Source organism: Mustela putorius, unplaced genomic scaffold (genome assembly GCF_011764305.1).
Source record: "Mustela putorius furo isolate JIRA1106 unplaced genomic scaffold, ASM1176430v1.1 tig00003898_pilon_pilon_pilon, whole genome shotgun sequence".
Lineage (NCBI taxonomy): Eukaryota > Metazoa > Chordata > Mammalia > Carnivora > Mustelidae > Mustela > Mustela putorius.
The window spans coordinates 19,549,329-19,614,529 of record NW_025422047.1 but is presented as its reverse complement, the minus strand read 5'-3'; the positions used below and the strand labels follow the sequence as shown (position 1 = coordinate 19,614,529).

At 39.1% G+C, this 65,201-nt stretch overlaps 1 non-coding gene and 4 gene segments (V, D, J or C); 1 reads left to right on the top strand and 4 right to left on the bottom strand.

Annotated features, from left to right (window-relative positions):
• Positions 1-4,484: 4,484 nt before the first annotated feature.
• LOC101689914 lies at positions 4,485-5,137 on the bottom strand. The segment is given in 2 exon segments: positions 4,485-4,900; positions 5,086-5,137. Coding segments are annotated over 2 exon segments (468 nt in total).
• A 9,545-nt stretch (positions 5,138-14,682) lies between these two features.
• LOC101690182 lies at positions 14,683-15,244 on the bottom strand. The segment is given in 2 exon segments: positions 14,683-15,017; positions 15,139-15,244. Coding segments are annotated over 2 exon segments (381 nt in total).
• A 9,728-nt stretch (positions 15,245-24,972) lies between these two features.
• Positions 24,973-25,806, bottom strand: LOC101690454. The segment is given in 2 exon segments: positions 24,973-25,504; positions 25,668-25,806. Coding segments are annotated over 2 exon segments (351 nt in total).
• Positions 25,807-57,064: 31,258 nt separating this feature from the next.
• Positions 57,065-57,170, top strand: LOC123388378. Its single transcript, XR_006602934.1, has one exon. It is a non-coding gene; the product is annotated as a U6 spliceosomal RNA (small nuclear RNA).
• Positions 57,171-59,521: 2,351 nt separating this feature from the next.
• LOC101691049 lies at positions 59,522-60,081 on the bottom strand. The segment is given in 2 exon segments: positions 59,522-59,869; positions 59,990-60,081. Coding segments are annotated over 2 exon segments (381 nt in total).
• Between the last annotated feature and the right edge of the window lie 5,120 nt (positions 60,082-65,201).

The following is a 65,201-nucleotide window of genomic DNA, read 5'->3' as shown; positions in this document are numbered from 1 at the left end:
GAATTTAATGTGACCATTCATATGAATGACTCTCTTCCATGGATTAACTGTTGCACAGATAAGGTTATCCCTTGTGTAAAATTCCATCTCCATCATGTTTTCATAGAATATACTTTTCCTTATGTCCTAAGAAAACTTCATCTACCATCTTCATGAACTGCCAGCTGCAGGACCCTTAAATACCCAGTGATCATTTTACAGACAGTGTGTGACTTATGCTCATTATACTCACTCTGCCTTCAAGGGATGTGCACCTGGGATAATAAATATTTGTTATTTTGGGAAAGTCCTTAGAAATACATGTTGGTGTTCACATGACACCATCACCTCTGGCTTCCTCCTACAGAAACAGTGAGTGATGTATGAGTTTGCTCGTAGAATCACAGTGGCTCAGCCTGAGTCTCCCTTCCTGAGTTCCCGAGTTTTACACAAATTGGAACTCTTCATTCAGGCATTCTAACTAAGTGGACCATAATTTTCTCAGAGCAATGCTGCAGTTATATGGCTGGGCTTGCATTAGACACTTTTTCTTTACCCAACACTATGGCCCTACAGGAAGGAGGCAGGAGAAAGAATGCTAAACCAGAAGTGAGGAAACCCACTTCCTTTCTTGCCAAGCTTATTCACTATCTAATTGTTCCATAATGTCATCTTGGATACAGTCTCTGATGTGTAAAATTACATTGAACTGAAGGATTTCTACGGACTCTTCCACCTGTAAATTTCTTTTATACTATATAACAATGCAAATATGTATTGAGGACTGGTTATACACACTGTGGACTGGTGTCAGAGAGGGTGAAATTGCCTGCATCATGGAACCCAAAGACCATTTTCACAAGCACATATGATCTAGTGGGTTGGAGGTTGATCCTAACTGACCCTGAGGACTCTTCAGAGACATGGTCCTTAGAATGAGATCCTATCTGGGCTTTCCTTTCTTCTATGAGATCAATAATGTATCAAGGAGAACTATATCAATATTAACATGAAATAAAATGGGAGTTTATTCACTGACTGAAAACTCCTCACAGGACGTGGGACAGGGGACTGCATGGCTGAGCCATGGGTAGGCAGGATATTCTTTTGGAAACATATTTCTTATATATATTACATATAACTTATGTATTGTATGAAGAAAAGAAAGAATCTCCAGAATTGAGACAAACTAGAGGAGGCAGATGAGCTTACTAATATGGAAAGCAAGAAGTACTTTTTAAAACATCCTAATTGCTTTCTGAATTCTGGCTTTTCTGTAGAATGTTAGTTTGGAGTTTCAAAATTTCCAGCCACGGATGTGTATACCATTTTTGAGATCATTTCAAAATGAAAATTTGGGAACTTTACTCAAAAACCAGTGAAAAGGGGGACGCCTGGGTGGCTCAGTTGGTTAAGCAGCTGCCTTCGGCTCAGGTCATGATCCCAGCGTCCTGGGATCGAGTCCCACATCGGGCTCCTTGCTCTGCAGGGAACCTGCTTCTCCCTCTGACTCTGCCTTCCACTTTGTCTGCCTGTGCTCGCTCTCGCTCGCTCTCTCTCTGACAAATAAATAAATAAAATCTTTAATTTAAAAAAAAAAAAAAAAAAAACCAGTGAAAAGGTGTCATTAGGTAATGTTGCAAGGGGAGACATTTTTCTAAAATTCTTTAACTTGGGGCATCTGGGTGGCACAGTTTGTTAGGCTTCTGTTTTGGCTATGGTCCTGATCTCAGGGACCTGGGATCGAGTTCCACATCAGGCTCCCTCCTCAGTGAGGAGCCTGCTTCTCTCTCTCCCTGTGCCTACTGCTCTGCCTACTTGTGTGTGCTCTCTCTCTCTCTCTGTCAAATAAACAAGTAAAAAAATATAAAAAAAATAATTAAAAATATAAAAAATCTTTAACTGTTCATACATATTAGTTTCATGTCTCTGATTTTAATGTTTTTTAAGACTTATTTATTTATTTATTTGACAGACAGAGATCACAAATATGCAGAGAGGCAGGCAGAGAGAGAGGAGAAAGCAGTCTCCCTGCTGAGCAGAGAGCCCGATGTGGGACACTATCCCAGGACCCTGAAATCATGACCTGAGCCGAAGGCAGAGGCTTTAACCCATTGAGACACCCCGGTGTCCCTAATTTTAATGTTTCAAAGACCTTTTTTCTTTTCAACTATCTCAACCAGTTTCAAAGAAAGATGAGGCCAATGTACTGAGGCTTTTAGTCCACATCATACCCCCACACAGGTATGGGCTTCCAATTATCATCTTCCCCATGACTCTTTCACAATGGATGAGCCTACACTGCCACATCATGTCACCCCATGCTCACAGTTTTTCTAGGGTTCACTCCTGCTGTTCAACATTTTGTGGGTGTGAACAAGTGTATAAGGTATGTAGCCACCATTATATTATCATAGAGACTAGGCTCACTACAGCAAGTATTTTCTGTGACCTATTGATCCCTGCTGCTCTCCTCAATCCTCAGCAACCATAATCTTTTACTCCCTCCATAGTTTTGCCTTTTCTAGAAAGTCATAGGTTCAGAATCATACCCTACATAGCCTTTTCACATGGGCTGTATTCACTTAGTAAAATGCTTTTAAGGTTCCCCTATCTCTTCACTCCTTCATGGCTTGTTTCTTTTTAGCAGCAAATCATATTCTATTCTTTGGATGTAACACCATTTGCTTACTGAAGGACATGTTGTTTTCTTCAGAGTTTTGGCAAATGTGAATAAACTGCCAAAAAACACCTGTGTACAAGGGGGCACCTGGGTGGCTCAGTGGGTTAAAGCTTCTGCCTTTGGCTCAGGTCATGATCTCAAGGTCCTGGAATCGAGGCCCGCATCAGGCTCTCTGCTTGGCAGGGAGCCTGCTTCCCTCTCTCTCTCTCTTTCTCTGCCTGCCTCTCTACCTGCTTGTGATCTCTCTGTGTGTGTCAAATAAATAAAATCTTAAAAAAAAAAAAAAAAAACTGTGTACAGGCTTGTGTGTGGACATATGTTTTCAACCCTTTGGGTAAAAGGACTCAGGAAGGCCATTGCTAGGTCATAGGATAAGAGTATGTTTAGTTGTGTAAGAATCAACCAAACCACATAATTGAAATGTTCGTGTAAACACTGCATTTGTACTTATTTCTTGACAGAATTTACAACACCTTTTGCAGAATCAAAGTCCAGCTACTCCAAAGCAGGCACAGATACCACAGGTGGCCCCGCCAGCTGCTCAGGTCACATACAAGCTTCTGTGACCCAGAACCTGAGTCTGTATGTGTTCCTGCCTGTGTCCTACTGCCACACCGATCTCTCTGCTCAGGCACCTGCTCGCCAACTTATGGGACTCAATTATAAAAGACAGGAGCAGAGATAAAACTAGCATTAATTTCAAGACAGTGAGGGCACAGCATTAAACGAAGGGCAGGGTTCTTTGGGAGAGTGGGGGGCTGTGTAACTGTGTAGGGTCCATGCTCAAGAAGCTGGCTCTGCTCCCAGCTTCAGAGAGTCTGCCCATCTATCGTGTTCAGAGTTTGCAGGGGCACAGACCTTCCTATCAATGCCCTTTTCTCAATATAAAACCCAGTGCAGGCTGGACTCTGTATGTGCTGGAATCTTCCATATGCAAGTTTCAACTTTGGGTTTGGGGTCAACAGTCTTTGTCTATAGCTGCAACAGAGAAGGGGATCATTTGGGGTTGTCCTGGAAGCTTTTGACTCCTTTTTCCAAATTGGGGCTGATTTTACATAATCATGAAAATAGATTCATTCAAAATGGAAGGAAGAAAAATGGATTTTCATGGAACAGAAGGAAAACTTCCATGAGCTCTTCTCCACAAGGTGCTGTTTAGAAATGACTGAAATGGATACTTCTGTCAGTGATATATGTCAACACATCATACAAATACTTCAAGGAAATCATTCAGATTTTATGATTCTACAGTCTTCTAGATGAGGTACTCAAAGGATAAGCTTTCATGTCACCTCAGATTCACTAACATTCAATTCCACCAAGTCACTTATACTCTAAAATCCTCCCTTTATTTGTGCTTAAAATGAACATACCTATTTATAATGTATTACCTTACTGAAATAGAAAATATATATAAGGAGACAAGTAGAGTGCCTTACCCTCAATACAATTATTTTATTATGTTTGTATTTCCCATAGTGAAAAAGCTGAACACAAACATAAAAAATGTTATATACATTCTCCTTACCATTCTTTGAAAATAAAAAAAATCTACGGTAACTAAAAAATTCACTCAGATTCCTCTGTTTGTTCAAGATCTTCTAATTTTTCAAGACGTTTCTATTTGACTAGTTACAAATAATTTATATGCTAGCTGCAGGGACATCTGTCTTCCCAGGGTACTGGAAATGGGCATCTCCAAGCTCCAATGGTCCCATGGTGGAGCTTTTTACCTGCAAAGGGCTTTTTGGGGGAAGAAACGGACAAGAAAAGTGAAATGACAACTGGCGATGGGTCTAATTTTAGAAGGAAAAACATGCTGTCACATAAATCTGAAAGTCTGGAAATCTGCAAAGACTGCTGTGGTGCAAATGGCCGACCGACCGGGGGAAGGGTGGGGGCTGCAAGCGCAGTTGCAGTTTGGGCGCAGGCTGGAGATCACTGGGGAGCACTGTGCCTCCACCACACACAGGTAGGTGGCTGAGTCTTCCAGTTGGGAGGCCCGGATGTGGAGGGTGCTGGACTGATCCCTAGGATTCACTGTGCAGTTTAACCTCCCACTCTGCTGCATCCCTGAAGCTATGTAAAACAGCCCCATGAGACCGTCGCCCCTGGGGTGCTGTCGGAACCACTGCACACTGCGCGCAGTTTCGGAAAAATTGCACTTGAGAGTAGAGCTGGCTCTCTCCTGGACGATCAGGGCTGAAGGGCTCTGCTCCACCATCATCCCTCTCACCACTGTGTGGAAAGAGAAAAACAAACACAAGTGATGTCACCAGGAAATCACTGATGCAGTTTCGAAACTTGCAAAATATCCTAAGACACACCGCTGAGGTAGTAGGACCCTCTTGGAGTTCCCCTACCGTTGTGGGCTGTGGGCTGTGGACTCCACCCGAGTACCCATGAGGAACGCCCCCACTCACAGCAAACCTGGATGCACAGGAGCCCCAGTAGATCTCCCCCGTGTCTCCTCATGATTCCTTGTCTATGTGATAAATTACTTCTGCCCACTGTGCAGAGTAATGAGTCTTGGATTCAGAGTAACTGTGTCTCACAGTCAATCCCTTTCAACAGAACCACCGGGCACCAATCACACCTCAGCCCTGTCATTCACAGAACTCCAGACTCCACCCACAGTGGCCCAGGACAGTGCACAGTCGTGTCTTCAAAACTGTGCTGGCCAACAGTGCAGGGAGGTAGGGGCAATACTTCTAATATAGGAGGATAAATTTTTTTTAAACACTTTATTTAAGGGATTTATGAGTTAGTGTGTGAGGAAAAGTGAATGATATTTCTAAAATATTCAAGGCCTAATGGGGATTCCACAAAACCTTGAAGAATCACAGTGAAAGTGTCTCCATTCCCCAATTTGCATAGTTTGTGAGACTACGTGAGAATTCCACTATACGAAAATACTGGTAAAGGAAAGAGATCTGACATCATGCATTATATATTGCTGAAGTAACCATAATTTCTGAAATCAAGACAGTTCTAGAAACGAAGACAGACAGTCACAATCTGTATTGATTATTATTGCAATCAGAATTTGGCTGATGAAAAATAAGAGGTCTGCACAATGTCCTAACTTTTATATCTTCATCTCTCCTGTGCAGTTCATGGACCCTGCTCATCCACACAGCTGAGTCTGACTGGGCCACTCATTGCTGTTCAAAGTCAATGTTGTCCTCTTCCTTTCCTTCTCTTTGTTTTCCTTATTGTTTCCTCTCTTCTTTTCCTCATTCTTGCTCCCTCCACTCTCAGAAGAGATATATAAAAAGGTGAGATATCTGGGGTTTTGAAATAATTTCAAGACCAGTAAGTTTGGGGCATTTTATTCATATTAAGTAACAAGAGGTATTTTCTGTTGAGTTTCCATGCTCACAATGCCCAGCAATATTCCTTTCCTGGTACCTGTGAAGAATTATCTGTTTAGTGGAGTTTAGAGACATGGCCTCAGATGTCTGAAATGGCAGAACCTAAAACCTGAGATGAACTTTACACAAACGCCATTCCCCTTCTCCCCAACCTTTGCTATCTATAATTGGACTGGCTCACATGATTTCTGTTCTTTCTTTTAACTGTTCAACCATGGACCATCAGAAAAATCTTTATTTCTGGTAAAGCCTAGAGTGCCCCCTATTGTAATGAAGCTGTCAGCAAAGACACCTCAGATGAAGCAGCTCTGCAGACAAAACCTCCAACCCCATTCATTCCCCGGTTCCTGATGAAGGAAATGCCCATGGTCAGAAAATAAAATTACTGCTTAGATTGGTGAGGATTAAAAGTGAACCAAATCCTATTTTTAAAAGGGAATTTCATGGAAATAGATATAAAAGATGAATTTGCTAAGTCTCATCTTGTGCTACTTATTTGATTTCATTACTTTAGTTCAAAAGAAATCCAATACTTATTGAGCCTTTAGTTTCAATGGAGTAATTTACTAGAGCTAAGAATATATAAATGAGTAATGCAATATTATTCATCAGTGTAAAAGAATGAAATCTTGCCAGGTGCAACAACATGGGTGGAGTTGGAGAGTATAATATTAAGGGAAATAAGTCAGTCAGAGAAAGACAAATACCATATGATTTTACTCATGTGGAAATTAAGAAACAAGCCAAATAAGGAAAAGGAAAAAAAAGTAAGACAGAGAGAGATAAATCAAGAAAGACTCATCATTAAACTGAGCAAACTGATGGTTACCCGAGGGAGAGGCTGGGGATTGGTTAAATAGGTGAGAAGATGAAGCAGTGCCCTTGTCCCAATGAGCAAGCATCAGGTGTTCTGTGGAAGTGTTGAATCACTATATCATACAACTGAAACTAATACAACATTTTATGTTAAGTAACTGGAATTTAAATAAAATCTGTGAGTGAGTGAATGAATGAATGAAATTTTTAAAAAGTTCATACATAAAAGTGGGTAATATACTAGTTTACAGTCTACAGGGAAAAGAAAAAGGTACTTAGCTATAATAGAATCAATCATTCCTCCCTAAGAGGAATGAATAGGAAAAACTATCTGATCCCAGAGGAGGTAGAAATGCGTGTACTTTGGGTCAGTGTGCAAAATCTTATGAAGAATGTGATCATTTTCTCCCTTCCCCTTTTTGGTGAAAGAATAGAAGAGAACACAGATAAACCTGTATGATGGCTTTTATGTTTGAAACAATTGGAACACCGCACACTGTTGGTGGGAATGCAAAATGGTGTAACCATGGAAAACAGTACAGATGTTCTTTGAAAAATTAAAAATAGAACTGGATCACAACGTGATCCAGAAATCCTTCTTCTGAGTATTTATCAAAAAGAATTTAGGGTTGCCTGAATGACTCAGTTGATTAAACATCTCACTCTTGATGTGGAATTAGGTCATGATCTCAGTGTCCTAAGGTGGAGCCCCATGGTGTGTTCTGTGCTGAGCGTGGAGCCTGCTTAAAATTCTCTTTCTTCCTCCTACCCTCCCCACCCCCAACTCTCTCTCTCTCTCTCAAAAAAAAAAAAAAAAGAGGGACACTTAGGTGGCTCAGGCACTTAAGTGTTTGCCTTTGGCTAGGGTCATGATCTCAGCATCCTGGGATTGATTCCTACATTGGGCTCCCTGTTCAGCAGGGAGTCTGCTTCTCCCTCTCTCTCTGCTGCTCCTTCTTTGTGCTTATTCTTTCTCTGTGTATGTGTCAAATAAAATCTTTTTAAAAAATTGAAATCAGGATTTTGGAAAGATATTAAGCACTCCTATGTTCTTTACAGCACTGTTCACAATAGTCAATTAGGGAAGCAACTTGAATGTCCAAAAACTGATTCATGGATAAAGAAAGTGTGCTCAACACATAAGTGGAGTACCATTCAGCCTTAAAGAGAACCAAAAAAAAAAAAAAAGGAAATCCTGAAATATGCAAACATGTGGATGAATCTTGAGGCCATTATGCTAACTGAAATAAACCAGTCACAGTAAGACAAATAATGCATGATTCTACTTAAATGTGGTATCTATGATAGTCAAACTCAAATAATCAAAGAGTGAATCAAAGAAGAGTTTGCCATGGGCTCTGGGGACAGGATAATGGGGAGTTACTGATGCATGAGCAAGATGAAAGAATAGAGAGTTGCTCTACAACATTGTACCCATTCCAACAATCATGTACTGTACACTTAAAAATTCCAGAGGTTCTGTGTCTTGGTAAGTGTTCTTTATATTTTACAGATTGAATTTAAAAAAATAAGACCCTACAGGTCTCACCTGTTACAATGGCCAAAATCTAAAACATTAATACCACCAAATGTTAGTGTCAAAAACTTAGGAATAGCCCAGGTCAATACAGTGAACTTCACCAAAGTGGTAATTAATAAAAGTGTCATGTGCACACACCAAATAGACAGTTCATGAACTGGGAGCAATCAAAATAGAGTATGGAGGAGGGACAAGATTGCGGGGAAGTAGGAGGAGGCGCTGTTTGAACCTGTACCCGAAAGTGAGCTGATTACCTACCAAAGAACTCTGATCACCCATGAAATCAGACTGAGATTAGAATTATACACTTCTGGATCTCTACTGGGGCAGAAGAGCGGCACTCTCCGCATGCCCTGTGGCCACAGCCTGAGGCGCGCCTTACACCCCTCCTCCCCCTTGAGAGAGGTGCGTGCAGGCATCAGCCAGCACTCTCTTGGACCCCAGAGAGTCTGAGCACTCCCAGCCTGGGCCAGCAGGAAAATCTCAGGGCGCTATCCCTACTTGGGACTTCTCTGGCGGTCTGGAGCTACCCAGACAGCCGCAGCTAACGGCTATCGTCATTTTGGGTACAAGCGGGAGTTCCTGTGCACCCAGAGACCGTACTGAGAACCTGCTTTGCCACCGGCCCAGGGCGAATTTATGTGCTCTGGAGCACCCAGAGGGGAACAGACTGAGGCTTCTCGCTGAGAGGGAGGTCTGGATGAAGTTTACTTCCCACTAAACCTCCAAAAACCATCAAAAGCTGCCAAGGGGAGAGAGAACAAATGAACAAACAAACAAAAAAACCTCCAGAGCACAAAAGCCTGAAAAACCGGTTTCCTCAGAGCCCACCCCCTTGATGGGAGGCAGGAGGACTTAACTCTAGGGACATTGCCTGAAAATCCATGCAGCAGGTCCCTCTCCAGAAAACCAACCAAAAAAAAAAAAAAAAAAAAAAAAAAAATGAGGACAACCACCACTACTTCATAGATACAACTTTCATTTTTAATTCGTTCCCACAATTCTGGTTTATTTTTTTTAATATATATAACTTTTTAACCTATTTACCATCACAGTGAGATGTCCAGTACATCAAATGCCATAATAACCCTTTAACGTGAACTTTTTGATACATATACCTGTGTTTCTCTTTTGCTTTTCTATTTTTAAATTTTTTTAGATTTTATTTTAGTTTAGTTTAGTTTATCCTTTTTTTTTTAAATATTCATATAGAGTTAAGCTTCAAGGTAATCCCCTTCCCCAATCAATGCTATCCCTATAGATAAACCAGTTTTTAATCCCCCTTTATCTTAGGAAAGTTGAGTCCTTTAACAAAGATATCAAGCTATATCCAGGAAGAATCAAAATAACCTTTCTTGACCACTGAGAATTTAAAACCACTCTCCCATATTTTTCTTCCACCAATGTTTCTGTGTATTTGTTTTTTGTCCTGGTAGTATATAAATCTTACACTTGAGGCTCTTTTTGATGAGGTTATTTTGTTTTGTTTGGTTTTTATATATATATATTTTTTTCTCTTGTCATCCACTTTTGGCAGTCTTTATGCTTCTCTGTTTTTGTTTGTATACTTCATAAATCTTACCTTGGGGCACATTTGGGCTTGGCCTTCTCTTTTATTTTATCTTTCTTCCCCCCCACCTCTTTTTCTTTTCTTTTTTCTTTCTTTTGGGTGGGAACTCTTGACTGCTCAGAAGCTTTCCAGAGTGAACCTTGACTGCACCAAGGTCAATACATTCAGCTACACATCCATTCAGCCATCTCTCACCAAAATGACTAGGAGGAGGAATGCCCAACAGAAGAAAAATTCAGAGGATGGGCTTTCTGCAACAGAGCTAATGAGTATGGACATAGACAATATGTCAGAAAGGGAATTCAGGCTAACAATTATCCAGGCAGTAGCTAGGTTGGAGAAAGCCATGGATGACAAAATGGAATTGATTAGGGCAGAAGTGAAAGCCACCAGGGATGATGTTCACAATGTTCTCAATGAGTTCCAATCTAATCTAAATTCTCTCAAAACTAGGGTAACTGGGACAGAAGATAGAATCAGTGATCTGGAGGACAAACAGAGAAAAAGGATCAGGAGGAAGCCTGGAACAAACAGCTTAGTAGCCATGAAAACAGAATTAGGGAAATAAATGACACCATGAAACGTTCCAATGTCAGAATTATTGGAATCCCTGAGTGGGGAGAAGAAAGAAAGAAGACTAGAAGATTTAGTTGAACCCAATTCTCCATGAAAATTTTCCCAGTCTTGTGAATGGAACCAGCGTTCATGTACTAGAAGCATAACAGTCTCCCCCCAAGATCATAGAATCTAGAAAGACCTCAAAACACCTGATATTGAAAATGATGAATCATAATTGTAGACAAGTGCTCTTGAAAGTAGCTAGGACAAAGAAATTTCTTATGTTCAGAGGAAAGCCCATCAGAATAACATCATACCTGTCCACAGAAACCTGGGAAGCCAGAAAGGGCTAGCAAGAAGTATTCAAGGCACTAAATGAGAAGAAGATGCAGCCAAGAATACCTTCTCCAGCAAGACATGTTCAAAATGGATGGAGATATAAAGAACTTCTAAGACTGGCAAGGTTTAAAAGAGTATTTGACCACCAAGCCAATGCTGCAGGAAATATTAAGAGGAGTTCTATAAAAGAGGAAAAATCCTAAGAATATCATTGAACAGAAATATAGGGAGACAATCTATAGATATGAAGACTTCACAGGTAACATGATGTCAATAAAAACGTATCTCTCAATAATGACTCTCAATGTGAATGGCCTAAATGTGCCCGTAAAATGATACAGGGTTGCAGATTGGATAAAATGACAAGACCCATCCATATGTTGTCTACAAGAGACCCATTTCAAACCTAAGGATACACCCAGACTGAAAGTGGAGGGATGGAGAAGCATCTTTCATGCCAATGAGGCTCAAAAGAAGGCTAGGGTAGTGATTCTCATATCAGATAAATTAGATTTTAAACTAAAGACTGTAGTCAGAGATATAGAAGGACACTACATAATTCTTAAAGGGACTATCCACCAAGAAGATCTAACAATTGTAAATATTTATGCCTCCAATATGGGAGCAGCCAATTACATAAGAGAACTGTTAATCAAGATGAAGTGTCATATTGATATGAATACATTAATAGTAGGAGATCTTAACACGCTACTCTCAGTAATAGATCATACAAGCAGAAAATCAATAAAGAAACAAGAGCATTGAGTGGCACATTGGACCAGACGGACCTCATAGATATATACGGAACATTCCAACCTAAAACAACAGAATACTCATTCTTCTCAAGTGCACAAGGAACCTTCTCCAGAATACATCACATACTGGGTCACAAATCAGGGCTTAACTGATATCAAAAGATTGAGATTATTCCCTGCATATTCTCAGATCACAATGCTTTGAAACTGGAGCTCAACCACAAGGAAAAGTTTGGAATGAACTTAAACACCTGGAAGCTAAAGACCACCTTGCTTAAGAATGCTTGGATCAACCAGGAGATCAAGGAAGAACTTACATGGTTCACGGAAACAAATGAGAATGAAGACACTTCAGTCCAAAACCTATGGGATACAACAAAGTTGGTCCTAAGGGGGAAATAAATAGCCATCAAGCCTCCCTCAAAAAAAAATGGAAAACCCCAGAATACACCAGCTGTCTCTACACCTTAAAGAGCTGAAGAATCAACAACAAATTAAGCCAACTCCACACACAAGAAGGGAAATGATCAATATTAGAGCAGAGATCAATGAGATAGAAACTAGGGATACAGTAGAACACAACAATGAAACTAGAAGCTGGTTTTTTGAAAGAATCTATAAGATTGATAAACCATTGGCCACACTAATCCAAAAGAAAAGAAAGATGGCCCAAATTAATAAAATTATGAATGAAAAGGGAGAGATCACAGCTAACACCCAGGAAATAAAAACAATCATCAGAAGTTATTATCAACAGTTATATGCCAATAAGTAAAGCAACCTAGATGAAATGGATGCATTCCTGGAAAACTATAAACTTCTAAAATTGAACCAGGAAGAAACTGACAATCTGAGTAGACTGATATCTAGTAACGAGATTGAAGCAGTGCTCAAAAACCTCCCAAAAAACAAGAGCCCAGGACTTGAAGGATTCCCTGGGGGAATTCTACCAAACTCTCAAAGAAGAAATAACACCTATTCTCCTGAAGCTGTTTCAAAAAATTGAAGCAGAAGGAAAACTTCCAGACTCTTTTTATGAAGCCAGCATTACCTTGATCCCCAAACTAGGCAAAGACTCCACCAAAAAGGAGAATTTCAGACTAATATCACTGATGAATATGGATGCTAAGATTCTCAACAAGATCCTAGCAAATGGGATCCAACAGCACATTAAAAAGATCATCCACCATGACCAGGTGGGATTCATCTCTCGGTTGCAAGAATGGTTCAACATTCACAAATCAATCAATGTGATAGAACAAATCAATAAGAGAAGAGAGAAGAACCACATGGTCCTCTCAATTGATGCAGAAAAAGCATTTGAAAAAATCAAGCATCTGTTCCTGATTAAAACACTTCAGAGTATAGGGATAGAGGGAACATTCCTGAACTTCATCAAATCTATCTATGAAAAACCCACAGCAAATATCATCCTCATTGGGAAAAAGCTCACAGCCTTCCTGTTGAGATCAGGAACAGGACAAGGATGCCCACTCTCACCACTCTTGTTCAACATAGTATTAGAAGTCCTAGCAACAGCAATCAGACAACAAAGAGAAATAAAACATATCCAAATTGGCAATGAAGAAGTCAAACTCTCTTCGCAGATGACATGATACTTTATATGGAAAACCCAAAAGGCTCCACCCCCAAACTACTAGAACTCATGCAGCAATTCAGTAATGTGACAGGATACAAAGTCAATGTACAGAAATCAGTTGCTCTCTTATACACTAACAATGAAAACACAGAAAGGAAAATTAGAGAATTGATTCCATTTACTATAGCAACAAAAACCATAAGATATCTGAGAATAAACCTAATGAAAGAGGTAAAGGATCTCTACTCGAGGAACTACAGAACACTCAACACCCACCATGGGTCTCAAATTTACAACCATGAGATCTGGGGTCACAGTTCTACTGAAAGAGCCAGACAGCCCTCCCAATTTACCATGTTTATCCAAATATCTGAGGACAACTCTTATTATATACCCTTTTGAATTGTTTATATTTTCACATGCATTTATATTTATACAGGTTTGAAAATAAAATTTATGTTTAAAACCAATTTACAAAAAATTACATTATACCAAGAATATATAACTAGTACAATAGGAAGTATTTTAATATTCTGATCATAGTTCATTCATAAAATCTGCAGATAAGGAGATGATAATTTAAAAATGTTGCCACAATACTGGCAAAGTAGGTTAGTGTGACATAGACATTGCTTTTCTATTATACTTTACACAACTGTACTGACTCCTGTACGTTCTCCCATCCATGATTTGTGGTCCTCTGTGAGAGGTTGCAAAACAGGAGTTAGAGAAATCAACAGGATTTCCCTCCCCATGTCACCTAACTATCAATATTGTTAGGAAACATCAGTGAAAGAGCATTTTCTCTCCCCATAATTTCTGGGCACTGAGAACAATCACACTTGAGTTCTTACTATCAGAAAGCCAACTGATTTGTTTAACTGGTCAGGACATGAGCCATAATTTCCCCTCTGTTTCTGCTCCCAAGCCTACATGTTGAATATCAGCCCAAGTCTGCCACCTTATTCACTAGAAAAGAAAGGGCAGAGGTTCCTGGTCTCTCTCTTCCTTGCTCAGGTACATGTGTTTCTCCTCCTTTCTTCCCTTCCCTTCTTTCTCTACTAAAACCTGGTTTGGAGTTGAAGCTCTCCCATCACCTCTCCTGCCATACTCTGTCAGGAAGACTGGGCAGAGAGAGGCCATCTTCTCATGCACACTGTGTCTCTGAAAGTGTCATAGACACAACAACACCCACCAGGGTGCCCTGAACAACTTGTGGGGCTGGAAGTTCACTGCAAGGATGAGCAAGAGACCACTTTATTGTTTTGTGGTTTTACCATGAAATTACTTATTTTCTGGCTGAAGCACTCTTGGCATCAAACTGTTCTCAGTGTCAGTTACTTCTGGTTCCTATGCTCTAGTCATTTGTATGATTTTTGTATAAATCAGACACTGATGGACAAACAACAGACTTCTTGAACCAGAGTGGATCAGGCAGAGACACTCAGCATCCAGGCCCCTCTTCCGCTCAGAGTTTGCGCTCAGCTCCCCCTGCAGTCCCTGTCACTGTGTCAGTCATCGCACAGTAGTACACAGCTGAATCTGAGGCTTGCACTGAGCCTTTCTCCAAGTGGAAGGAGTTGGATTTGCTGTCGTAGGTGGCTTCAAATCCTTTGTTGCTTCCCTTCTCCTTGTCCCTCAAGGCTTTCAGGAGGAGCTCTATTCCTTCTCCTGGATACTGGACATACCAGAAAAGAGTGGGGTAACTTGTTGTTGTATAAGTACAGTTGATAGTCAGGGAAGCCTCTTCTGAGAGGGTCACTTGACTCTTCATCTGAGTCACTGAGTCTCCATGGGTTTGTCCTGAGGGAAAATAAAAGAGACATGTGTCACCTTACATATAAAGTTCTTCGAGAAATTACAGTTAAACAATTTGCTGACACAATGGAAGAAAGAATCCAAATTTAAGAGGCATTTTACTTACCAAGCATTAAGAGTACCACAGTCACAAAGCCTGGAGAACACTTCATCTCTGGAGTATCACTTAAATAATGTTCTTCATTCCTATCATGAAGAAAGGTTGGAGTGACAGAGAAATGATCAGTGGAAGCCTACATTTCACACAGGAAATGTGATTGTGGTAGGAAGCTGCACCCCCTGGTGGACTGAAATGCATGCATGTTGGTCAGAATCTGCCCCAAGTCAGCCATCTGTTTCATCCCTGACTTCATGAGGCACATGTCAGGCTGCAGGTGGCCCTTGGAAGTCTGAACAACAGCAATCCTGACCTCTCAGGTCTATTTTGTTTTTAATACTCTACCTGATATGGAAATTCTTTAACACACATCCCAGGGAATTTCTGTAGCTGAGAAGATACCCATTGTCTTGAGCATTTTAGAACAGTTTTTGTTTTTTTTTAATATTTTTATATATCCGTTCAGAGCCAGCCAATAATGCAATAGAATGTCATAAAAGGGTTTTAACTTGAAATCTAAGGAAGTAATAAGACTTCACATCCTTATTGTTCACTTTTCAGATCTCCACCCCACATGTGGAACAAGGACTGTCATTCATAACATGCTCACTGATATCTGCTAAATTAAACAAAAATAATAATTAAATAGCTTTTGATTGAGGAATCACTACTACTAGAATACAATATTCCCTCAGTCCTAAATTGTACCAGTTGTAAGGCATGCAATATTTTTAATTAAAGCTTGTTAGGAGGAAAAACTCACATTACCTTGTCAATATTCAAATATCCCTGCAAAATCATTTCAAAAATGAAAAATATTAACCTTAGCCAGAAAAAAATCATAATCACAGTTATCTAATTCCTATAGAAATTATCTGAGATCAATACCTTATTCCACAATTTCAATGATTCTAATATAACTAGTACATGTGAATCAGGCAACAAGTATCAATCATATATTTGGTGGATATCTAGCCTCAAGGATGCTTTTCACTGTTGCTGTGTGTATCATTATGTTGCCATAGGTTAATCAAATAATTTTCCTCCACAGGGCAGGGAACCTTGAACATGTGGATTTGCACCAAATGCCTGGAGCATGATTTAGGATTGTGTTCTCCCCATCTTTTCAAATTGTTAAAGACATAACAGCTTATATCCACACAGTAGCTGATAGTAAAACCAATGTACCAGTAATTTAAAATTACACATATTATGGGGCACCTGGATGGCTCAGTTGGCTAAAGCCTCTGCCTTCAGCTCAGGTCATGATCCCAAAGTTCTGGGATGGAGCCCTGCGTCAGGCTCTCTGCTCAGCGGGGAGCCTACATCCTCCTCTCTCTCTCTCTCTGCCTGCCTCTCTGCCTACTTGTGATCTCTGTCTGTCAAATAAATAAATAAAATTTAAAAAAAATAAAAATAAATTGCACATATTATGATCCCACCAATAACTCCAAGACTCATATTTTGCAGGATTGGGACCCACAAGTTTATAATTTTTTAAACTTTTTAAAAACTTGGGTGGCTCAAAAGGTCATGATCTCAGGGTCCTGGGATCCCCACATCAGCAGGGAGCCTGCTTCCCTCTCTCTCTCTCTCTGTTTGATGTCTCTCTGTCAAATACCCTCCCCACCATGGTTTTGTCATACCCAGTCCCAAAGCAGTTTATGAGATTTCATTTGTGATAACTGTCCTCCAACAAAGATGGTCATCAAATATCAGGGAAGAAGGTCTGGAGTCTGCATGGGAAAACATCCCTGTGACTAAACAAATTTTTAAAAGCTGGTCTTTTTCTACAATACACCAAAGACAAAAACAAGCACTTCCTTAGCTCCCATTTTATGATCATTTATTTTTTAAAACAAAACAAAGTAAAATCACTTCTAAGGATAATCAGAATTAAAGTTCTGGGGAGGGAAACATCTTCAGTAAAGCACTATGAACATTTATCTCCAGACACATAGAGGAAGTTTAGCACAGGCTGTTTCCTGCAGGTGGAAACATGCCTCCTTCCCACAATATCCACAAAACTGCCTCTATCCCCTGTTTTAGATCATAGAGGAGGCACATTTCCACAGGGCCTCTTCCTACCTAGCCATATGGAAGCCATGACCACCTTCAGAAGTCTGGAGAGCAATATGTTCAAGTTCTCCAATGAGATGGAAAATGTCTTCTTCTTCTTCAATATAAGGGCTTGGCATTGTGAGGGGAGCCTGACAGGGGAGGGAAGGATTGCTGGGTATCTGCTGCTGTGGCCCCAGAATAGGAAACAGGAGTTTCCTGGTGTAGCAAGTGTGTGGGTCATGTCATAATTCTCATGTCCCAGTGAGAGTCTCACTACCCTACATCCTTTTGCATTCAATAACCCTTAACTTGGAAACAATTATATCTGAAAATGAATGAGTAAAATTTTATATTGAAATGAGGATTGATGGTTTAACTATGCTATGTTCAATCATTGCATCTGTGATGAATATGGGTGGGTGGCCCTTAATTAAAAATACTCCATGTGTGGCGCTGGGTGACTCGGTGGGTTAAAGCCTCTTCCTTTGACTCAGTTCATGATCCCAGGGTCCTGGTATCGAGCCTAACATCGGGCTCTCTGCTCTGCAGGGAGCCTTCTCCCTACCACCACCTACTTCTTCCTACTTGTGATGTCTGTCAAATATGTAAATAAAATCTTCAAAAAAAAAATACTCCATGTAGTTGATTATGAAAACAACATATGATTGAGAGTCATGTTTCCTCACATTACATATGCTGCTCTCTCACCTAAGGTAGAAATAAATCACACTGTGAGAAGAAGGCAAAGTGTTTAGACATTCATTGTAACTCGTTCAAGGTACCTGTTGTTATGCCAGTGTTTCTCCTCACTACTCATATCTGTTCAGATGCCTATGTTGAGGCCAAAAGTAGAAGAATCTAATCATTCTTTGCTGAAGAGTTCAGGTTGCAGCCCTCAGACAATAGACCTGTCATTGAGGTCTTCTCCTTATTGTTCAGTTTCCACAGCTCAGCTCTGTTCAGAAAGGCCAGAATAGATACCAGAGTTTGGTCATTAGGTTATCAATCCTTTGAATTTATGTTTTTCCCTTACCTCAGCTGAACACAGTAAGCTTCCATGTTCGTATTTTCAGTTCTAAAGGGAATATACTCTAGGTTACCCCATACTCCTCCACAGAATTGTTGATCATATAATAATTGATTGTAATAGAACTTTCTCTGTGTACATATGTTAAAAGTAAGGCTGTGCCCTAATGATATTCCTCCACATCATAGCAAACAGCAAATATCCATTGCCTATCATTGTCTGTCTCTTGATTATAGTAGCCAAGGCTTAACATCTTTGCCTCAACACCACTGTAGCCCCAGCTAAATTGGTTGAAGCATCGTCAGAACTTGTGTTGTATATGTCTGCATGAAGTACGATGGAACCACGTACAGGGAAAACTGGTCTCCTCTCTAAGGGATAAACTATAACTATCTAAAAACGCCCAACTAGCTGAGTAAATGGGAAATACTAATCTCTCCTTCTATCATTCAACTTTAATATATTTCTCAATGAAAGGAATCTCACAATTGTGCTTCTGTCATTCACGAAGTGCCCATGTGCTGGACAGATCTTTTGGATACTCTGGCATCAAATTCTGAATTAACAGATTTTTAAAAAATAATTTTATGTTAAACATTGAAGAAGACAATACCAGCCTGGTCATGCAATTAGTACTCTAGACTGCTTTATAAAACCCAGTCTCTTAGCAGAAGCAACATTAATTCTAGTAGCTGAACTAGCGGATATCTCTCAGGTGCACCATTTTTAAAAAATTATGTAGTCAGTGACAGTCAATATGTTTTCAATGTAGGACAAAGCTTCCAAATACTATAAAGATAATAAAGCTTCTTAACTTTCTAGTGTTCCTTAACCCTCTAATGCAGAAAATACATGAATTTTTTTTAATGTCTTCATGGTACTCAAAAAAATTTTGCAGTAAAGACAAAATCTCACAATACAAAGGACCCTGTAAAGCAAGGAAACATGAGGTTATTGTACAAGCATACTTTTCAGATCAAGGTTCTCATGCAAGAGCCTCTTACAGAACATAAAGACAAGTCCATGGAAAAGTTTAACAATTGTATCTTAGATGTAGAATATTTGGCCCAAATTTTGTAAAGAATCACGAAAAATGACTGATATCCATGAGAACAAGATATATCAAAGTCAGGATAGCGTCCTGATAGAGGCAAATGATTGCCAGTGAACACTTACTAAAATCTGCCAAAGACATCGCAGTAGGATCATACCGGGTGCAACTTTAAATGAACACCGGTGGGGAAACATTTCTAGGATAGCAGATGATGGGGCTCTTCATACCTCTCTTGGAACTGACAAAATCCCACAAAATCTGGAAACGTGGAATATGGTCTGGAAATCTGTCCCAAGGAGGTATTTGAGTATCTCTAAAAGGATCTTAAACAATTTCATTCCCTTCATCATCTACGTGTATGTACTAATAATAGTATTTCATTTACTGCATGGATTGAAGCTCTCTCCCATCAGAAAATAACACCAATCACAAAAGTTAAAAATCAACTGGATTTTGGGGTACCTGGTTGGCTCAGTCAGTTAAGTGTCTACCTTTGGCTTAGGTCATGATCTCAAGGTCCTAGAATTGAACCCTTCATTGGGCTTTCTGCTCAGTGGGGAACCTGCTTCTCCTTTTCCCTCTGCTGCTTCCCATGCTTGTGCTCTCTCTCACTCTCTCTCTTGTTCTCTCTTTCTCCTCTCTGTCAAATAAAAAATAAAATCTTTGAAAAAGTAATCAACAATTTTGTGTTTACCAGCAGTGCCATTTCAATTAATCTCTTATAGTGGGAAAAAAACTTCTCTGGAACAGTTTGGTAAGGTTAGCCCTCACATAAAAATTTCACTTTTCCTATCACCTTTGTCCCCAATCCTCTCTTATAATGGAAACAAAAAATAGAATATGAAAACTGAAATGAGTTACTGTAGCAGATACCCTTGGACTACTGTGGCCTAGTAATGTTAGTTGTAGCGCATCCTTTTTTCATAAAGTCCTGTGCTGTCTTACCATAAACTGTTCCCTGTAGCCCACATAACCCAGCCCTTCAAAAACTGAAGGCACAGATTACTCTCCTGGCCTTTCATTTAATCAGCTCTAAACAAAATCTCAGAGAAATACTGAGACTGAGACATGTGAAATAACCTTATTAGGCACTTTTTATTACCAGTTCAGCAGATAAACTACCAGAAATGGAACCTTGGTTACGTGTGTACCAACTAGTATGGCATCCCGCAGCCTTCATTGACAGGAATGGGAAATGTTGCTCATAATAGAGCAAGCTTTGCTCGCTTTCTTTCTTTCTTTCTTTCTTTCTTTTTCTTTCTTTCTTTTATTTTCTTTTTCTTTTTTTAGTAGGTTTCATGCCCAGTGTAGAACCCCACACAAGGTTTGAACTCACCAACCTGAGATCAAGACCTAAGCTGAGATCAAGAGTCAGAGGCCTAACCGACAGCCACCAAGGTGCCCCTCACATTAGAGATCTTAAACTGAGGTTCTCAAGAGAATCAGCAGAAGCAGGCAGTTCATGAAAGTGAGTGCTGACCCAAGAAATGTCAAACAAACATCTACAGCATGAAGCAGATAGCTCCATCCAAGGCCATTAGAAGAGATATCAGATATTTGGCAACACTGATTATCATACTCTTCTGTAGATTCTTTTGTTTCTTTGTCCTTTTAGGAATATATTCCCATTTTAATAATACTTACATATTTCTGAATTACCTGATTTTGTTCTTTTACTAATAAAATAACTTGAGTATAGCCTCTATTCGAGACAATACCCATCCTAATGCTGTAGTTCATCTTTACTAAGCCATTGGTAGTGCAACAAAAGTAAAATTATTGTACATGTTATTTTGTGCCAACGCCTGGAAAAGCCAAATAATAACCAGACCCAAATTAGAATGACTGAAGGAAATTTTGATCAATAAAATTTGTCTTAAAATGTTAGAAAATTTTAGAATAGAGTTGGTATAATGAGACTTATATGAAGAACATGTCTCAACCTGAATATATGACATCTCATATGGTGCATTGGTTCAACACTCCACTGAACCATTCTGTTATCGATTGCTACAGTGTTTCTTTTCTAGAACTATAAATTAAATCTTTAAACCCAATGCAAACACTTGAAATGATAGCTTATTTCTATGAGATAACATAAAGTTTCAAAAAATCAAGACTAGGAAACACTGAGAGTGGCAGCAGGGGTGGAGATCATACCTGTGCCCAAGGCATGTGCTTCCTATCCCTAAGATACAGAGTGATTAGGTATTGTGCTCCATTCATAGGACATGTTTAAAGGAGAAAAATATAAAAGAACAAGCAAGATGTATAAAAAGTTATGGATGGGAGAGAGTATGATTACAAAGTTATGGAACAGGGGATTTGTGTGGAGCAATGAAGTTGTTCTCTATCATGATTGTATCATGGCTATTTGAATCTATACTAGATATTAAAATTCAATATTCACAGATATAATTGTACATGAAAATAGTCCATTTTTCTATATAGTTTCTTTAATAAAAACTTCAAACACTGAGAAAAGAAAGCAACTAATGTGGGTTCTATTTTCATGACTCAACACTGCCATATATATATATATATATATATATATATATATATATATATATGTTATTTTCTCATTTGGAAAAGAAAACACCAGCCATGCCAACTGTGATAGGCAAAATGGTAAGAACAACAACAAAAGTCAGGTGAAAAATGAAGGAAAACAAAACAAAAATAATTAAAAATATGATTAAGTTAAGGATCCTCAGATGGTTAGATAATATGGGTTCAAACTCAATCACATGTATACTTAAGAAAGAAGCCGAGGGAGGCTTGATGACAGGAGAAAAGAGAAATCAGTGAAACCATGGAAGCAGAGATTAGGTGGTGTGATCACAAGCCAAAAAAGGCCAGCAACAACCAGAGCCAAAGAGGCAAGGAAAAGTTCCTTCCCAGAGCCTCTGGAGTGGGTATAGATCTGTTGACATCATGATATCAGCCCTATGAAAATAATTTCAACTACTGGCCTTCAGAACAATGGTAGAAAGAATTTCTGTCGCTTTAAGCCAACAGGCCTGTGATAAATTGCCCAGAGACAGTAGGAAACAAATCTGCTAGCCATGATAAAAATCTTAAAGCCTGAATGTGTCTGTATCTAAGCTATGTATTGACTCTGCACACTCTGAATAAGCATTGTCTTTTCTTCTGTTGAATACATTCTCACCTAAGTATGATAAAGCAGTTAAGTTAACAATAGCTGTACCCAATTTCTCAACCAAGTTGGTTTAAGAAGAAATAAAACAGTAGAATATAAGCCGTGCCTCCTTCCAACTCCTTTATCAAGCTTGGAGGAAATGGACCTATCAACAGTCACCTTGCTTCTACTAGACAGGAGCTAGTGGTGTAATCAAATAATCAAAGCTGATTGAGGTGTTGGGCTACAGCACTGACCTTTCCTATTCAGATATTTTTAAAAAATTTTATTTATATATTTGACAGAGAAAGAAATATAACAAGAGAGAGAATACAAGCAGGGTAGTGGGAGAGGGAGAAGCAGGTACCCTGCTGAGTGTGGAACCTGATGTGGGGCTGGGAGGGGTTATGGGGGGGGAGGAGTGTTGGGGTGTGTTGGGAGGGCTCCATGCTTGGCTTGATCCCAGGATTATGGGATCACTGAGGTGGAGGCAGATGCTTAACAACTGAGCTACCAAGGTGCCCCTCTTATTCAGATAGTTTATACTGCATTAAACCTAATGACTTTCTCTAGAAGAACAAACCAGGTAGCTCATAACTGTCAACCATAACTCAGCTAAGAGAGATCGTTCTCATCATACCAAATCACCAGTTATATCCATCCATAGGAAGAATACAAGATATCTAGAAAATAGCCTACTCCTGAGCAGGGGTGGGAGAATTAGGGAATCAATTATTTATGCAAATTCTTTCCTGACATTAATTTAATCTTCAGCACTAAAAAATTACTTTTTAAAAATTGCAGAAGATTTTATTAATCACAAGTTAACTTATAAATTCATATATTTAATGTATAAATTTAATTTAATCTCAAAGCCTAAATAAAAATTTTAAATATATACCAGAATTCACCTTTTCCTTCTTTCTTTAATAAATATCTACTGATGAACAATTATATTAAAAAGTTTGTGCTAATCACTACTGCTATTCAACATAGTACTAGAAGTCCCAGACTCAGCAATCAGACAACAAAAAGAAATTAAAGGCATCCAAGTAGGCAAAGAAGAAGTCAAACTATCACTCTACAGATGATATGATACTATATATGGGAAAGCCAAAAGATTCCATTCCAAATCTGATAGAACTTGTACAGGAATTCAGTAAAGTGTCAGGATATAAAATCAATGCACAGAAATTAGTTACCTTTTTATACACCAACAACAAGACAGAAGATAGAGAAATGAAGGAGTCAATCCCATTTACAATGGCACCCAAAACCATAAGATACCTAGGAATAAACCTAACCAAAGAGGCACAGAATCTGTACTCAGAAAACTATAAAGTACTCATGAAAGAAGTTAGAGAAAACACAAAGTAATGGAAAAGTGTTTAATGCTCATGGATTGGAAGAAAAAATATTATGAAAATGTCTATGTTACCTAAAGCAATCTACAGGTTTAATGCAATCCCTATTAAAATCCAAACAATTTTTTTAATTTTTAAAGGGATGGAACAAATAATCCTAAAATTTATATGGAAACAGAAAAGACCCCAAATGACCAGAAGAATGTTGAAAAAGAAAGCCAAAGTTGTTGGCATCACAATTCCAGACATCAAGCTCTATTTCAAAGCTGTCATCATCAAGACAGTATGGTACTGGCACAAAGACAGACACATAACTCAATGGAACAGAATAGAAAATAGAAAGCCAAAAAAAGACCCTCAACTCTATTATCAACTAATTTTCGACAAAGCAGGAAAGAATATGCAATGGAAAAAAGACAGTCACTTGAACAAATGATAATAAGAAAAAAAGTTTGTACTATATAAGGTACAACTTTTACTTCTAAATTTTGAGTATAAATGTGAACACATACTAACAAAATTTGAAGAGTCTAATCCTCTTTTGAAGAGGATCCTATTCTTGAAGAAATCACTTCTTTTAATTTCCTTCAAAAATATAAACAATATGTACAATCACTGGGCTCTAAAGAAAATTCCAACTCATATTTTCTCAATAAGAAAATAATCAGAACGCATACAAAGGGCTCTCAAATTTTACCAGAAATATAGAAAAAGAAGAAGAAAATTTAAAACAGAATTGTGATTTCTGAAAATCTCTTACAGAGCTATTAAAAAGCAGGTGTTGGAGGAGGAGACTTAAAATTGAGAATACTCAATTCATTGAGTATAACATTAATGTAATATATATAACATTAAGTTATATGATATAACATCAAGTTATAACTTAATTATATGATATAACATTAAGTAAAAAAAAATCAGAATCCTACTTACATTAGATTTAAGAAGAGAGCAAACCAAACATTAGTAATAAATTATCTGGGTACAGAATTATCAATTTCACTATTTATATTTTAAATATTTTCTGTATTTAGCATGTTGTGTTTTATAACAAGGGAAAAGTGACATTTGTAACATTTGAAAGACAAGAATTAAAACTTTATCCATAATAGGATGTGCTAATGTATTAAAATTTATTTGTATGACAGGGTTCTGAATAGCAAATGTAAAATCATCTTTAAAACTCAAACCTCACAATAAAACAGTACTAACTGCCTTCAAGAATCCATTCAGCAACATTCATCTAACAAAATGCTCTAACTCTGTCCAGGTCATCATGAGCTTACTCTTTCTCTTATAACCTATTTATGTCTAATATGTTAGCTTCCACTTGTGGATAACAAGAGCACAAAAGCTATCTTTGAAGGTCTATGTCAAAGGACAGGGCTGCCCCAATCCCACGTTTGAGAGCAGGCAGCAGGTGCCTGGAAATCAATGTGTGCTTGCTGCGCAGAAGTACACTGCTGAGTCTTCAGGCTGGGTGTCTCTGATGTGCAGGGAGAAACGTTTGGCAGTCTTATTCAATAAAACAGTAAGTCTTTGTTCTTCTTTTGTGGCCATGCTTGAAAGAATGTATACAAGGAGCTGGGGACCTTTTCCAGGTTCTTGCTTATACCAGGGGAAATAGTCTGAATAACTGTCTGAATAACTGCAGTTGATAACAGAGCTGCTTCCCTCCTGGACACTCAGGGTAGAAGGATGCTGCTCCACATTCTCTCCTTGGCTGAACCCTGTGCAGAAAGAAAAGGTTGGAGAAAGGAGGAGAGATTCCAGGTTATTGTGCTTCAGAATTCTCTTTTTCTACACTAAGTGGAGGAAACATTGAATAAAGCCAGTCTTGACTTCTGAAAAAGTCCATTGATATACTCTGTTTCTCAGAAAAGCTCAACTCACAGTTCAGCTGCAGCCAGGAGAACATGATTAAAGCTCCCATGGATGTCTTCATGGTTCCTCCCAGTTAAGCTCAGGTTCAGAACTGCAACCCCAGCCAGCTCAGCTCCTTTTCTTATCAGGCTGTCCCTTCTTTCCTCTAACAGAGTAACTTCCCACATTGTTACCAGCCAGTAAGAAAAGACTCTGCTGCTGCCATAGTCTAGCCCATCAGATGCACTAAGATGAACCTCCATGTGTTCTCCATCAGCACAGGTGCACTGCCATCTTGTGGTCACATCTCTACTGAACTTACTGGGGAAATGCTCTTCTCTTAGCCTGCGCCTCTGAGGGACTCACAAGCATCAGGGCAGCAATCAGTAAACAAATTAATCAAATTTTAATCAGGAATCGATTGGATTTTTCAAATGTCTTTTCAGTATCTATTGAGATACCATCCCAAATTGTTTATCTGCTTCTTGTCAATCTCTTTAATATTATTGATAAATTGTCACAACAAAATATAAAGAAGATATAATTTTCCCATTTTGCAAATAATGAAACATAGCTCCCAAGTATCAAGAAATTTGTTTCAGAGCTAATAGTTTAGAACACAGAGCAGGATGATATCAAAAGCTTGTTCTCAGTTTTTGCCATTACTAATTGTCAGAGAAAATGTTCATTCATTGCATCTGTGATGGAAGTGGGTTGGTGAAATTACATAACACTTCTGTATGTAAGGGACCATGAAAACAATGTAAGGTTGAGAATTATGTATCCTCACACTTTATGTGCTGCTCTTTCACCTAACGTAAAAACAAATCATGTTATGATAAGAAGGCAACTGTTTATGAAAAATAGGAAAAAGTTCCATGCTCATGGATTGAAGAACAAATATTGTGAAAATGTCTACACTTCCCAGAGCAAGCTATACATTTAAGGCAATCCCTAACAAAATACAATCAACATTTTCACGGAGCTGGAATAAACAATCCTAAAATTTATATGAAACCAAAAAGACCTGTAATAGCCAAATAAAAGTTGAAAAAGAAAACCAAAACTGGGGGCATCAAAATTCCCGACCCCAAGCTCTATTACAAAGCTGTCATCAACAAGGCATGCTATGGTACAAAAATAGACGGGTACTGGTACTGGTACTGGTACTATGGTACTGGCACAAAAATAGACACATAGATCAATGGAACAGAATAGAGAACCCAGAAATGGACCCGCAACTCAATGGTCAACTAATCTTCAACAAAATAGGAAAGAATGTCAAGGGGAAAAAAAACAGTCTTTCAACAAATGGTATTGGGAAAATTGAACAACCACACGCAGAAGAATGAAACTGGACTATTTCCTTATACTACACACAAAAATAGACTCAACATGGATGAAAAACATTAATGTGAGACAGGAATCCATCAAAATCCTTGAGGAGAACACAGGAAGCAACCTCTTTGACCTTGGCTCAGAAAATTCTGGCTAGACAAGTCTCTAAAGGCAAGGGAAGCAAGGGCAAAAATTAACTATTGGGACTTTACCAAGATCAAAAGCTTTTGCTCAGCAAAGGAAGTAGTTAACAAAACCAAAAGGCAACCTGCAGAATGGGAGAAGATATTTGCAAATGACATACCAGATAAAGGACTAGTATCCAAAATCTATAAAGAACTTATCAAACTCAATACCCAAAAAACAAATAATCCAATCAAAAAATGGTCAGAGGACATGAACAGACATTTCTGCAAAAAAGACATCCAGATGGCCAGCAGACACATGAAAAAGTGCTCCAAATCACTCGACATCAGGGAAATACAAATAAAAACAACAATGAGACAGCATCTCACACCGGTCAGAATGGCCTAAATGAACAAGTCAGGAAATGACAGATGCTGGAGAGGATGTGGGGAAAGGGGAACTCTCCTACACTGCTGGTAGGAATGCAAACTGGTGAGTCTACTCTGGAAAACAGAGGTTCCTCAAAAAGTTGAAAATGGAGTTACCCTATGACCCAGCAATTGGGCTACGAGGTATTTAACTCAAAGACACAAATGTAGTGATATGAAGGGGCAACTGCACCCCAATGTTTATAGCAGCAATGTCCAAAATAGCCAAACTATGGAAAGAACCTAGATGTCCATCAACAGATGAATGGATAATGAAGAGGTGGTGTATATATGCAATGGAATACTATGCAGCCATCAAAAAATGAAATCTTGCATTTGCAATGAGGTGGATGGAACTTTTCAGGTTACTTTTATCCCTTTAGAGGTACTTTCCCACTTTAAAGGTAAAATATTATATGTTTCTGATTATTCTGATTTTGTTCTCTTACTAATAAAATAACTTGCATGGGTATGGCCTTTATTTGACATAATACCTACTCTATTGTTATAGTTCAACTCTGCACGATGTTGTGAATACTATAAGTGTAAGAATTTTTGGATATGTTATTTCATATCAATTCCTGGAAAAGCCAAATAATAATCATACTCTAATTGGTATGGCTAGAATAAAACTTCATTAATTAAATTACTCTCAAAATGTGAGAAAGTATCTATTAATAAAAATTTAGAATGCAGTTTGTATACATAACTTGTATACAGAACATGACTTAACTTTATATATATTTTTTTAATTTTTTATTTTTATGGTTTGTCTCCCTCCCAATCCCATCTTGTTTCATTTATTCTTCTCCTACCCACTTAAGCCCCCATGTTGCATCACCACTTCCTCATATCAGGGAGATCATATGATAGTTGTCTTTCTCTGCTTGACTTATTTCGCTAAGCATGATACGCCCTAGTTCCATCCATGTTGTCGCAAATGGCAAGATTTCATTTCTTTTGATGGCTGCATAGTATTCCATTGTGTATATATACCACATCTTCTTGATCCATTCATCTGCTGATGGACATCTAGGTTCTTTCCATAGTTTGGCTATTGTGGACATTGCTGCTATAAACATTCGGGTGCATGTGCCCCTTTGGATCACTACATTTGTATCTTTAGGGTAAATACCCAATAGTGCAATTGCTGGGTCATAGGGAAGTTCTATTTTCAACATTTTGAGGAACCTCCATGCTGTTTTCCAGAGTGGCTGCACCAGCTTGCATTCCCACCAACAGTGTAGGAGGGTTCCCCTTTCTCCACATCCTCGCCAGCATCTGTCATTTCCTGACTTGTTGATTTTAGCCATTCTGACTGGTGTGAGGTGATATCTCATTGTGGTTTTGATTTGTATTTCCCTGATGCCAAATGATATGGAGCACTTTTTCATGTGTCTGCTGGCCATTGGATGTCTTCTTTGCAGAAATGTCTGTTCATGTCCTCTGCCCATTTCTTGATTGGATTATTTGTTCTTTGGGTGTTGAGTTTGCTAAGTTCTTTATAGATTCTGGACACTAGTCCTTTATCTGATATCTTGCAAATATCTTCTCCCATTCTGTCAGTTGTCTTTTGATTTTGTAAACTGTTTCCTTTGCTGTGCAAAAGCTTTTGATCTTGATGAAATCCCAATAGTTCATTTTTGCCCTTGCTTCCCTTGCCTTTGGCGTTGTTCCTAGGAAGATGTTGCTGCGGCTGAGGTTGAAGAGGTTGCTGCCTGTGTTCTCCTCAAGGATTTTGATGGATTCCGTTCGCACATTGAGGTCCTTCATCCATTTTGAGTCTATTTTTGTGTGTGGTGTAAGGAAATGGTCCAATTTCATTTTTCTGCATGTGGCTGTCCAGTTTTCCCAGCATCATTTATTGAAGAGGCTGTCTTTTTTCCATTGGACATTCTTTCCTGCTTTGTCGAAGATTAGTTGGCTGTAGAGTTGAGGGTCTATTTCTGGACTCTCTATTCTGTTCCATTGATCTCTGTGTCTGTTTTTGTGCCAGTACCATGCTGTCTTGATGATGACAGCTTTGTAATAGAGCTTGAAGTCCGGAATTGTGATGCCACCAACGTTGGCTTTCTTTCTCAATATCCCTTTGGCTATTCGAGGTCTTTTCAGGTTCCATATAAATTTTAGAATTATTTGTTCCATTTCTTTGAAAAAGATGGATGGTACTTTGATAGGAATTGCATTAAATGTGTAGATTGCTTTAGGTAGCATAGACATTTTCACAATATTTATTCTTCTAATCCAGGAGCATGGAACATTTTTCCATTTCTTTGTGTCTTCCTCAATTTCTTTCATGAGTACTTTATAGTTTTCTGAGTATAGATTCTGTGCCTCTTTGGTTAGGTTTATTCCTAGGTATCTTATGGTTTTGGGTGCCATTGTAAATGGGATTGACTCCTTAATTTCTCTTTCTTCTGTCTTGCTGTTGGTGTAGAGAAATGCAACTGATTTCTGTGCATTGATTTTACATCCTGACACTTTACTAAATTCCTGTATAAGTTCTAACAGTTTTGGAGTGGAGTCTTTTGGGTTTTCCACATATAGTATCATATCATCTGAGAAGAGTGATAATTTGACTTCTTCTTTGCCGATTTGGATGCCTTTAATTTCCTTTTGTTGTCTGATTGCTGAGGCTAGGACCTCTAGTACTATGTTGAATAGCAGTGGTGATAATGGACATCCCTGCCATGTTCCTGACCTTAGCGGAAAAGCTTTCAGTTTTTCTCCATTGAGAATGATATTTGCGGTGGGTTTTTCATAGATGGCTTTGATGATATTGAGGTATGTGCCCTCTATCCCTACACTTTGAAGAGTTTTGATCAGGAAGGGATGCTGTACTTTGTCAAATGCTTTTTCAGCATCTATTGAGAGTATCATATGGTTCTTGTTCTTTCTTTTATTGATGTGTTGTGTCACATTGACTGATTTGCGGATGTTGAACCAACCTTGCAGCCCTGGAATAAATCCCACTTGGTCGTGGTGAATAATCCTTTTAATGTACTGTTGAATCCTATTGGCTTGTATTATGGTGAGTATTTTCGCATCTGTTTTCATCAAGGATATTGGTCTATAGCTCTCTTTTTTGGTGGGATCCTTGTCTGATTTTGGGATCAAGGTGATGCTGTCCTCATAAAATGAGTTTGGAAGTTTTCCTTCCATTTCTATTTTCTGGAACAGTTTCAGGAGAATAAGAATTAGTTCTTCTTTAAATGTTTGGTAGAATTCCCCCGGGAAGCCGTCTGGCCCTGGGCTTTTGTTTGTTTGGAGATTTTTAATGACTGTTTCAATCTCCTTACTGGTTATAGGTCTGTTCAGGCTTTCTATTTCTTCCTGGTTCAGTTGTGGTAGTTTATATGTTTCTAGGAATGCATCCATTTCTTCCAGATTGTCAAATTTGTTGGCGTAGAGTTGCTCATAGTATGTTCTTATAATAGTTTGTATTTCTTTGGTGTTAGTTGTGATCTCTCCTCTTTCATTCATGATTTTATTTATTTGGGTCCTTTCTCTTTTCTTTTTGATAAGTCTGGCCAGGGGTTTATCAATTTTATTAATTCTTTCAAAGAACCAGCTCCTAGTTTCGTTGATTTGTTCTATTGTTTTTTTGGTTTCTATTTCATTGATTTCTGCTCTGATCTTTATGATTTCTCTTCTCCTGCTGGGCTTCGGGTTTCTTTCTTGTTCTTTCTCCAGCTCCTTTAGGTGTAGGGTTAGGTTGTGTACCTGAGACCTTTCTTGTTTCTTGAGAAAGGCTTATACCACTATATATTTTCCTCTCAGGACTGCCTTTGTTGTGTCCCACAGATTTTGAACCGTTGTATTTTCATTATCATTTGTTTCCATGATTTTTTTCAATTCTTCTTTAATTTCCCAGTTGACCCATTCATTCTTTAGAAGGATGCTGTTTAGTCTCCATGTATTTGGCTTCTTTCCAAACTTCCTTTTGTGGTTGAGTTCTAGCTTTAGAGCATTGTGGTCTGAAAATATGCAGGGAATGATCCCAATCTTTTGATACTGGTTGAGTCCTGATTTAGGACCGAGGATGTGATCTATTCTGGAGAATGTTCCATGTGCACTAGAGAAGAATGTGTATTCTGTTGCTTTGGGATGAAATGTTCTGAATATATCTGTGATGTCCATCTGGTCCAGTGTGTCGTTTAAGGCCTTTATTTCCTTGCTGATCTTTTGCTTGGATGATCTGTCCATTTCAGTGAGAGGAGTGTTAAAGTCCCCTACTATTATTGTATTATTGTTGATGTGTTTCTTTGGTTTTGTTATTAATTGGTTTATATAGTTGGCTGCTCCCACGTTGGGGGCATAGATATTTAAAATTGTTAAATCTTCTTGTTGGACAGACCCTTTGAGTATGATATAGTGTACTTCCTCATCTCTTATTATAGTCTTTGGCTTAAAATCTAATTAATCTGATATAAGATTGCCACTCCTGCTTTATTCTGATGTTCATTAGCATGGTAAATTCTTTTCCACCCCCTCACTTTAAATCTGGAGGTGTCTTCGGGCTTAAAATGAGTTTCTTGGAGGCGACATATAGATGTGTTTTGTTTTTTTTATCCATTCTGATACCCTGTGTCTTCTGATAGGGGCATCTAGCCCATTAACATTCAGGGTAACTATTGAGAGATATGAATTTAGTGCCATTGTATTACCTGTAAGGTGACTGTTACTGTATATGGTCTCTGTTCCTTTCTGATCTACCACTTGTAGGCTCTCTCTTTGCTTAGAGGACCCCTTTCAATATTTCCTGTAGAGCTGGTTCATGACTTAACTTTATTATGAGATTTTCCAAACTTCAACACCAATTCTGTTTTATAAATTCCTAAATATATTTTGTAGAACCATAAATCAACTGTCAAAAGGAATTCAAATGCTTGAAATGATGAACTATTCCTATAAAAATAACTTCAACTTTCAAAACCTCAGGGGTAGGATGCACTGAGATGGGTGACAAGGGTGAGGTCATACATGTGCCCTGTGGCATATGCTTCCTCCCACGAAGACACATAGTTCTCAAAGATTATGGGTTGTATGTTCCAATCATTATGACATTTTTTAAAACAAAATAAGAATAGACCAATGTTTTCAAGGAATGGGGAATATGGAAGTGTGAGATGGCATTAGACTAGTTCAAGGGAGTTTTGGGGAGCAATGATATATTCTGTATCATGATCTTGTATCATTACATGATCTATACAATGTACTAATATTCAAACTTCATAGAACTGCACATCAAAAATAGTCAGTTTTTCCTAATAATTATTTTAAAATAAAAAATTTAAACACTGAGATCAAAATGGTAAAACAAATTTTGTACCATCTCCACTCCTCCCTAAAACCACTGCTTTTCAATGTCATACATTAAACTAAAAAGAGTACCTATGAAAAAGTCCAACAGAGAACACATAGAACACTGTGGAACAACAACAACAAATAATATGATTTTGACAGATTAAGGATGTCACGAAGAACAATTTCACTTAAACTTCTTTTCCCCTGCGCATGGCACAGCTCCCAACCAAGAGGAACCTTCCAGCCTGTGATTGTACTGTAGAGGGATGTGAAAACATGTGAGTGAAAACATGCCCCTCCACCTCTGAAGGATGTTCCCAAAGAAGAACCTCTTTCTAACCCCATCCAGAACACTGAGGTGTACTGCTCACTGGGGAGTGGGGTCCTCCTAGCAGAATAGCACCCAGGGCTCCTGGAGGGCAGTGAAACAACATGGACCCTACACACCATGGCACAGCCTCCATTAGGAGTCTGCCCATGACCCACTGGAGGTGGCCTGCCTGCAGACCCCCACAAATGGTCCATGAGCACACACAACACTCAGTCCCTCACCCATACATCATTCCATCCTGTGGCCTCCCACCAGTGCACACAGGAAGGCAACCACAGTAAGCATTTGTAAGCGGCTAGTGAGCATGCACAGAGAGCAGCCCCACTCCCCCGGATTTGGAAAAACCACACAAATTCAGTCAGCACCCTCCTAGAGAAAGCAAACAAAAGAGGGACTCTCAGCACCTAGTCTTGCTTCACAGGATCAAGAGAAGGCCTAAAAGTTTGTACTACCTTGTCCCCTGATGTAGGAAACAAATATACCAAACATGATGAAGGTTTAAACCTGAATGTGTCTCTATCTGAGCTATGTACTCAGTGCACACTCAGTCTAAAACACTTGTTTTTTTCCACTGCATCAATCCTCACCTCAGTCTGATCAAGCTGAGATCAATCAAGTTCAAACCTGTAGGAACTGCACCCTCTCTCTTGCTTCTAATTGATTTAAGAAGAAACAAATGAATAATATAGAAGCATGCTTCCTTCTGACTCCATTATCAGGCTTGGAGGAAAGGCATGAATCAGGAGTCGTCTTCCTTCTACTGCATAGGAGCTGGAGGCGTAAGGAGGGAAAGTAGCCCACTGACGTGTTGCGCTACAGTTCTAACCTCCTTTGGTCAGATGTGATAAGCTGAATTTAGTCTTGGGACTTCTCCAGGAAGAGAAAGCTATTTACCAAATACCTGGCAACCATAGCTCAGCTAAGAGGAACCACTGTCACTCTATTTATTATATCCATTCAAACAATTATAACATCCACCCTAACAATTATATCCATCCCTATTTAGGAAGACTGGGAGGGACCTTGAAAGGAGCCTACTATCCTTGAGCAGCGGTGGGAGAATGAGGAAATTAAATATTTACTCAACTTGTTTCATTCCATTTATTTCTTTGCAGCACTAGGAAATTTATTTTTTAATAAACGTTGTGGTTCATAATGTTATATCAGTCAAACATGAATGTGGAGGGAGGTTGGTAGCACATCATTTCTACCTTAGCCGCTAGTCCCAATACCTTTGTGCAATCTACTAATAATAGTAAGGTACCTGCACATGCACACAAAAGTTTTCCCATATACCTCAGAAAGAAATCTTTTATTATGATAACAAAAAATTACAAGTTCAAGAATAAATTGAATAGTTTTCTAAGAGCAGAGCATCATTAGGAAAGGGAGACATAAAAATGGAATGAAACAGTATATTCTCAAACAAATAATCACATATATACTTTAAGGACTTTTATTTTTCACAAATCAATTTATAAATATAATTCAAACAGAAAGCTTAAATTAAAATTATCAGTCAGTAACAGAATTATCCCTTCTTTCTTCTCTAGCATCTACTGATAATCAATTATGTGGAAAACATTGTGCTAGGCACTGCAAATATAGCACCGAATGAATATAAAAATCTGTCTTCCAAATCCTCTGAGAGATTATAGTGACACATATGGACAGAATTTGTAAGCGAGAATTTTTTTCTGAGATTTATCTGAAGCTCACATTGTCAAATGACTCCCTTTCTTAATTTCTCTCAAACACACAAATAACACACACCATCCCTGAGTTCTTATGGAAATCTTGTAACACAATTTCTGAACAAGAAAGTGATAAAGACACATGAAATGGCTGTCATATTTTGCCCCAAATAAAGGGTAACAAAATGAAAATGCAACTGTAAATAATTAAAATATCTTACAGAGCTACTGTAAAACACAGATTAAATGAAAACAAAAAAAATTAAAATAAAGGAGATGATTGAGGTAATGACTTGAGGAAGTGGGGAATACTCAAATCAAAACACATGAGGTGAAAAAATCATGATCCTGATTATAATAAGAATTTTTGAGACTAAAAGGTATATTAGCAATATTATATGATTACAGAATTGACAATTATATTTGCATCTTAAATCCTTCTATATTTAGCATGAAATGTTTTAAAATCAGAAAAATCATAATTGCTACATTTTTTTTGTGATTAATGGAATTTTTTTTTCTTTTCAGCGTAACAGTATTCATTGTTTTTGCACCACATCCAGTGCTCCATACAATCCGTGCCCTCTCTAATACCCACCACCTGGTTTCCCCAACTTCCCACCCTCCACCCCTTCAAAACCCTCAGATTGTTTTTCATTGTCCGTAGTCTCTCATGGTTCACCTCCCCTTCCAATTTCCCTCAACTTCCTTCTCCTCTCCATCTCCCCTTGTCCTCCCTGCTATTTGTTATGCTCCACAAATAAGTGAAACCATATGATAATTGACTCTCTCTCTGCTTGACTTACTTCACTCAGCATAATCTCTTCCAGTCCCATCCATGTTGATACAAAAGTTCGGTATTCATCCTGTCTGATGGAGGCATAATACTCCATAAGTATATGGACCACATCTTCCTTATCCATTCGTCCATTGAAGGGCATCTTGGTTCTTTCCATAGTTTGGCAACTGTGGCCATTGCTGCTATAAACATTGGGGTACAGATGGCCCTTCTTTTCACTACATCTTTATCTTTGGTGTCAATACCCAGTAGTGCAATTGCAGGGTCTTAGGGAAGCTCTATTTTTAATTTCTTGAGGAATCTCCACGCTGTTCTCCAAAGTGGCTGCACCAACTTGCATTCCCACCAACAGTGTAAGAGGGTTCCCCTTTCTCCACATCTTCTCCAGTACATGTTGCTTCCTGTCTTGCTAATCTTGGCCATTCTAACTGGTGTAAGGTGGTATCTCAGTGTGGTTTTAATTTGAATATCCCTGATGGATAGTGATGATGAACATTTTTTTCACATGTCTGATAGCTATTTTTATGTCTTCATTGGAGAAGTGTCTGTTCGTATCTTCTGCCCATTTTTTGATATGATTGTCTGTTTTGTGTGTGTTGAGTTTGAGGAGTTCTTTATAGATCCTGGATATCAACCTTTTGTCTCTACTGTCATTTGCAAATATCTTCTCCCATTCCGTGGGTTGACTCTTTGTTTTGTTGACTGTTTCTTTTGCTGTGCAGAAGCTTTTGATCTTGATGAAGTCCCAAAAGTTCATCTTCACTTTTGTTTCCTTTGCCTTTGGAGACATATCTTGAAAGAAGTTGCTGTGGCTGATATCAAAGAGGTTACTTCCTATGTTCTCCTCTAGCATTCTGATGGATTCCTGCCTCATGTTGAGGTCTTTTATCCATTTTGAGTTTATCTTTGTGTACGGTCGAGTTTCATTCTTCTACATATAGCTGTCCAGTTTTCCCAGCACCATTTATTGAATAATCACTAATTTTAAACACAACATTTAAGTGGCCATTGATAAGAACTATGAAATTGGTACTAAAGAGTTATTTATAGGAGAGGAGTCTCAATAGCAAATGTAGAGTTCCTCAATACCTGAATTTCAAAATAAAACATTACTAATCAAGAACCCATTAAACACTAGTCACCCAACAAAGTGTTCTAGCCCTTTTTGGGTTATTGCCATCATAATAGTTATATAATTTGGTTTTAATGTCTAAAATATTAGCTTCTGGGGTAACTGTGTGATAGGCATTAAGGAGGGCATGTGATGTGATGAGAACTGGGTGTTGCATGCAATGGACGAATTACTGAACACCACACCTGAAACAAATAATATCCTATATGATAGCTAACTGAATTTAAATTTTAAAAAATTTTAAAACATTAGATTCCATGTACATACAAACAATAGGACAAAGCCCATCCTTGAAGGTCTGTGTCAAAGGACAGGGGGCTGTCCCCATCCCAGGTTTGAGTGCAGGCAGCAATGTGTGCTTGCTGCACAGAAGTACACAGCTGAGTTTTCAGGCTGGGTGTCTCTGATATGCAGGGAGAGATGTTTGGCTTTCCTATTCAATGAAACAGTGAGACTTTGGTCTTCTTTTGCGGCCATGCTTGAATGAATGTCTATAAGGAGCTGGGGGCCTTTTCAAAGTTCTTGCTTATACCAAGGGAAGTACTCTGAATGACTGTCTGAATAACTGCAGTTGATAACAGAGCTGCTTCCTTCCTGGACACTCAGGGTAGAAGGATGCTGCTCCACATTCTCTCCCTGGCTGAACCCTGTGCAAAAAGAAAAGGTCAGAGAAAGGAGAAGAGATTCCAGGTTATTGTGCTTCAGAATTCTCTTTTTCTACACAATGGGAGGAACCATGAATAAAGCCAGTCTTGACCCTCTGAAGAATATCCATTAATATACTCTGCTGCCCATAAACATTCAACTCACAGTTCAGCTATAGCCACAAGAACATCATTAAAGCCCCCATGGATGTCTTCATGGTTCTTCCCAGTTAAGCTCACATTCAGAATTGCAGGCTCCAGCCAGCTCAGCTCCTTTTCTTATCAGGGCATGCCTTCTTTCCTGTAACAGAGTAACTTCCCACATTGTCTACCAACCAATAAGAAAAAGACTCTGCTGCTGCCATGGTTTATAGTCCCAGATACACAAAAATGAACCCTCCAAATGTTCTGCATCAGCACAGGTGCACTACCTTCTTGTGGTCACATCTCTACTGAACTCGCTGGGGAAATGCTCTTCTCTTTGCCTGTGCCTCTGAGGGACTCACATGCATCAAGGCAGCAATCAGTCAAGCAAATTATATCTTAGATCAGTGATGAAGGGCACAGTAAGAATATGGAGATCAATGTTTACATGCCTGCACACTACTGAGTCACTGTTAGTAAGGTGGGAAGAGGTAGATGCTATTGCTATTTATTCAGTGATGACTCTGGTGTACATGTTTGAAATCAGGAAGGAATCATGACTTACTTCCTTTCTGTTCTACCAAATCCCCTGTCCTCAATTGTCTACTATGGAGAAAAACCTTTTGTAAAAGGAAAATGTAACCAATTATTACAGTAAGAGAGAAGATCATTTGATATTTCAAATGCCTCTGATCCCAGGCTCTGCTCCTCCTGGATGGTCTTGCCTGACTTTGTTTTTTCCAGAGGATTGACAGTACCAACAGTCACTATGGGGACTATCCCTTCAGTTAAGATGACTATGACATAAAGTAAAGGACCAAATCTAAATGATAAGGGAGCAGGGATAACTTCCATCAGTTATTACTATTTCAACTATGGGAAAATTTTGACCTAATATTGCACTAATATTTATATAGAGAAATCTGACAGTAGATTTAGTAGAATCTCAATAGAAATTCTGAGAAAAAAATCAAGCTACAATCTCAGAAAGTATAACCATATGTAAGTTTATCTTGATGTGATTTCCTTTTCTCAAATCAAAATACACGGCATGTCCTGCAATGCAATTGGCTGACTCACAGCCTAAGGAGAATTTCCACTAAAGTATTAGCCATCCATTCTGTCATGCTTCCCACTTCCTGGCCAACACTGCTTCACATTCCATACTCCATTATATTTCTCCTAAACTCCACTATAGTTTTCTTTCCCCAGGACTCATTAATAAAGTTCTCTAGTCCTGTGAGTTTCCAGAATTATCTCTCTCTTCCAAAACCCCTTTCTCATTCCTATGAGTTTCTTGGAATCTTCTGATGACTTCTGTGAGGAAAAAATCCAGGAAACCATAAATATTGTGTGTGCTGGGGATGGTACCAACAGGAAACTGGTCCTAAAGAACTGATCAAGAGAAATGGTCTCTGGGAAACCAAGACTACCTCATTTCCAAAAATGGAAGCCCCTTTCCTGTGAATCCTACTCATGGAGCCTCTGAAATGGCAAAGAAAACAGCTCATCTTCCTTCTGCCTGTTCTACCCTGAAAAATGTAAAGACAGCTATCAGAACATCAACTCAATATCTTAATATATGTGTGTATATGAAACATGTTTTAATGTATGGAAAACTTCTTGTTTCTGAGAATCTTCCATTCTTACACCCATTCTCCATAAAGTAAGAATTCTCACACTTCTCCAGGTAAATTTCCCTCTTCTCCAACATAGATTGTTTAGGTCAATATTTGCACTTTTCAGGCATGACACACAGAGCTGAATTTAATGGTCTGAATATGACTTTTTTTTAAATAATAACACTTTTCCATTTATTAACTATTGCACAGATAAGGCCATCCCTTGTGCAAAATTTCCAGCTCCTTGATTATTTCCTAGACACATGTTTTAGCATGATCCTCATGTTGGCCTAGAAAGCCATCATCTACCATCTTCATGGACTGCCAGCTACATAAGTCTTCCAATTCCTGTGATCTTTTTTACAGACAATGTGTGAGTTACGCACATTATGCTGTTCATGCCTTCAAGGGATGCCCAACTGGGATATTAAATATATTTGTTTTTTTTTTTAAAGGAAAGTTCTTAGAAATACATGTAGGTGTTCACATGGTGCCATCACCTTTGGCTTACTCCTATAAAAACAGTGAGTGATGCATGAGTTTGCTGGTAAAATCACAGTGGCTCAGCCTGAGTCTCCCTTCCTGTCCAATGTCTCAGACATTTACACAAATTGGAATTCTCCATTCAGGGTTTCAAACTGATGGGACCACAACTTTCTCAGACTCAAAGCACAGAGATAAATGCCTGGGATTGCATTAGACACTTTCTCTACTCAGCACGATGGTCCTACAAGAAGGAGGCAGGGGAATGAAATTAGGAAATTAGGAAACCCAGTGTCTTTCTCCTCCAGCTCATTCACTACCTAATTTTTCCATATAGTCATCTTGGAAACAGTAAAGATTTGTAAAATGAAGTTGGACTTAAGAAATTCTAAGGACCCTTCTAGCTCTTCATTTCTTTTATGCTGTATAACAAAGCAAATATCTATTGGTGACTGGTTGTGTGCAATGTGGACTGATGTCAGATTGGGTGAAATTGCCTGCATCATGCAACCTCAGGACCATTTTCACAACCACATATGATCTAGTGGGTCGGAGGTTGATCCTAACCCACCCTGAGGGTGGGTTTTTGTTTCTTCCCTGAGATCACTATCTGGGTTTTCATTTCTTCTCTGAGATCACTAGTGTATCAAGGAGAAATGAACCCAAATTAACATTAAATAAAATGGGAATTTATTCACTGAGTGGAGTCCTTTACAGGCACTGAGATGAGGGTGCACTATGACTGAACCATGAGTAAGTAGGAAGTTCTTTTGGAGTTTCAATTTCTTATAAATATATTTTACATATAACTTATGCACCGTATGAAAAAAGAAAGAATCTCTGCAGTTGAGACAACCTGAGGAGGTGCATGAGCTTACTAATATAGAAAGCGAGATGCACTTTTTAAAACAGCCTAATTGCTTTATGGATTCTGGCTTTCTCTTTGAATCCTTAGTTCACAGTTTCAAAATTTCCAACGAGGGATGCCTCTACAATTTTTGAGATCATCTCAAAATGAAAACTTGGGAACATAATTCAAACACCAGGTTAAAATATATCATTAAGTAATATTTCTAGGGGAATCATTTATCTAAAATGTTTTAACTCTTCATACATATTAGTTTCATGTCTCCCAATTTCATTTTTTAAAGATTTTCTTCTTTTCAATCACCACAACCAGGTTCAAAGTAAAAGGAGGACATTGTGCTGAGGTATCCTGTATACCTTCTGACCCCACACAGGTATCGCCTTCCCATTATCACCTTCCCCATGACCTTTTCCCCGTGGAAGACCTATGTTGCCACATCATGAAACCCAAAGCCCACAGTTTCTCTAGAGTTCATTCTTGCTGTTGTAGGTTCTTTGGGTTTGAACAAATGTGTAAAAAATGTATCCAGCATTGCAGTATCATAGACAGTAAGTCATTACATTAAACTTGCTCTGAGCTACACTGATACCTCTTGTTCCCCTCAACCCCTGGCAACAACAATCTTTTACTCCCTCCAGAGTTTTGTCTTTTCCAGAAAGCCATAGAGTCTGAATCATACCTTATAGCCTTTTCAGATGGGTTGTTTTTACTTAGTAAAATGCATACAATTTCCCCCTATCTCTTCATGACTTCATGCCTCATTTCTTTTTTGCACCAAATCATTTTCCATCATTTGGATGTACCACAATTTACTTATTTATTCACTTATTGAAAGACAGGTTGCTTACTTCCAAGTTTGATAATTATGAATAAAACCTCTATAAAACACCTGTGTACAAGTCTGTTTGTACACATAACTTTTTAAACCCTTTGGATAAATACAACGGAAGACCATTGCTGGACAATGAGGTAAGAGTATGTTTAATTCTGTTAAAAAAAAAAAAAAACTGACAAACTGCTTTCTTGAAATGTTCAGGTACACACATTCAGTTTGGAGTATTTCCTAACAATATCAAATGTCAAAACCCCAGCTAGTCCAAAGCAGGCACAGACACCACAAGTGGCCCTGACAACTGCTCAGCTCACACACAGCCCGCTGTGACCCAGAACTTGAGCCTGCATGTGTTCCTGCCTGAATCCTGCTGCCACACCTATCTCTTTGCTCAGGTACTTATTACCCCACTTATGGGACTCACTTATAAAAGACAGGGACAAATATAAAATTAATATTAATTTCAAGACAGTGAGGGCACAGCATTAAACCAAGGGCATGGTTCGTGGGGAGAGTGGGGGCTGTGTAATTGCACAGGTCCCATGTTCAGGAAGCTGGCTTTTCTCTCAGCTTCAGGAAGTCTGCCCATCTTTCTCTATCTGAAATTTCAGGGGCACAGGCCTTCCTATCAATTCCCTTTTCTCAACATAAAAACCAGTGCAGACTGGAACTCAGTATGTGATGGAATCTTACACATGCAATTTTCAACTCTGGGTTTGAGGTCAGCAGTCAGCAGTCTACAACAGAGTAGGGTTCTTTTGTGTTGTCCTGGAGGATTTCTGCTCCCTTTTCCAAACTGGGAATGATGCTACAAGATCATGAAAATAGGTTCCTTCAAAATGCAAGGGAGAGCAATGATTTTCATAGAACAGAATGAATTTTTCCATGAGCTCATCCACACAAGGTGCTATTCAGAAATGACTGAAATGGTTACTTCTGTCAGTGATAAATGTCAACACATCATACAAATTGATCAATAGAAATCATTGAGATTTTGTGATTCTGTAGGGTCTCCTATATTGGTATTCAGAGGATAAGCATTTGTGTCACCTCAGATTCACCAACTTTGGAATAATATGAGCTCCCCCAAGTCACTTATACTCTAAAATCCTCCCTTTATTCATGCATAAAATGAAAGTACTTATTTACAGGGTCTTATCATACTGATAAAGAAAATAAATGTAATAAGATAAATAGAGTGAGTGACCCTTGAAGAAATTATTTTATTACATATCTATTTCTAGTTGTAAAACAAACTGAATACAGATTTGAAAAAACATTCTACATGGTCTCTTTACATTTCATTGAAAAATAATGTACAAAACTTAAAAATTATGTCATGTCTTTTGTTTGTTCATGACCATCTATTTTTTTTAGAGTTTTCCATTTAAGTAATTTATATATAATTTATATGCTAGCTACCAGGACCTCTGTCTTCCCAGGGTCATGGATATGGGCATCTCTGTCGTTTGCTCCAAAGTTTCCATGGTAGAGCTTTTTACCAGCAAAGAGCTTTTTGGAAGAAAAAGAGCAAAAAAAGCAAGTGAAATGAGAGCACTGCGAGGTCTAATTTCAGGAGGGAAAAGACACTATTACATAAATCTGAAAATCGGAAAATGTGCAAAGCCTGCATGGGAGCAAAGGCCGCCCTGGGTAAGTGGGTAGAGGGGCTACAGGCACAGCTGCAGTTTGGGTGCAGGCTACAGATCACCGGGGAGCACTGTGCCTCCACTGCACACAGGTAGATGGCTGATTCTTCCAGTCGGGACGCCGTGATGTGGAGGGTGCTGGACCGATCCTTAGTATTCACTGTGCAGTTTAACCTCCCACTCTGCTGCATCCCTGAAGCTATGTAAAACAGCCCAGTGAGGCCGCTGCCCCCGGGGTGCTGTCGAAACCACTGTACACTGTATGGACTGCTAGAAAAATTGCACTTCAAAGTATAGCTGGCTCCCTCCTGGAGGATCAGGGCTGAAGGGCTCTGCTCCACTTTCCACTGCTCCACTGTGGAAAGAAGAAAACAAACACAGGTTATATCACTGGAGAGTCACAGATGTAGTTTGAAAATGTATAAAATATCCTCAGACACACCCCTGAGGATATAGGACTCTAGGAGCTCAGTGTCAGCTCCTCCCATCACTGTGGGTGATATGGACCACTCCCCAGGCTCCATCTGGAATATTCCCACCCACAGCAAACCTGGAGCCACAGGAGCCCCAGCAGAGCTCCCCAGGGTCTTCTTGTCTAGTTAATAAGGTGCCTTCACCCCTACTGTGTAGAGTGTAGTCTTGGGTGGAGAAGAATTGTATTCTTACAGTGAATCCTTCCCACCAGAATCACTGAGCACCAATAGCACCTCAGCCCTGTCATTCTCAGAACTTGAGACTCCACCCACAGTGGCCAGATAACACTGCACAGGAATCTCTCCCAAACTGTGCTTATGGACAGTGCAGGCAGGTAGGAGGAATATTTCCAATATAGGAGGATGTAAGGTTTTGTTTTTTTTTTTAAACACTTTATGTAAGAAAAGTGCAGGTTAGTGTGTGAAGAAAGGTGAATAATTCTTCTAGAAGAGTCAGAGCCTATGGGGATTACCCCGAATCATAGGGAAGAATGACTTCATTCCCCAAAATGCATAGTTTGACAGACAATGTGAGCATTCAGTTAGGTAAAAATACTGATAAAGGAAAACTATCTGGGGGCGCCTGGGTGGCTCAGTGGGTTAAGCCGCTGCCTTCGGCCCAGGTCACAATCTCACCTTTCTGGGAACGAGCCCTGCATCGGGCTCTCTGCTTAGCAGAGAGCCTGCTTCCCTCTCTCTCTCTGTCTCTCTCTGCCTGCCTCTCTGTCTACTTGTGATCTCTCTCTCTCTCTCTGCCAAATAAATAAATAAATAAATCTTTAAAAAAAAAAAAGGAAAACTATCTGATAGCCTCCACTCAGTATTGCAGAAATAAATACAATTCATCAAAAGAGTTCTAGAAACCAAGACAGACAGTCACTGTCTGTAAAGAAAATGATTCCGGGTCGCCTGGGTGGCTCAGTGGGTTAAGCCACTGCCTTCCGCTCAGGTCATGATCTCAGAGTCCTGGGATCGAGTCCCACATCGGGCTCTCTGCTCGGCAGGGAGCCTGCTTCCTCCTCTCTCTCTCTGCCTGCCTCTCTGCTTACTTGTGATCTCTCTCTGTCAAACAAATAAATAAAATCTTAAAAAAAAAAAAAAAGAAAATGATTCCTACCAGAATGTGGTCAATGAAAAATGGGATGTAGTGCTTAATGTCCTCTCTGATATAATTTCCACCTTTCCAACTCTCCTGTGCTACTGCTAGACACCATGCTCACCCACAGCCACACGTTGCTGGCCAAAGTCAATATTGTCCTCTCCCTTTCCTTTGCTTTTTGTTTTTTAATGTTTCCTCTCTTCTCTTCATTTTTGTTTCCCTCCACTCTCAGCACATGAAAAGGTAGGATATGTGGGTATTGAAATGGTTTCAAGGCCAGTAAATTTGGGTGATTTTATTCATAACAATTGACAGCAGATAATGGGATATTTTCTGTTGAGTTTCCATACTCACAATGCCCAGAAATATTCCTATGCTGGTACCTGTGAAGAATTATCTGCATAATGGATTTCTAGGGACATGGCCTCCAGATGTCTGAAGTTGATATGCAATAGCAGAACTGAAAATCTGAGAGGGTCTTTACAAAAAACCCTGTCCTCTTTCTTCCCTATCTTTGCTATCTATAAGTGGACTGGCTCTCATGATTTCTGTTCTGTGTATCTATTCAACCTTCCACCCATCATGAAGTCTGGTTTCTCTTAAGGTCTAGAGTGCCCCCTAGAGGAATGAAGCTGGTGGCAAAGACCTCTTAGAACAAGCCACTCAGCAGATTCAAATCCCCAGCCCCTTTCATTCCAATTTTCCTGGTGAAAGAAATGCAGATGGTCAGAAAAGAAGATAACTGCTTAGTTTGAATGGGTATTACAGGTAAACCAAATCCTACTTTTAAAATGAAGTTGCATGGAAATTGAGATCAGAAAATAAATTTCATATATTTCACTTTGTGTCATTTTCTTTACCTGAGTTCAAAAGAAAGAAATCCATATGTATTCATTGAGCTTTTTCAAAGGGGTAATTTCCTAGATGCTCAGAATATATAAAGTGTAGTAGAATATTCTTCAGCCATCAAAAAATGAAACTCTGCCATGTGCAATGACAGGGATGGAGCTAGAGAATATAACTCTGAGGGAAATAAGTCAGTCAGAGAAAGACAACTACCATATGATGTCACTCTAGTGGAATTTAAGAAACAAACCAAACAAGCAAGAGGGAAAAAATGAGACAAAAATAAATCAACTAAACAACTCAATTAAACAGAACTAACATGGTTACCAGATGGATAGGGTTGGAAGATGGGTTCAATAGGTGAGGGCATGAAGGAGTGCCCTGTTCCTGATGAGCACGGGTGATCTGTGGAAGTTTTGCATCACTATATATACACCTGAAACTAATATAACATTGCATGTTAATTACTGGAAATAAAATTAAAACAATACATATATAAATAAAATAGACAAAGAGGAACACATACTAGTTTACCATCTACAGGGAAAGATGAAAATATATACAATTATAATTGAGTCAAAGAATAGGACACTAAGTGAAATGAAAACTAAAAACTATGTGACCCCAGAGAAATATGTATAGTTTAGTTCGGTGGACATAATGTTATGAAAAAGGTGGTCATCTCTCCTTTCCTCTTTTTGGTGCCAAGAAAAGAGGAGAATACAGATAAGCCTTTATGATGGTCTTTATGATTCTCAATGCTTTTAGCAATAGAAGAAATTTGTGAATATGTGAATTACAAAAGTAATAAAACGTTACCCATAGAGTAAAATCCTTTTTGACTACCACTTTCAATTCTGATACTTTCATCACTTATTACCTTATTTCTTTGTTCATCTTGACAATTTGGGGTTGATGTTCCCAGATGTTTTACTAGATTTGAATAAACACAAAATACACAGCATTTTATTTAGACTTTATTATAATATAAATATACATTTCTTGTTTATAACCTCAATGGTAAATCTTGTAGGTCTTATTACATTAACCCATAAACATCCTTTGTTCCATTATTATCATTATTGTGGATATACTTCCATTTATACATCCTTTCCTCTACTGATTAAAGGCTAAGACATCTTATTTAACCTAGGAAATACTATATTACAATAAACTTAATAAGCATTCCTCACATGAGCCCATGTTTTTCTAGGAACAGAGACTAGGAGGAAATGAAGGAATAAGCCCTGAGGCTGGCAGGTGAAAATTACTCCAGGTGGAGAAAAGTCAGGGACAAAGGGCTTGAAGAAGAATGAAGAGAACTCATGTTCTCATTATTGTGCTGGAAGATTTTTATTTTCTGTGTTTTCCTTAATGTGCATTAAAACTGGAGCTTATCAGCCCATTTGATAAACTCTTTCTGAAATTCTGTCCTGATATAGAGATAGTGTATAGTTTGCTTCAATCAGGCACTGAGGTTTTCCAAATATACTAAATCAGCAAGAGAAAAAGCACACCCAAGGAGAAGCCATGGTATATACAAAGAAAACATATTACAGAATAAAATTAGACATAGAAAAAATGTACACACTTGCACATGTACATACACATACAGTTTGAGGATATTGTCAATGAAACAGAAAGGTACTTTACTTTTCCCAAATCAGTAGGAAAAAAAAAAGAGAGAGATAAAATTAATTCTGTCAGTGCAACATAAAAGGAAAGAAAAGAAAGAAACAAAAGCATATGTAGCAAAACCAAAATATTAGAAATAAGTTCAAATATATCAGTAATCAAAATATAGATAAAAAGGAATGATTGAATTGAATCAAAACTTATATCTATTGTTCCATAGACACAATGGAATATTACACAACCATCAAAAATTTGAAATCTTACCATTTGCAATGACATGGTTGAAACTAGAAGGTATTATGCTAAATGAAATAAGTCAATCAGAGAAAGACAATTATCTTATGATCTCACTGATATGAGGAATATAAGAAACAGGGCCTCTGGGAAGAGAGGAAAAGATAAAACAAGATGAAGCCAGAGAGGGAGACAAACCATAAGAGACTCATAATCATAGAAAACATAGAAAACTCCCTTGTGGAAGGGAGTAGGGTGGAGAGATGGTTAACAGGGTGATGGGCATCATAGAGGCCACATGATCTAATGAGTGCTGGGTGTTATATAAGACTGATGAATCACTGACTTGTACCTCTGAAACTAATAATACATTTTTTGTTAAGTAATTGTATGTAAATAGTTTAAAAATCAAATATAATAAAATAAAATGTTGGTACTAGCCACGAATTGAACGTGGCAGATAAAAAGCAAATACTTTAAATGTGTGATTTTCTAGTTCATTTTTAATGATGACTATCTCAATGTATTTGCCTCTACATTTACCATCCATACTTTAAAGATCAAAAAAAAATTGAATGCTATTTTCAAAAACATAAAATTCAGGTGTGGTCGAGGATGTGAAGAGACTGGAACACTTGTTCACTGTTGGAGGCAATGCACAATGCTGTAACCTGGAAAACAGTATAGAAGTTTTTCAAAAAGTATAAAATAGAACTACCATATGATCCAGTAATTCCACTTCTGAGTATTTATGAAAAAGAATTGAAATCAACACACAAGTGTTTATAGCACCTTTATTCATAATTGCCAAAACATGAAAGCAACCAAGACATCCTTCAGTAGAAGAAAGGGTAAGTAAACTATCGTACAGCCAGTCAAGGGAATCTTATTCAGTGTTGAAAAGAAATGAGCTATCGAGTCATGGAAAGACATGGAAAAAACTTATGTGCATATTTTCCTCTTTTTTTTTTAAGATTTTATTTGTTTATTTGACAGAGAGAACAAGCACAAGCAGGGGGAGCAACAGGCAGAAGGAAGGGAGAAGCAGGCTCCCTGCTGAGCAGAGAACCCGACCTGGGACTCCATCTCAGGACTCTGAGATCATGAGCTGAGCTGAAGGCAGATGGCTAATCCACTGAGCTACCCAGGAGCCCTACATGCATACGTCAAAGAGAAATAAGCTAATCTGAAAAGGCTACATTATATTTGACACCCAAAATATGACATTCTAGAAGAAGAAAACTATGGAGACAGTAAAAAGACCAGTGGTTGCTAGGAATTAGAGGCAGGAACAGAAGAACATCTTTAAGTAAAGGAAAGTTGAACTGGTGAGCAAAAATCAAAAAGCTCTGTAATGCACAATATTTGGGTAAAATGTTTTATGTCCTCTTCTCAATTCCTCAAAGACCAAAATCCCATTTTCTGCTGGGTTTAGAAGATGCTCATTGTTTCTTATAGGGTCGTGGATGCATAGCTGTTCTGTGACTTGGAAAATTGCCTCGCTAGGTCCACATATTTTACTTCCCTCCACCTCAATACCTTCAACATATGCAAACACATGCACGCACCCACCCATGCACCAATGTGGGCAACAACATCTTCCTCAGTTGCCCAAAATCATGTGGTGCTTCTTTCCCCTGACCCTTTCCAGAGGGCACAGCACACACTGAGGTGCTTTCACAGTAGGCCTATGTGTCCTCTTATCTAGTCTTTCCTGCAAGTGTGCCCCTATCTATAAAGAGCCTATTTTCTAAAAGTGATTGATGTCACTGACTGCTGATAGCTTCTTTCTTGTTTCTCTTTGTTTTTGCTGCTTTCTGCCCTTTGGAGTATCTGCACTATCTTTTTAAAACAGTTTTAGAGAAATCGAGAGATAAATGGTATTATTAATCTATAATTTTTTTTCCATAGAGATTTTAAGTACTCTCAACACACACCACAGGTCTCAAATTTATGACTTTGAGATCCAGAGTCCCAGCACTACCCACAGAGCCAGTCAGGCACCCCTAATCTACAATGTTTATCTAAAAGTCAGAGAAAAATTTCTATTGTATGCCCTCTTTAATTGTTTAAAGTACATTTTCATATGCTTTTATATTTATAGAGGTATGAATAAAAGGTTATATTTTAAACCAATTACTAAAAAAATTAACTTAAACCAAGAATATATGACTAATATATAAGGAAATGTATTAATATTCTGATCATAGCTCATTCATAAAATCTACTGATAAGGGGATTATTAAATTTAATAATTTAATTACTAAATTAAAGGTCATAGGGTGCCTAGGTGATTCAGTAGTTTGGTTAAGTAACTGGCTCTTGGTTTCTGCTCAAGGCATGATCAGTTCATGAGATCAAGTTCCATGTCAGGCTCCATGCTTTTTGAGGAATCTGCTTGAGATTCTCTCTCCCTCCCTTTCTGTCCCTCCCACTGATGACTCTTACCCCATAATCAGAACGACAGACCTGAGAGGTGAGGATTGCTGTTCTTCAGAATTCCAAGGGCCACCTGAAGACTGACATGTGCCTCATGAAGTCAGGAATGAAGGACATGGGTGACTTGGGGAGGATTCTGGCCAACATGTACCCATTACATAGGTTTGGGGCTGAAGCTTTCCCATCACCTCTCCTCCCATACTCTGTCAGGAAGACATTGGGTATCATGACCTTCTTGGTCACACTGTGTCTCGCTCAAACTGTCATAAGATTGGGCGCCTGGGTGGCTCAGTGGGTTAAAGCCTCTGCCTTCTGCTCAGGTCATGATCTCAGGGTCCTGGGATCAAGGTCTGCATCAGGCTCTCTTCTCAGCGGGGAGCCTGCTTCCCCCTCTCTCTCCATCTGCCTCTCTGCCTACTTGTGATCTCTGTCTGTCAAATAAATAAATAAATAAATATTTAATAAATAAATAAATAAAACTATCATAAGACACAGGAACTCCCACCAGGGTGTAATGAACAACTTGTGGGGCTGGATGTTCACTCCAAGAATTGAGCACAAGGTCGCTGGGTGGCTCAGTGAGTTAAGTCACTGCTTTTGGCTCAGGTCATGATCTCAGGGTCCTCGGATCGAGTCCCGCATCTGGCTCTCTGCTCAGCAGGGAGCCTGCTTTTGTCTATCTCTCTCTCTGCCTGCCTCTCCATCTACTTGTGATCTCTCTGTGTCAAATAAATAAATAAAATATTAAAAAAAAAAAGAATTGAGCACAAGACCACTTCATTTTTAATGTGGTTTTACCTTAAATTAGTTACACCCTGACTGAGGAACTCTTGGCATCAAACTGATTTCAGTGCCACTAAGGAACACCTGGATTTGCAGAATGTTACTTCTGTTTCCTAAGCTCTAGTTGTCTGTATGATTTTTGTATCAGCCAGGCACTGAAGGACAAACAACCACAGACTGTGCTGGAACCAGAATGGATCAGGCAGAGATGCTCCACTTCCTGGATCCTGGTCTGCTCTGAGTTTGTGCTCAGCTCCCCCTACAGACCCTGTCACTGTGTCACTCAGGGCACAGTAGTACACAGCTGAATCTGAGGCTTGCACTGAGCCTTTCTCCAAGTGGAAGGATTTCGATTTGCTGTCAAAGGTGGCTTCAAATCCTTTGTTGCTTCCCTTCTCCTTGCCCCTCAAGGCTTTCAGGAGGAGCTGTAGACCTTCACCGGGATACTGGACATACCAGAAAAGAGTAAGGGACCCTGATGCTGAATAAGTGCAGTTCACAGTCAGGGAAGTCTCTTCTAAGAGGGTCACTTGGCCTTCTGTCTGAGTCACTGAGTCCCCACGGGTTTTTTCTGAGGAAAGAGAAAGGAGATCTATGTCACCTTGGGCACAAAACTCATAGATAAATAATAGTTAAAGGTTTTGCTAACATCACAGAAGAAAGAATCCAAATTGTAAGAGGAATGGTACTTACCAAGCATTAAGAGTACCACTGTCACGAAGCCTGGAGAACACTTCATCTCTGAAGCATCACCTAAATAATGTTCTTCATTCTTACCTTGGAGAAGGTTGGAGTGACAGAAATGATCAGTGGATGCCCACATTTAACACAGGAAATGTAACTGTGGTAGGAAGCTGCACCCCCTGATGGACAGGGACTGAAATGCGTGCATGTTGCCCAGAATCCTCCCCAAGTCAGCCATCTGTTTCATCCCTGACCTCAGGAGGCACATGTGAGTCTTCAGGTGACCCTGGGAAGTCTGAACAACAGCAATTACGTCTGCTTTGTTCTTAAGATACTGCCTGATGTGGAAGTTCTTTCACACAGCATCCCAGGGCATTTCTGTGGCTGGGAGGGTAACAAAACTTCTTAAAGCATCTTACTACAGTACTTCATATTCTCATATGTCCATGTAGACCAGCCCAAAACCCACTGACTGCCAGAAATGGGGTTCAAGTTGCATATGGAAATAGTAAGAGGAAGCCAAGTCATTAGTGACTGATTCTGTGTTTTGGGCACTTTACCCCAATATTTAGAATGTAGAACTGTGACTGTCATTTTTTATGTACTCTTTAAATGTTTTCTAAATCAAACAAAAATAATGAACAAATGACCTTTAATTGAAATACTGTGTCGACTTATTCCTAAACTATTAGCAATTGCTAGAAATACTATTTTTTAATAAAAGTTTTCAGAAGTCACACTATTTGTTATTCAACCATTTTAATGGTCAAATATTACTGATTTTCAGAGTCATTAAAAAGTGAAAAATAGCAAATACAGACAGAAGAAACATCATACATGGAGTCATCAAATTCCTATAGAATCATCTGAAATTAAGTTTTCAATATTTTGTTGGCACCAACATCAGGTGACTAGTGTATATGTATTAAGCAAAAAATATCAATCCTACTCTTAACAGGTTTAGCCTTAAGGATGCTTTCTATTACCATCTATCTGTCACATTTCGTTGCCAAACAATAATCAAATAATTTTTCCCACAAGTCAAGAAATCAGGACTATCAAGAAAAAGTTCTAGAAAGGAGCACATCTTCTATAAAGCTCTGTAAACATTTATTTCTAGACACATAGATGGAAGCTTAGCCCAAGCTATATCTTGGAGGCCACTCTCCAGAGATTCAGATCCAGGAGGTTCATGAGTCCAAAGCCAACATGGAAACACTTTCCCAAATGCAGAGAGAAGTAAGAAATTCTGGCCTGGATACTGTTTGGGTTCATGTGTCCCTTCGCTTCCCCTCCACCTTCCAAATCACATTGTCAGTCCTGACACAGAAGTATACTAGAAAGGAATTTGGGATAAACCACGGCAAAGTTGTATCCAGATTTGTAAAGGAAATCCCAGAAAGTTAGAATTATAATGGTTGAAAATAAACATGGGGCAACAGGGGGGCTCAGCTGGTAGAGCTTCAGGCTCTTGGTTATGACTAGGGTCATATCTCAGGATCAGAGCCCTGAATGGGCCTCTGTACTCATTCAGAATCTGCTTTCTCTCTCTGTGTCTCTCTCTTAGTCTCTATGACTCTATCATTCTCTCTTAAATAAATAAATAAATAAAATCTTTATTAAAAAAGAAAATAAACAATATAGCACATGGAAGCAGAAAGTCATTATCTGTAACTTTAGTTTTTTAAACAGTTCATTTTTTTTTTTTTTTATTTATCAGAGACACAGAGAGCACAAGCAGGGGGAGCAGGAGGCAGAGGGAGGAGCAGACTCCCTGCTGAGCAAGGACCTCATGCAGGACTCAGTCCTAACCCTGGGATGACGACATGAGCCAAAAGCCAACACTTGACTGAGCCACCCAGGCATCCCTATCCATAACTTTAGAAAAAAACATTCAGGCCAATGAAAACCAAAGGAGAAATATTTTGCACTCTGTGTCACACGGAGGACTTGCAAGTCATTGAGGAAAGATACTGCATAGTAAATATGGATACTTAATGGCTTTTCTTGGTGCATATATTACGTTAAAATAAGCTGCACCAATTAGACAATTCTATATAATTTGACATTTGTATTTGTGAAGCACTCACTACATTCGAGATAATGAACATATGCATCATCCCAAAAGTTTCCTCATGTCCCTTGGCAACCCCTCTGTCAACCCTCACCACTCCCATTTGCAGGGAACGCTTCTGTCATGCTTTAGTGTGTATAATTTTGAATTATGGAATTATATGTACTCTTTATCTGGCACTTCACAATATAATTATTTTAAAATTCCTCCATAGTCATAAGTATCAAGAGTTTGTTTCCTGGGGCGCCTGGGTGGCTCAGTGGGTTAAAGCCTCTGCCTATGACTCCGGTCACGATCCCTGGGTCCAGGGATCAAGCCCCGCATAGGACTCTCTGCTCAGTGGGGAACGTTCTTCCCCCTCTCTCTCTGCGTGGCTCTCTGCCTACTTTTCATCTCTGTCAGTCAAATAAATAAATTAATCTTTTTTTAAAAAAGGGTTTGTTTCTTTCTGTTGCTGTGTACTACCTAATCATGTGCCTATAAAACAGTTTGTCTGTTCACCTGTTGCTGGCCATATAGAATAGTCCCAGCAGATTATTACAAACAAAACTGCTATGAACATTTGCATATAAGATTTTTTTATAGATCTATCCTTTCCTTTCTCCTGGGCCCATATCTGGGAGTAGAATGGCTGGATCGCATGGCATATGTACATTTGACCTTCTTAAACCAATTTGTTCTGGTAGTTTCTTTCATTGTGTTTTGTAGATTCTCTTGCATTTTCTGCGCAAATATGCTTTCTGGTAGTAGAGAGAAGTTCACTTCTTCCCTTCCAAACTGCTTTTGTTTCTTCTACTTGTCTTATTACATTGGCTTGAACCTCTACTTCAATATTAAATACAAGTGGTGAAGCCAAAACTTTCCCCTTATTTCTGAAACTAATGGGAAAGCAATTAAGCTTTCACCATCAAGTGTGACATTTGATGTAGACTTTTTGTTAAGCCCTCTTTTAAGGTGAGGAAATTCCCTTCAATTTTGTGTAATTTGCTGGGAGTTTTAATCAGGGATAGACCTGAATTTTGTCAAATGCTTTTTCTGTGCCTATTAAGATTATCCTCCTGGGGAACCTGGGTGGCTCAGTTGGTTAAGTGACTGCCTTCAGCTTAGGTAAGTATCCCGGAGTCCCGGGATCAAGTCCGGCATCAGGTTCCCAGGTCCATGGGGATTCTGCTTTTCCCTGTGACCTTCTCTGCTCTCATGCTCTCTCTCACTCTCTCTCTCAAGTAAATAAATAAAATCTTTTTAAAAAAGATTATCCTCCTAAATTGCTTATTTGCTATTTGTCAATCTCTCTGGGTTTATTATTGATAAATTGTCACAACAAAATACTAATAATATACTAATAATAAATTTACTCCTAATAATAAATTTACAATAATAAATTTACAAATAATGAAACAAAGCTCAAAAGTATCAAGAAAGTTCATGGCAAAGCTAATAGATTACAACACAGAGCTGGGATAGCAAAAGCCTGTCACTTCCTTTTGACAGTATAGATTGTCAAATTTCAGAGAAAGATAGTGGGTAGCAAAAGACTTCTTCCTAAGCCTTTGAAATATTTTATGGGAGTCTTTCACAGGCTCTTTATTTATGCAACTGGAACTACTAAAAAAATTCAATAATTGCAAGTTTGGATTTTTACCAAATGAGGAAAGAAAGAATGGATACTCAGACTGCTATCCAGGAGCTGATCAGTGGGTAGTGGCTTCACCATTCATCCAGACCAATTATTCATACATGAAACAAGCAAGGCACTGTAGCTAGAGTGACAAACTCCTCTAGGATTTTCTGATTCACCATTATATTAGAGCTCCATTCACGACTCGTGATCACTCTGTTTTTCTGTTCCCTGAAACTTGTTTGTGATACTGCAGTCTAGAGCATAGTTTTTCCAAATAACCAATATAAACGTGTATAATTTTTTTAAATAGAATTACCTTATGACCCAACAATCCACTTCTGATATATACTCAAAAATTGAAAGAATTTGGATATTTCTGTAAATATTGAGATGTTTTTGAATTCGTTTCTACCAAAAAGTGGAAGCAACCCAAAAGTCCATCAACAGATAGACATGGATAAATAAAATGGTGTATTACATACACAGGAATATTGTTCAACTTTAAAAAGTAAAGAAATTTAACACACGATGCAAGTGGATGCATCATGGGGACAGTTCGTCAACCGAAATTTTGGAAAATGACCAATACTGCATAATTCCACTTCTATGAGAGCTAAAGAGCTTCAGTTCAAGGAAGGAGAATGCAGAATAGTAGTTCTGAAGGAGTGGAGGAATGGCATAAAGGGGAGTTATTGTTTAATGAGTACAAATATTCAGTTTTTCAAGTTGCCAGGATTCTAGAAATGAAAGTTGCTGCTAATTGAACAACAATGTAAGTGTATTTCATAACCCTGAACTATACACTCAAAATATTCTCAAATGGTAAAAATGAATGTGAAAATGGTCAGATTCTCTAATTAAAGAAACTTGAGGAGATACTTAAGATTTTTACTCTACAAATCTACCTTCCAAACAAATATAAGAGGGTGTTTGATGCAAGACCCATTATCAACTATCTATTACCAGAGTGGTATTTTCTTAGAGTGAATTTCTCAATCTAAGCCTGCCCCTGTGCCATTTCCTGTCTGGGATGGCAATTGCCCCCCTTGGGCCCTACTGCAGGGAGATGCATCAATAAGAGCCCTGGGATTTGTGTATACCTCCCTCCATCATGCCTCTCACTGTGGGCTCCCACAGTGCACAGAAATACACTGCAGAGTCCTCCAGCTGTGAAGCTGAGATGACAAGTTGGATGAAATTTCTTGTCTTCTGAAAATTCAGTGAGTAGCGACCTTCAGTGGCATTTTGCTGGTTGTAAGAATCCTGATGAATAAGGAGAATCATTGCCCCACTGCTGGGCTGCTTGTACCACAAGAGACTATAACGTGGTTCATTGGTGGAATATGTGCATTCCAGAGTGACAGTCCCCTTCTCCTGCACTAACATTGCTGGCTGGGCTTGAGTTATCTTCTGGGAAATACTGGATCCCGAAGGGAAAAAAAAAACACAGAATCAGAGACTTCTGGAATACGTGATGTGGCACAAAGAACTTCTGTTTTACACACTGTCATCCCTTCTTCCCAAGGTATGCACAAGATCCTGCCTAACTCTCTGGATTTTAAGTCATAGAGGAGACACACTCCCACAGGGACCATCCTTACCTAGCCACACAGAAGCCATGACCACCTTGAGAAGGTTGGAGAGCAACATGTTTGAGTTCTCCCACTAGAAGGAAAATGTCTTCTTCCCCTTCAACTTCAGGGCTCAGCACTGTGAGAAGAACCTGACTGGGTGAGGGAAGGATTGCTGGTTTTGTGCTGCTGTGGCCCAGAACAGGAAACAGGGGTTTCCTGGTATAGCAAGTTGTGTGGGTCCTGTCATAATTCTCTGTGTTCTAGCTGAGAGACTCACTACCCCAAATCCATTTGCATTAGGCAACTTTTTCTTATTTAAATTCAGTTAGCCAACACATAGTACCTCACATAGTTTCAGATGTAGTGTTCAACAACTCATCAGTTGTGGACAGCACCCAGTGGGCATTAAGCAATTTTAACTAAAAACATTATAACTGAAAATAAACATGAGTAAAATTTATATTGAAATGAGGATTGTGGATCGATGGTTTAGCAAACTGTGATATATTTATTCATTGCATCTGTGATAATAGTGGGGGGATGGCACTTACTGAAAATATGACAGGTAGGGCTCACTTTGGCAGCACATATACCAAAATTAGAATGAAACAGAAAAATCAGCATGACCCTTGTGCAAGAATGACATGCAAATTCCTGAAGCATTCCATAATTTTTAAAAACTGCTTGTAATTAATTATGTAAACAACATAAAATGAAAGAATGATGAAGAAAGGGTTGTAAGGGTCATGTATGTTCACACTGTGTGATTTATTTAAGGTAGAAGTAAATCACACTATGATAAGAAGACAAAGCGTTTAGACTAATCACTGTAGCTCTTTCAATGTACCTATTGTTATGCCAGTGGTCCTCCTCACTACTCATTATCTGTTCAGATGCCTATGTTGAAGCCTAAAGCAGAAAAACCTGATCATTCTCTGCTGAAGGGTTCAAGCTGTGGCCCTCAGACAATAGATCCACTCACCAAGGTCTCCTTCTCATTGTTTTATCTCCACAGCTCAGCTCAGCATTGTTCAGAAAGTCCAGAATGGACACCAAATTTTAGTCATAAGCTATCAGTCCTTTGAATTTGTGTTTCCCTTACCTCAGCTGAACCACAGTAAGCTTCCAAGCATCATATGCTCAGCTCTGAGACCCAAGGTGACCACTCCATCTACTTGTATTGTTCCTTCTGCCCCAATACCCTCAACACACACATACACACGTGCTCACCCGTACACACACACATGTGTACCAACATGAGCAGTGTTGTATTCCTCAATTATCTAAAAATACGTGGTGCTCCTTTTCCCCAACCCCTTCTGGAGGGCACAGCACACACTGAGGTGCTTCTACACCAGGACTGAGTTTCTCCTTATTTAGTCTCTCATGCAAGTTCACCCCATCCATATACAGCTCATTTTCTAAATTATTGATGGCACAGTCTGCTGATAGGTTCTTCCTGTTTTGCTTTCTGTTTTCAGCTTTCTGCCCTTTAGGATAGCTTTGCTAAAGTTAAAAGAGTATTAGAGGGGCTTAGGTGGCTAATTCAGTCAAGCTTCTAAGTTCAGTTCAGATCATGATCTCGGTGTCCTAGGATCCAGCCCCCTGTTGGGCTCACTGCTCAGTGGGAAGTGTGCTTCTCCCTCCCCTTCTCCCTTTGCTTGTGCTCATGCACTCTCTCCATCAAATAAAGAAATAGTTGATTTCAAAAAAAAGAGTATTAAAGAAATCAAGACATAAACATGTATTATTAACCAACCATTAGTATTTATTTATTTATTTATTTTCGATTTCAATTTTAAGTAATCTCTACCCAAAATGGACTCAAACTTACAACCCGGAGAACCAGAATTCCAGCTCAAACCAGAGTGATCCAGGTACTTGTAGTCTGCCATGTTTCTCAGAAGTCTTAGAAAACTCTTATTTTATATCCTTTGAATACTTTAAAGCACATATTTACATGCACTTATATTTACAGAGGTTTAAATATAAAATATTCATTTTAAACTAATTAAATAAAAATTAACTAACCAAGAATATTTAACAAATATGTAAAGGAATATATTAATATTCTGATCATAGCTCATTTGTAAACTCTGCAAATAAGGAGAGAGTAATTAAAGAAGATTGAAATAATACTGGCAAAGTCTTGCACTGCAAAATAGACATTGCTTTTTCTATTATTTTTTGTACATCTTCACTCTCTCCCATACATTTTCCCAATCCCATGATTTGTGGCTCTCTCTGAGAAGTTGCAAAACAAGAGTTAGAGAAATCAATAAGATTTCTCTCCCAGTGTCACCTCTCTATCTATATCGTTAGGAAACCTCAGTGCAAGAGCATTTTTTCTCACCATATTTCCGGGGCACTGAAAGCTATCTCCCTTGAGTTCTTACTGTCAGAAATTCAACTGATCTATTTAATTGCCCAAGACATAAGCCACTTCCTCCATTCTGTTTCTGCCCCCAAGCCTTCAAGTCAAGTATCATCCTGAGTCTATCACCTGATTTACTAGAAAAAAAAAGCAGGGCAGAGGTTTCTGGCCTCTCTTTTCCTTGGTCAGGTTCATGCGTTCCTCCTCATTTATTCCCTTCCCTTCTTTCTCTACTAAAACTTAGTTCGGGGCTGATCATCTCCATCACCTCTCCTGCTATACTCTGTCAGGAAGACATTAGGCATCACTACACTTTCAGGCACACCGTGTGTCTCTAAATGTATCATAGACACAGAAACACCTACCAGGGTGCCATGAACAACTTGTGGGGCTGGACATTCACTGCAAGGATGACCACAAGACCACTTCATTGTTATGTGACTCTACCTTGAAATTAGTTACACTCTGGCTGAGGAACTCTTGGCATCAAACTGTTTTCAGTGGCACTAAGGAACACGTGGGGTTGGGGAATGTTATTCTGGCTCCTATGCTCTTGTTCTCTGTATGATTTTGTATCAACCAGACACTGAGGGACAAACCACAGACTGTGCTGGAACCAGAATGGATCAGGCAGAGACAATCAGCTTCCAGGCCCCTGTTCTGCTCAGAGTTTGTGTTCAGCTCCCCCTACAGTCCCTATCACTGTGTCCCTCAGGGCACAGTAGTACACAGCTGAATCTGAGGCTTGCACTGAGCGTTTCTCCAAGTGAAAGGATTTCGATTTGCCATCGTAGGTGGCTTCAAATCCTTTGTTGCTTCCTTTCTCCTTGTCCTTCAAGGCTTTCAGGAGGAGCTCTAGATTTTCTCCTGGATACTGGACATACCAGAAAAGGACAGTGTACCCTGATGCTGAATAAGTACAATTTATAGTCAGGAAAGCATTTTCTGAAAGGGTCACTTGGCCCTCTGTCTGAGTCACTGAGTCTCCACGGCTTTGCCCTGAGGAAAAAGAAAAGAGACCTGTGTCACCTTCGGTTCACCTTGAACTATAAATTATAGTTCAACTTTTTACTGGTACAAAAGAAAAAGAATCCAAATTTTAAGAAGGATTTTACTTACCAAGCATTAAGAGTACCACAGTCACAAAGCCAGGAGAACACTTCATCTCTGGAGTCACCTAAATAATGTTCTTCGTTCTTACCATGAAGCAAGTTTGGAGTGACAGAGAAATGATCAGTGGAAGCCCACATTTCACACAGGAAATGTGATGGTGGTAGGAAGCTGCACCCCCTGGTGGACAGGGGCTAAAATGGGTGCTTGTTGGCCAGAATTCTTACCCCAGACTATTCGTGCAGTTACTACTCCAGACCTCTTTACAAAATCCAGTTCCTTGTGAAGCATCATTAAATCAAGTAGCTGAACTAATGAGTATCTCTTGGATCTGTCAATTTACAAAAAATCATGTAGTTGGTGTCAGTGAATATGTTTTTAAGGTAGGTCACTGCTTCCAAAAACTATAAAGACAATGAGCTTTCTTAAGGTTCTAATTTTTCTTAACCCTTTTGTGTATCTCCTGCATTCTACTAGAAAGGAACAGCAAATACATTAATTATTTCATGTATTCAAGAAAATTTTTAAAAAAATTGTCATCAAAACAAAGTCTCAGATTTAAAAAGACACTGGTAGAAGCTAAGAAAAAATGCTTGAGCAGGTCATGATAAATATGAATTCCAAGATGGCCCTTATGTAAGCACTTCTCTAAAAACATAAAAACAAAACCAAGGAAAAGTTCAATTAATTCTATCTTGGTTGTAGAATATTGGGCACTAAATTTTGTAAAGAATCACTATGAATGAATGATTTGATAATCCATGAGAACAAGATGTAGCAAAGCCAGGACAGCTGGCTAGTGCAGCCAAATGATACCAACGAACACTACAATCCAGCAGAGACAACACTTCACACTGGGAATATACTGGATGCAACATTAAACCAAACACTAGTGGGGAGACTTTTCTAGGATGGCAGACAATGGGGCTTTCCATGTCTTTCTGGGAGTCAATGAGATCCCAAAAAATCTGAAAAGGTGGGATATGCTCTGAAATACTGTCCTAAGGAAACATTTGAGTATCTCCAAAGGGATCTAACACAGTTGCATTCCCTGCATGAGCTAAGAGTGTGGATGGGTAATAGTATTTTATTTTCTACATGGATTGAACCATTCTCTTTCCTGAAAGCCTCAACAATCGCAAGATTCAAATATCAGGGGTGCCTGGGTAGCTCAGTCGGTTGAGTGTCTGCCTTCAACTCAGGTGCTGATCCTGAGGTCCAGGAATCGAGTCCGGCATCCTACTCCCTCTGGCTGCTCTCTCTGTCTAGTAAATAAATAAGTTTTTTTTTTTTTTAAGAGTCAAATATCAGTTGGATTTTGTGTTTAATGCCTATACCATTTCAAATACTCTCTAGAGGGGCGCCTGGGTGGCTCAGTGGGTTAAGCCGCTGCCTTCGGCTCAGGTCATGATCCCAGAGTCCTGGGATCGAGTCCCGCATCGGGCTCTCTGCTCAGCAGGGAGCCTGCTTCCTCCTCTCTCTCTGCCTGCCTCTCTGCCTACTTGTGATCTCTCTCTGTCAAATAAATAAAATCTTTAAAAAAAAAAAAAATACTCTCTAGAGGGTGGAGCAAAAGTCTCTGGGAAAGTTAGGTAAAGTTAGGACTCACATAGAAACTTCTCTTCTCCTATCACACCTGTGGAAAAATGGAAACAACAAATGCAATGTTAAACTGAAATGAGTTATTGTAGCAGTTACCCTTGAACTACTGTGGTCTGGTACAGCCTTAGCCTTTGTGGCCCTGTGTCTTCCCTTACAAAGTCCTAGGCTGTCTCACTTTGAACTGGTCACTGTAGCCCACATAACTCAGATGTCCCAAACCACACGAATTCCAGCCTTCCCAAACTATTGAACTAGATAGTAAAGCCTTGACATTCTTCTTTTCCTCACAGGTACAGGCTGCTCTGTGGACACTCATTTCATCACCATTACATGACCTAAACCTTTGGTGTCCTGAACAAAATCCCAGAAAAAAACTGTCATTGAGAACTGTGAAATAAACTTTTGGTACCACTCGTTACTAATTCAGCAGATAAAGTAGAGGAAATGGATCCTTGGTTACATGTTTATCAAATAATATGACAACCTACATTCTTCACTGACAGAAATTGGAAAATTTACTCATATTAGAGACCTTAAACTGAGGTTCTCTGGAGAATCAGCAAAAGCAGACAGTCCATGACAACTGTACACATAATATCCTAGGAAAAAAAAACATGTAACTGCATAATGGACAGCTCCATCTAAGGTGATTAGAAAAGAATTCTCACCACTATGCTCTTTGTTTTGTTGACTGTTTCCTTTGCTGTGCAGAAGTTCTCTATCTTAATGAAGTCCCAAAAACCAATGATTTGTATTTGTACAAAACAGAACCCAGGGCTTCTGTAGGACAGTAAAACAACATGGACTTTACAAATCACCACACAACCTCCAATAGGAATCTCTCCATGAGCAGAAGACATGAACAGACATTTCTCCAAAGAAGACATACAAATGGCTAACAGATACATGGAAAAAATGTTTGACATCATTAGCCACCAGGGAAATTCAAATCAAAACCACATTGAGATACTATCTTACATCAGTTAGAAAATTGATAAGGCAAGAAACAACAAATGCTGGAGAGGTTGTGAAGAAAGGGGCACCCTCTCACACTGTTGGTGGGAAGGCAAGTTGGTGCAGCCACTTTGGAAAACAGTGTGAAGCTTCCTCAAAAAGTTAAAAATAGAGCTACCCTATGTCCCAGAATTTGCACTACTGGGTATTTACCCCCAAAGATACAGATGTAGTGAAAAGAAGGGTCATGTGCACTGCAATCTTAATAGCAGCAATATCCACAAGCCAAAATATAGGAGGAACTGAGATGACCTTCAACAGATGAATGGATAAAGAAGATGTGGTCCATATATACACGATGGAATATCACTCAGTCATCAGAAAGGATCAATACCCACCATTTCCATTGACATGGATGGAGCTTGAGGAGATTATGCTAAATGAAATAAGTCAAACAGAGAAAGACAATTATCATATGGTTTCACTCATATGTGGAACATGAGGAATAGCATGGGGGACATTAGGAGGAGGAAGGGAAAAATAAAGGGGGGGGGGAATCAGAGAGGGAGATGAACCATGAGAGACTATGGACACTTGGAAACAAACGGAGGGTTTCAGATGGGAGGAGAATAGCCCAGTGATGGACATTTAGGAGGGCAGGACTGCATGGAACCCTGGACGTTATACGCAAACAATAAATCATGGAATGATACATCAAAAACTAATGATCCACTCTACGGTCACTAACATAACATAATAAAATAAAATAAAATGGAATCTGTCCCTGAGCAACTGGAGTTAGTTGTCTGCAAACCCCCACAAATGGTCCATGAGTACACAAAACACTCAGTCTCTCACCCATACATCATCCCACCCAGTGACCTCCCAACAGTGCACACAGGGCGGTAACAACAGTGAGCTTTTGGAGCTAGTAAGGGGACTAGTGAGCTTGTGCAGAAGGCTGCCCCACTCTGCCAGACTGGGAGAAATCACATAAATGCAGTCAGCACCATCCTAGAGAAAGCAAACAAAAGGGAGACTCTCAGCACCCAGGCTTCACAGGATCAAGAGAAGGCCTTAAAGTCTGTACTTCCTTGTTCCAGCACGTAGGAAACAAATAGACCAAACATGATAAAGGTTTAAACCTGAATGTGTCTGGATCGAGACTCAGTGCACACTCAGGCTAAAACACTTGTTTTCTTCCCCCGCATCAATTCTCACCTCAGTATGATCAAGCATTCAAACCTCTAAGAACTGCACCCTCTCTCTTGTTTCTAACTGGACTTAAGAGGAAACAAATGAATATAGAAGCATGCTTCCTTCTGACTCCATTATCGGGCTTGGAGGAAAGGCACCCGCCAGGAGTCATCTTCCTTCTACTGCACAGGACCTGGCAGTATAAGGAGGGAAAGAATCAAGCCCATTGACGTGTTGGGCTACAGTTTTATCCTCCTTTGGTCAGATGTGATAAGCTGAATCTAATTTGATGCATTTCCCAATAAGAAAAAGCCAGTGAGCAAATAACGCACAACTGTAACTCCGCTAAGAGAAACCACTCTCACCATGACAATTGCCAATTATAGCCATCCTTAGTGAGGAAGACCTGGGGGAACACTGTAAGGAGTCTACCCTTGAGCAGAGGTGGGTGAATGAGAGAATTAAGTATTTACACAACTTCATTAGCTCCATTGATGTCTCTACAACACTAGAGAAATAACTTTTTTAAAAAAAGAAGGTTGTGATTAACAATGTTTAATTTCATGAAATGTGAATATATGCAGAGGGAGGTTGGTAACATGTCATTTCTACATTAGCCTTTACTCCAAATGCCTTTGTGCCATCTACTAATAATTGTAAGGGGGATGAGCCTTGCCTGGTTGGCTCAACTGGTTAAGCCTCTGCATTCTGCTCAGGTCATGATCCCAGGGTCCTGGGATTGAGTCCCACCTGAGGTTCCTTGTTTGGCAGGGAACCTGCTTCTCCATTGCCTACTCCTCCCCCCTGCTTGGGCGCTCTCTCTCTGACAAATAAATAAATAAAATCTTTAGGGGTGCCTGGGTGGCTCACTGGGTTAAAGCCTCTGTCTTCAGCTCGGGTCATGATCTCAGGGTCCTGGGGTTGAGCCCCGCATCAGGCTCTCTGCTCAGCGGGGAGCATGCTTCCACCTCTCTCTCTCTCTCTGCCTGCCTCTCTGCCTACTTGTGTTCTCTCTTTCTCTGTCAAATAAATAAATAAAATCTTTAAAAAATTAGTAAGGTGGCTGATACATACATAAAAATATTTTCCAATATATCTCAGAGAGAAAAGTTTTCATTATAATGGTAACAAAAAATTACAAGTCCAGGAAAAATGGAATTATCGTCAAACCACTGAGCGCTATTAAGAAAGAGACATATAGGGGCTCCTGGGTGGCTCAGTGGGTTAAGACTCTGCCTTCAGCTCAGGTCATGATCTCAGGATCCTGGGGTTGAGCCCCGCATCAGGCTCTCTGCTCAGCGGGGAGCCTGCTTTCTCCTCTCTCTTTCTGCTGCCTCTCTGCCTACTTGTGATCTCTGTCTGTCAAATACATAAATAAAATCTTTAAAAAAAAAAAGAAAAGACTCTGCCTTCAGCTCAGGTCATGATCTCAGGGTCTTGGGATCAAGCCCTACATCAGGCTCTCTGC